Below are 72,089 nucleotides of genomic sequence, written 5' to 3' on the forward strand. Positions count from 1 at the left end.
AATTAAACCTACTGGTTAAGGATAGGAGCTCTACTTATTCCTATGGATTAATAATATTACTTTTCTATTTTAATATATATTTGATTCTATTCTATGATGTATTGTCGTTCTTCAGCTATATGAATTTGGGGTGGAACAACAGTACGATCCCTTATTCTACATGAGTTCTTGCGAGTCCTGATCCGAATAGTATTGAGCTAAAGCTTGAAAATACATCACCTGAACCAATAATTTATCTGGGCTAATTGGGATATGTGACATAAAATTCCATTAGTTATGGGTAATGAGGTTTCTGTGGCGCTAAGGCTATAATTTTGAGCATCATTCTCCGATCCGAAAGATCTGACCTTGTCTGTGACACTTTAAGTAGGATCAGCAGGAGTGTGAATTGCGTGCGCTTCATCTTCATTCATATTGAATGACCACTGACAACGGCGTTTGATATGAATTAGGGGAGATTAATTGACCACGACCCATGGCGTTAATCACTTACAGCTTTGCCATAGAATGAACCATTCATTGTTAAAATGGTTGGTAAGAAGCATTAATCCGGAAAGATAAGCATCTCTGAGGCCTTAACTGTTTTTATAAATTATCTTTTTATGAATCTTTAATTGCTTTTCTTTGCTGTTTTGTTTTATGCACCTACAACAACAACCACTATCTTTCTATTCGCCTGACTAAGATCTGTAGGATAACCATTGCTTGCTCAATCCAATAATCATCATGGGATCGACCCTCACTCACCTAAGGTATTACTTGGACGACCCGGTGCACTTGCTGATGAAGTTGTGCGAGTTCAATTTCGTGTACCAATTAACTAGTTTAATTTTGTTACATTAGGATAGTTAGAGATGCATGTTAGTTGAGTAGGTGGTTAGATAATCTGAGCTGGATAGTGGATTTAAGTTTGTTATGCTAAATGCTGTTGTTTGGACATGTTACTATTTCATTGTTTTCCTTGGTTTGTTGATGATTTCTTGATTTCCCTGTACCGGTTTGGTTTGTTTGATATTGCTGCTGATTTCTACTTTATTTGTCACTTGCCTAATTCATATGACTTTTGTGTTGTATGCCTGTTTGACTTGTCTTAAGTTCATAAGAGTTGATTTTGTTGTTTGTTTATATCCGGGAATGTCCAATTTACTACTGAAATGCCGCTGAAATTTTCTTGAAATTCGTGTTAATTGTTTCGGATTTGTTAATTTGGTTGGTGATCTGCTGCTTCAGTCTTCTTTGGTCACCAACGCAATTAATAAATGGCTCGGTTAGCATTTCTATTGTTTTCAGTTCCCTTATGTTATATTGCTTGATGAATTGCAACAAGGAGCTATATGACAAATTTCTGTGTCAAATAGACCCTTGTTGACCAATAGCCTTTGAACCTCCTTTATGTTTGGAATTTTCAAGGTTAGGCCAAAAATTTCATTTCTTTATGGTTTAACTTCAATTCTTTTCTCCTCAACCATTGAAGTTTATGTTCTCAATTTCTCTTTTTGACCTAATCTCGATTATTATTGATTGAGGTTCATTAAAGTTGTTAATTGAGTTGGTGAAATTGTTTACTTAGCCTCTTTTTCAATGGAATTACATGAATGGCCACATGTATATTCAATTTTCACTTAAGGCTTGATAATTTTGAATCCATATTGACATGCATACTTTCTTCTTCATTTGTTTTCATTGTACATGCATGTTGTCATTATTTCATCATACATGGCTCAATTGTATCAATGCTTGATGGTTCTTAGTTGTGAACTTATGATTTTCTCACTTTCCTTTTCAGGATGAGAAAACCTCAAGGAAAGAAACTGGCATCTACTTCTAAGAAGCCGGCTCCAAAATCTAAGAAGCCGGTTGAACAAGTCATTGTGATTCGGGATCCTGACTTAGCCATTCCAGCTCAAGACCCAGTTCGGTTTGCTAACAAGTATTGTGCTCGTCAGTATAAGTTATTTCAGGAAAAGAAGAAGTTAAATGTCGAGAGAGAGCTGTGGATGTATGAGCCACCCCGTGATCTCCGAGCATTAGTGGACTCTCATATTGAGAGCCGAGGGTGGAGCTTCATGGATAGAGAGTTGAAGGAGACGAATGTTCGGTAGATGATGGAGTTTTATGCTAATTTTCATAACGTCAACCTCAAGTCCGTCCTGGTTCGGGGAAAACAAATTTCTATCACCAAAGCGGCAATTGCTAACATTCTCCACATCCCACCCAAACTAAAAGGGCGATGTGCATATGCCAAGGCGCAAGTGGACCGCCAGTTGGGTACTTTGGACTGGGATAGGGTGCTGAAGAAGATAGCTGTTCCTAACTCAAAATGGGTCATGAGTGTGGAGAAGGTTTTAAACCAAATGGTTTTCCAGTCAAGCAAGTTACCTTTGATGCTCGGATATGGCAGCAACTACTAACGAGCTTTGCCATACCAACCACCCATGAGACCACTATTACATGGAAAATGGTTGTTTTGGTTTGGGCAGTTTTAGAAGAAGAACCGGTCAACTTACCTAAGATCATCAGGACTTCAATGTGGAGAGTACCGGTGTCCCTTAAGCGGAAGGCAGCCTTTCTAGTTATGGTGACTGAGATGATTGCCAAGGCCAAACTTGAGTGGGAGGCAAACGACTACACACTAACGCTACCCAACAAGGATTTGTACATCCCACATGGAGACTGGCTAAAGGATTACCCCAGTTGGGCTGATGGGAAGAAGAAGAGGAGAAAGGTAACCATTGGGGAATCAAACTGACCAATAGTAGCATCATCATCCGGTCTTCGTGGTCCCATGACCCAAGAGTTAGGCCTCAAGATTCTAGAGCGGCTAGAGCGCTTAGAGAGGTGCTTAAACAAAAAATATGAGAACATCAAGCTACAGAATAGAGATTGGCATCCGATGATCGAGACATTGGACACACCTGAAGAGCAGTCAGAGGAAAAGGATGCAGCTCAGGGAGATGGCATTGAGGCATCTCCGCCGGCCGAGCACGAGGCTGAGACTGGAGCCAATGGTGTTGAGGTATCTCCACCGGCCCAACAACCTGCTGACCAGCCTACATCATCACCTCAGGGAGCTGAGGGCGTTGATCACCCGACTTTCCCTTCTCACGGAACTTCTAGCTGAGCACCGAGGACGGTGCAGTTTTCAAAGTGTGGAGAGGTCGTCTAACCGGCAGTTTTTTTGTTTTGTTTTGGGTGATGAAACTCCATGCACATCTCAGCTTATTTTTCTGCCTATGCCTTATTAGCTTTTGAGTATTTTGGGAGCTTTAATAGTTTGAACTGCTTTAGGTATATTTTGATGTTTATTGCTCTTTCTTGAAGCTTGACTAGTTTCTTTTGAGTATTTTGGATGCTTTAGTAGTTGAGTTGCTTGAGGTACATTTTGATGTTTATTACACTTTCTCTCACTCTTGTATATATGCCTTTCCGTTTATTATGTCTCTAGTTTAATTGTAGATTGTGATGAGAACTAGTTGATTGCACCTAGTTGAATTCCTAGATGTGCGATGAAGTGGTATTGTTTGGAAATAGGTATTTAACTTCGGAATTTTGAAAAACTTGCATCCAATCACAATTGCATACATATACATATACATATGCAAGAATAAGTTTGATCAAATTTTTTAGGAGCATATCTTAAAAAAAAAAGAAATAATAATAATAATAATAATAATAATGTTTACATATAGAAGTACATATATATAAACTTTATTTTCTTTAGAATAATCCAGAAATTTGATTTGAGTAAAAGAAAATTTTCTTATGTAAACTTGCTTGGGAAAATATATTTTGTGAAGCTTATTTGATGAGCTAGAATATATTAACATGTGATTTTTGAGCCTTATTGCATGTGATTGCATTATACAATCACTAATTCATTCCTTGAGTTTCTCTCTCTATGATGGTGATCTTTAATTTGTTCAATTCTTTGTCTATTGTTCCATGTACACATGCATTTATATGATTGAGGCCCTCTTTTCAATTAACCTACTTATCCAAATGGCCACACTCTTTCTCTACCCTTGCTAACCAATTTGAGCCTCAATGAACCCTTTTGATTCTTAATTTAGCATGTTACCAACCTTAAGTGAAAAACTATTATATATGCACCTAATTTGGATCTTTGATTGATTTAAGTTGGTGAGGTTGTGTAATAGGTAAAATGTGGAAAATTAAGCATATTGGTAGATAGAAGTGACTTTTGATTTCTCATTGTAAAAATCTTGGAATTCAGTATATGTCATGCTTTCAAGGATTGAATCATATGCATTAGCTCTTGCAAGGTTCTGAAAACCGGTTTGGATTGGCCGGTCGAATCGATTAAACTGTGAATCATGGAGAAATACGGCTTGGGCAAATAGCAAAACCGGAGATTTCAGAAATCGGGGTTGAACCAATGAACTGGCCAGAAACCGGTCAGTCAAATCGAACTGTGACCCGGCCAGTTTTTTGAATGAATAGCCAAATGTTGTCGTTTCAACCTCTGCACTTAGCCAATTAGCCCTAACTCCAACCTGATGCCCAGATCCAGCTTCCAGAAGTCTAGAATGCCTCTCTGGCTCTCTCACACGACAGGGCTCCTCCCAATACTTATTTTGTCTGAGTACTTTTGGGGTGGGGGAATTAATAGAATGAAAAAGCATTTGGCGAAGACATGTGGAGATATTAAGAAATGTTCTAAGGTCCCTTATGACGTAGAAAAATAAATGGAAGGATTATTAAAAGAAATTCAGAAAAGTAAAAGTAGTAAAAGAAAAGTAAGTTTCAATAAAGAGGATAGTGATGAGATTGAGGATGCAATTGACAAAGCAACAGTGCAAGAAGAACAACAAACTTCGAGTCAGTTACCAACTAAGCAGGTGATTGGAGGCGATCCCAAAAAGAAAGAAAAAACCATTATTCCTCCTATATTTGAAGAGTATCTTTGAGCACAAAATGGATTTACAAGCATTGGTTGTTGATACACACTTTACCGGACACAAATTAGGAAGGAGTGCTAATGGTAGAGCTGTGAGTGCAATTATCCTAGACAATAAAATTTGGGATGATTGTTTTACTGCATGCAGAATTGTGAGTCCGTTGATTAAATTACTAAGGTTGGTAGATGCCGATGATAAACCATCATTGAGAATTGTTTATGAAAGTATGCTGAGGTCAGAAAATGGAATCAAAGAAATGTTCAAGCATAGTAAGACTGCATATCAACCTTAGATAGAGATTATCAACTCAAGATAGGACAAACATTTGAAAAAAAATCTTCATGCAACGGCTTATTTCTTGAATCCTGCTTGCTTTTTCGGTGAAAATTATAAAGAAGTACCTGATGTCATGCGAGATTTACTTGATCTTGTTACATTGCATTGCAAGGTTAATAATTTAGATTCAGTTGAGGCAATGAAAGAAATACACTTATATAGAGATCGAAAGGAAAGCTTTGATAGGCCTGAAGCTTTTCGAGTTGCAAAAAAACTTCAACCTGGTAAGAGTATCTGTTTGATAATTACTTTTTTTAGTTATTTTATGTTTTCATTTCCTTAATTTGATAACTAATAGTTAAGCTATGGTAACTTGTAGATGAATGGTGGAGATTGTTTGGTGGTTCTGCTCCATGTTTATAAAGCATAGCAGTTCACATCCTTAACCAAGCATCTGCTTCTTCGGGGTGTGAAAGAAATTGGAGTCTTTTTCATCAAATTCATAAAAAAAGGAATAGATTGGAGCATGATAGGCTAAGTGATATTGTGTATGTTACATATAATTTACATCTTAAATTCAGGTAATATATATTCCATCCTTTCATTTCATATCATGAGATTTTGTGTAGTTAATATACTAGGCTTATCATATATTGTATTTAATTTGTTAGGACGGAAAGACAAAAAAGAAAGCAAAAGGTGCAATATGATCCAATCGATATTGAAGTATTGATTTGGTTGACTTTTGGGTGATAGAAGAGGTTGTTGAAAAAAGCCTGATCTTCCAAATAATATTGAAGACTTGCTTTGTGAGTATTATAGTTTATTGTCTGATCATTTATTACAATAGCTTTAATCTTTAATTAATTGATAATGTGTTATATATTTTGTTAGATAAGATTGATGCTGATTTAGATCAAGGTGGTGGTGGTGGTGGTAGTAGTAGTACATTTTATGCTGCACCACTTGATTTTTCTGGTCCAAGTAGTGGACATGAAGGTGATGATATCAACGAAGCAAATCTGCAACAAGTTATAGCGGATTTTGATGATTGATAACAAACTTGAATCAGTTGGATGTTGGCATCTTATGTTTATGTTTGATTTGTTGTTTTTGTTATTTGACTCTTGAGTTTATATTTGAATGAGATCATAACATTCTGGTCTATGTAGTACTTTTAATTTGGACGATACTCTAAGATAGTAAGATTTATATTAGACTATAAATATGTTTTAATGTGTTTATTTATATTTTATTTATTATTTTATTATAAAATAGTTTTTTTCGGTTCAACCACCGTCGAATCGATTGAACCTATAAACCAATAAATCAGTAGTTAGAGCGATTCGATGACCGATTCGGTTTTCAAAACCTTGATTGTAACATTCGCTTACATAAATATTATGATATTACCCTTTATTTTATTTGTTCATTTATTTACTTTGTGACGGTTTGTTCGATGTAACCATACTATAGATCAGATATTGTAATTTCTCAATGCTATTGCTATGGTGTCTAAAAATATTGGACTATGCTACATGTACCAAACTCAGCCACTAGTATAAAATACATGTTGGAATATGAATACACATTAAAAATAAATTAAACTACACATGTATTTATATACAAATACATTAGTGGCTGATTTTAGTGTACAAATAGTATTTTTAAAAATATTTGCCTAACTTACTAAAAAAGTTAAAAATTAATATTTAATTTTAAAAATATAAAAATAAATAATTATTAAATATTCAAAATTTTAATTTGTCATAAAAAATAAGTTAAGGCAAATTATAGATACCATAGAATTCATGTTTCTCTATTTACTAACGTAATATTTTACTACTTGCTAACGAGCTGTAACTTAAACGATATAATCTTCCCATACTCATCTAGAGGTCACGAGTTCAAATCTTCTTATCTTTGACTTAAAAAAAAAAAAACATATTGTACTACCCTCTAAAGCAGGCAGAACTAGACTATTCCACTTTAAAATTTACTTGAAAGATGACCATCTTATTCAACTCACTATTTGTATGTTTATATTTGAATTTATATATATGTTATAAACATTAAAAAACAGTTACTATGTGATTTTATATATTTATAAATATTTGACATATTTTTCTTTTGTTGTAAATTAGTTTAATTACATTATTATTTATAAAATTTGACCATAAATATTTTATATTATAATTATAGTATTTATAAAGTTTGATTGTTAAAAAGGAGATTAGTATTTTTTTTAATTCTAATGTGAACCAATAATATCCGAATTTTTCTAATTCATAAACAACACCACAACAACATTAATAGAAAAAAGATAAGATAGTTTTAGGGTAATAAAATATTGTAATAAGAATCATAAATAAATGTATTGATGAATAAATGTAATATTTCATTTTTGATATTGTAATATAGAAAATATTTCATTTAAATTGTAAGAAGAATGATAAATAAATATATTGATGCATCCACGGTTGATTTTGTGTCTATGGAGCTTGTACTTGTTTTTTAGATTATCGATCTTGTTTTTCTACTGCTGTCATGTAGGATATTCCGTTAATTGTTATGTAGAACATTTTGTTAATTATTTAACTTTGACCTCACAGTAAGGCTACATTGAAGCTAAATAAAATTTTTTTGGATTCAAATAGGACACTTTAAACCTTAAAAACCAAAACAGGATTACACCAAAACATATTACCCGATAGATTTATTTTACGATCCTGCTAGAGAATTAATTAAGGATGTAGCCAATTGGAGTCAATTAGTTGAAAACAGGTTCATTACAAAAAAAAATAACTCGTCACTACCTTAATTTTTCGAAGTTTGAAATTAAAAATAAGAGGAAATTGATTGAGTTGATTTATATTATAATTACTTTCCTAGATTTTTTTATTTTAATATTGTCTGAAATAAGAATTACCTAAATCTAATTTATATAGTATTCTTTCTATAAGAAAAAACTTTCAAAATCAAAATTGTAACTGCCCAAGGCAGTAAAACAGATAAAATTTGATCTAATAATCTGAGTATTGTATAAAATTTAAATTCTAACAATGCTTTAAATATTTTGTAAATGTAGTATCAAAAATAAAATATTTTGTAATCTCACTCCCATTTTTAAATATCATTCCACAGTACACACATGATTTTTATCATTATATATACAATATTCATTCTATGTGTTTTTTTTTTCTCTAATATTTAGACTAACTTGGGACTTACCAAATATATGGTAAAATAATAAATGATATTTTACAAGATAAAAGAAAGTAAAATGGGTGGAAGGTAGGACGGTAAAAGTGATGGTAACTGGTGAGGGTGCACCGATCGAACTCATTCATGAACATAGATAGAAAGATAATAATCATATCCATGTCACGCTGTTGTATATTTGAGGTTTCAACAAAAAGACATGTCACCCATGCTTGCAAAGTTGCATCACTGTTTCTTGGTTGATAGTCCTTTTGACAAAATCGTGATCTGGATCTAATTTTATTGAAGAAAATAAGATTGAAGTAGAAGAAGAAGACTCAAAGAAAGTGAATTTGTCATATAAACAAATACAAAACCTAAAATTGAAAAAAAATCAGAGGGTACATATTGTTATCCACTATTTATAGCTAATATGGTAAATAAATTAACTTTGGTTATAAGGTAATTACTATTGCTAGCTTTAACCTCTAATCAAAACAAACTTTTCCATCATTCTAACTAAAGTTATAAAAACAAATACTATCAAAAAATTATTCAACCATAATCAGTTATAGCTTGCTTTTGTGAGCCATTAGATACCCGTTTAATATCATCTCCAACATCCTCCCTCAAGTTGAAACTGATTGAATTAGTTACAAGTTCAGCAACATTATTATCATCCTCCCTTGAATTAAGACTTGTTGAAACCTTTAACCTCTTATCATCTACAAAATATCCTCCCTCAAGTGGGGCGTATAAGTCAAGCATGCCCAACTTGAAAGGTAAAGGTTTAAAGACACCCGGTGAAAACGCTTTAGTAAGTAAATTAGCCGTTTGATGAGCTGATTTAATAGGTAGCAATTTCAGCACCCCTGTTTGATACTTTTTACGAACAATGTGATAATCTACTTCAATGTATTTGGTTCTTTCGTGAAAGACCGGATTAGCTGCAATATACAGCGCAGATTGATTGTCACAATAGAGATTGATTGGCTGAGAATAAGATACATGGCAGTCATTAAGAAGATAAAGAAGCCATTGACCTTCCCGAGTTGCTTGTGCCATGGCACGATATTCAGCTTCTGAGGAAGAACATGCTACAGTTGTGTGCTTCTTACTCTTTCAAGACACTAATGAAGAACCTAGGAAAAACAATACCCAGTTATTGATCAACGAGTATCGGAACAAGTTGCCCAATCCGAATCAACATAACCAGTCAATTTGATATCATTATTTGAAGAGAAGAAAAGACCCTTAGAAGGAGATTTCTTGATATATCGAAGAACATGTAGTGCTGCCTTGTAATGGTCATCAGTTGCACAATCCAAAAATTGGCTGAGCTTCCTAACTGCAAAAGCAATATCCGGACGAGTATTGGTGATATATAGGAGTCATCCGAGCAGTCTTCTATATTGTAATGGATCTGGTAATCTTGTGCCACTCTCCTTAGAAAGTTTTCCATTATATGGCATAGGAACTGAAGCAGGTTTAGCTTCCAACATACCATATTTCTCAAGCAAATCAAGAGTGTACTTACGTTGATACAAAGCAATTCCTTTGGAACTACGAGCAACTTCCATTCCAAGAAAGTATTTCAACTGGCCTAAGTCATTAATACTAAATTCAGCATCAAGAGCCCTTTTAATAGCTTCGATTTCAAATAGATTATCTTCAGATAAAACAAGATCATCAACATAAGCAATAATAATAGCCAAGCCAAGCTTAGTATGCTTGATGAACAGAGAATGATCATGAGGAGACTTGATAAAACCATGTTGTTGAAGAAAACCACTTAATCTTAAATTCTATTGATGGCTTGCCTGTTTCAAGCCATATAAAGAACGATTCAACTTACAAACAGCACTATTTGGAATATCGAGACCTTGGGGAGGTTTCATATAAACCTCTTCTTGCAACTCACCGTGCAAGAATGCTGTATTAATGTCTAATTGGTGAAGTTTCCAGCCATGGACAGCAGCAAGATTAAGAATCAGTCATAAAATGGTAATTTTTACAACTGGACTGAATGTATCAAAGTAATCAAAGCCAACTCGTTGACCAAAACCTTGAGCCACCAGACGTGCTTTGTGGCATTCAACACTACCATCTGGATTAAGCTTCACTTTAAAAATCCACTTGCATCCAATGATGCGCTTTCCAATAGGCAAAGAAGTAATAGACCAAGTCTTATTCTTCTCAAGAGTGAGCAATTCCGCACTAATTGCATTTTTCCAACATTCGTGCCGCACAGCTTGTTCATAAGTCTTTGGCTCAACTGTTGTGGTTATTGCCAGGAAAAATGCTCTATGGACAGGGGACAACTTTTCATAATCCACCATATGAGATAGACAGTACCGCTTGGAACATGATTGGTTACTAAAGCTTCTTGTTCTAAGTAACATACAATGATAATCTTGAAGATAAGAAGGTGATTTATGTGTACGAGTTGATCATGTAAGATCCTGATTATGCATGTTATCATTTGAATGAGAATTAGATGATGCACTATTTGGTGGACTAGTAGAAGCTACATGTGAATTAGTGAGTGATGTATGGTCACTACACTCATGAAAAGAATCCGTAGTTGCATGAGATGGATGAAATGCATTTAAGGTGTTAGAAACAAGAGACCAAACTAAAGAAAATGTTTACTGTATATTCAGTCTGATCAAAAGTACAATATATAAGGAGTATTTATAGGTGCTAAATAAATCAAAGTAATAAAGACATAGAATCCTACAATTAATATACAGATATGCTATATAAATATAAACAATACTAATTGATCTAAATTGATTCTAATGATTCTCTAACATCCCCCCTCAAACTCAAGTGGGAGCTAAGGATACCAGCTTGAGTTTGGATAATAAAGTCCGAAAACGAGTAGGGGGATGAGCTTTTGTGAAGATATCAGCAGTCTGATCCAGTGTTCCAATAACAATGAGACGAACAGCATCAACAAGGATACAATGCCGAACAAAATGACAATCAATTTCAATGTGTTTGGTGCGTTCATGAAACACATCATTATGTGCAATCTGAATAGCACTGTGGTTATCACAAAAAAACATCAGTAGGAGACGACTGAGGAGCACCCAGATCTTCAAAACGCCAACGAACCGAGATAACCTCAGCAGTGGTGTCAGCGAGAGCACGGTATTCAGCTTCTGTGCTTGAGCGAACAGTGAATGTTTGCTTCTTAGCACGCCAAGAAATGAGAGTGTCGCCAAGAAACAAACAATAACCAGTAGTAGAACGACGATCAGTAGGATCACCAGCCCAATCAGCATCAGAGTAAGCCTGAAGAGACAAAGAGGAATGGGCAGAAAAATAAAGGCCATGAAATAGAGTGCCTTTGATGTAGCGAAGAATGCGAAGAACTGCCGCATAGTGAGTAGTACGAGGAGCTGATAAGAATTGGCTAAGTACATGAACCGGATAGGCGATGTCTGGTCAGGTGACAGTCAAGTAGACGAGACCTCCAACTAACTGTCAAAAGAGAGTCGGATTATCCAAAACAGTGCCATCCATAGGGGTAAATCGAACATTAGGCTCAAGAGGAGTAGACTCAGTGCGACTATCTGTAATCTCAGCGCGAGCAAGAATATCTGAAGCATACTTAGCCTGAGAGAGATAGATGCCATCATCGGTGGAGATGACCTCGAGACCAAGAAAATAGCTGAGAGAACCAAGATTTTTCATCTCAAAGGTACGGTGAAGTGAGGCCTTGAGATCAGAGATACCATCAACATCATCTCCAGTAATGATCATGGCATCAACATACAAAAGTAGAAGAACAACTCCACGTTTGCTTTTACGAATGAAGAGGGCATTCTCATGAGGGCTAGAAGTAAAACCAAGACTGCATATGGTAATGCTGAACTTGTCAAACCATTCACGAGGAGCTTGCTTAAGTCTATAAAGTGCCTTGCGAAGGAGACAAACCTTACTAGAAGGACAAAGATATCCCGGAGGGGGTTTCAGATAGACTTTCTTTTTCAAATTCTCATTAAGAAATGCATTCTTCACATCCATCTGATTGAGAGACCATTTTTTAACCGCGGCAATGGTAAGAAGAGCTCTAACAGACGTAAGACGAGCGACAGGAGAAAAAGTCTCTTCATAATCAAAACCATACTCTTGTGTACAACCTTGAGCAACCAAGCGGGCCTTATAATGGTCAATAAAGCCATCAGAGTGAGTCTTGATCTTGTATACCCATCTACTGCCCACAACTTCCTGATCAGAAGGTGGATCAACCAAATCCCAAGTGTGTGCTTTTTCAAGTGCTTGTATTTCTTCCTGCATCGTTAGGTTCATGTTTATGAAGGATAGTAGAAAAATAATGATAATCAAGAAGACGAGGAGGTGGATCCCTTACCCTAAAAGAACGAGCGAGAGGAGGAGGCATGGCGGTAGGAGCAGGATCATCGTCCGGTCTGGAATCATCGGGAGATGGAGAAGGCAGAAGAATAGGAGGCTGTGGAGGGTCACTCGAGATAAAATATGTAGAATAATCACTAGGAAAAAGATCAACATTGGGGTTAGTACACAAAGTTAACTGAGTAGTAGGAATTGACTCAAAGAATGAGAACTGAGAAAACATGTGATGCTCGCAGAAGACAACATGACGATATATATGAATACGTTTAGAGAGAGGATCCCAACAATAATAACCCTTGTGGTCAGTACCATAACCAAGGAAAAAATACATACGAGCCCGAGGTTCAAGTTTACTATGTTCATGAGGCTGAAGAAGAACAAAATATACACAACCGAAAACTTGAAGAGAACTATAATCTGGGGGTATGATAAAGATGCTCAAAGGGAGTAACATTACCAAGAACAGAATAAGGGAGTCTATTGATAACACGAACAGCAGTAAGATTCACCCCAAGTACGCTCAGGACATGAAGAAGAAAGAAATATTGCACGGACGGAGTCAAGAATGTGACGGTGTTTGTGTTCAGCTCTACCATTTTGTTGAGACATACCAGGACAAGAAAACTCAGACAAAGTACCATGTTTTGCAAGAAAGGTTAAAGGTTTGGAATCACGGTATTCCATAGCATTATCACGTAGGAAAACATCAATGACCTTGGAAAACTGAGTTTTAATCATAGTAGCAAAGTTGATATACATCTGAGGTAACTCATGGCGATTAGTCATCAAATAAACCCAAGTAAAACGGGAATAATCATCAATGAAAATGACAAAATATCGAGCTTTGCCCATAGAGGCAGTGGGAGCGGGGCCCCAAACATCAGAGTGAATGAGATCAAAAGGAGAGCAAGCAAGAGATGGATTATTGTGAAAAAGATAAAATAGGTTGTTTAGTAGTTTGGCAAGAAATGCAATCAAAAATTCATTTGGAACCTCACCTAAAACACCCTGAGACACAAGAGGACGCAGTTTTCCTAAGGAGGTGTGGGCAAGACGTTGATGCCATAAGTGAAGGGTAGAGGGAGAAGAAGCAACATAGAGATTTGGTACAGGAGGAATATGAAGATTCTCAAATTCAAACAACCTTCCGACCCTACGTCCAGTCCCGATGATTTGTCCTGTCCGAGGATCCTGTACACGACAACCAGAAACAAAAAAGTGACTTCAAAACCCAGATCAACAGGTTGACCAACAGAAATAAGATTAAAGTTTAATTTGGGAATATAATAAGTATTAGGAAGATTAAGAGTTGACTGGGATATAGAACCCTTGTGTGTTGTGTGCAAGAGGGAGCTATTTGTAGTATTGACATAAGGTCCATTTGTAGTGGTAGATAAGGACGAAAAAATATTACGCAACGGAGACATGTGATTAAAGCAATCTGAGTCAAAGTACCATTTAGAGTTACCTGGAGGGGTCAAAAAAGCAGCAGAGGTATTACTAGAAACAGAGAGAAGACGTTAAAGAAGAGATGCAATATCTGATAGAGAGACAGGAGACGGGTTGAGTGGATCAGGACGTGATGGGCGAGTAGGGCAGGCAGTAATTAAATGTCCTGAGAGCTTGCAGTAATGGCATAACAGCTGTGAACAATGGTAGCTAATATGACCTTTCTGGTGGCATGTGCGACATTCAACAGAAGGACAGTCAGAGAAGAGGTGTCCAGAACGGTTACAGTTTCGACATAATTTACCCTTTTTGTCGGTGGCAGCAAAAACATCTGCCTTTTCCATGAGTAGTAGTCACAAAGATTAAAGAGAGGAGAGAAAATGGCAACTTCTGAGCAAAAAATGAGAAATCGGAGTGCAGAATCAAAAAGAGCTCACCCAAAAACCTTAGGGAGGGTCCCATTGTCTGCCACGTCAGCAAAATGACGACACGTGGCAGCACCTAAGAGGCGAAAGAAGACACGCTGGCGACGAGGTGGAACGCGGGTCAACCGGTGGGTCGGGTCGGGTCGTTCGCGGATCAGTGGATACCCAGATGGCTTGCGTTGCGACACGTGGAAGTTCTAGGGGCATTTGACCTATAGCAAAATCCAACGGCTGCTGAAGCTTCTAGAATGAGAAACAATGGAGGTGGGCAGCAAGGTTCCGGCAACACGTGAGTGCGTGTCCAGGGGCGTATGGCGGCGTTAGAAAGCTGACGGAGAGAAGAACACGATGATGCCAGAGGTGACGAACCAAAGCGTCAGAAACAGATAGAAAAACGAGAGCAAAAAGGCACTGTTAGAAGAGAAAAAACAAGGAGGCTATGAACAAAACTTCACTGAAAAAAAAACTTTAGGCTATTCATACCATGTTAGAAACAAGAGACCAAACTAAAGAAAGTGTTTTGTGTATATTCAGTCTGATCAAAAGTACAATATATAAGGGGTATTTATAGGTGCAAAATAAATCAAAGTAATAAAGACATAGAATCCTACAATTAATATACAGATATGCTATATAAATATAAATGATACTAATTGATCTAAATTGATTCTAATGATTCTCTAACATAAGAAATCACAAGTAAAAAGATCAAATCCATTAAAATTAGAATCAGCAATAGGTAGAGAAGAGGCATTTACGGATTTTGTGAGCATGTCATCATGAAAAGATTTATAAGGAAAATAGTGTTCATAAAAATCCACATTTCGAAACAAAAATAGTTCTCTAGTGTGAATATCAAACAGAATATATTCTTTTGTGTCAGCTGGGTAGCCAAGAAAAATACTATTTCTTATTTGTTTATCAAATTTTTTTTCTTCGATGAGTTAACATTGAAGCAAAAGCCAAACATCTAAACAGTTTAAGGTGACTAATGTCCGCATCCTTACCAAATAAGGTAGCATAAGGGGTTTTATTTTTAAAATTTGGAGTTGGAAGTCTATTAATTAAATGAACAACTAAACAAATAGCGAAATTCCAAAAAGTTTTTGACAAGGACGATTGAAACATTAATGCTCTTGCAATGTTAAGAATATGTTGGTGTTTCCGCTCAACAATACCATTTTGTTGAGGTGTCTCAACACATGATGTTTGATGCACTATATCCTGTGAATTATAAAAAAAATATCAAGTTTTAACTCAGGACTATTGTCAGTTCGAATAATATTTACTTGAGAATTAAAATTTGTTTTCACATAGGCAACAAAATTCTGGACCAAACTGTTGGCTTCTGACTTTAATTTCATGAAATAAATCCATACAAATCTAGTTTTATCATCTACTACAGTTAAAAAATATTTATAACCTTGTAGAGAAATATGTGACATTGGCCCCGAGATATCAATATGTATTAAATCAAAACTATTTAAACTTGTTGTTTCACTAAGGGTATATAGTAGCCATTTTTGCTTCGTATAATAGCAAAAATTACATGGTTTAGAGCAAGTAGATACAGAAAACTGCACACAATGATATATTTGTTTGATAATGTCAAATTTGCTTTGGGGTACATGACCCAATCTAAAATGCCATAAATTCTCAATAGAAAAATTTGATGTTTGTGTAACCACATTCGCTGTCCTAAGATTAGAAGAAAGTAAAATCTTGTCACTATGACTTTGCATGTCTAGAATCCTAATACACGTATTATATGTTGTATTTTCTATGTTGTCTTATGTGCTAACTCTAATGCAGGAAAATCTAGCATGTATAATCCATGTTTTGCTTTAGCTGTACCAGTCATCTTCAAAGAGGTCTAATTTTGTATCTCACAAAGTTTGCCAGTAAAAATACATTTGCAATACCGGCCTTCTATAAGTTTGGAAATAGATAAAAGATTGAAGTTAAAACTTGGTATGTACAGCACATCTGTGAGATAGAATGTAGCTGAAAATGTCACAGTTCTACTTATAGTTGCAGTTGCGTGTGTTCCATCTGGTAATTTTATCAGAATTGGTCTAATATGTCTAAAATTTGTAAAAAAATGCAATGAGTGTGATACATGATCAGTAGCTCATGTATCAAGCACCCAAGAATTTGAGAAAAAAATTTACTGACAAAAATCGTGCAATATGAGAGTTCATGCAAAGTTTATAAGTCTCTAAAGGTATACCTCCATTCCCTGCATTTGATTGACTGACATCTCTCACGTTTGCTCCTTGAAAAAACTATGCATACTCCTGCCAAAGAAAGGTAAGCAGTGCATCTCTCAAACTCTGATTGAATTAGGATTGACCATCAGCTTCCTTCTTCTGCTTGACATTGTAGGTGCTACTCTCTTCAATTCCAGCAGCAATATGATTAGCCATAACTCCGTTGCTAGTTTCTCGTGGCCATTTCTGCCTTTGTAGATGAAGTGAAAATCCATGTTTGTGGTAACAAGTATCCACAAGATGCCCTGCCTTGTGACAATAAGAACAGGTCTTAGGTGCTGAATTCCTTCCACCTCTACTTCCACGAGTTCCTCGTGCTCTTTCTCTAGAAAGACTACTTGGATTGTTGTTGAAATTATGAACTGAATTGCCCAAAGCTAGGTGTAGGAAGTAAACACTTGCTCTACAAGTAAATTGGTACTGGCTGCAAACTTGATAGTTGGCTTATAATGCGAGCTAGATTTTGAAGCTGAAAGCTCTCATGTGAGCCATCCCTCGACATTAGGTTAGAAGAAGTGTTGGCCATTGACGCTAATTCAATGCTCTATTTGTATCCAAAAGCTTCACCTCTTTCACGATCCTCCACGCTCACCGCACCATGATAAAATCGTGATCTGAATATGATTTTATTGAAGAAAATAATATTGAAGTGGAAGAAAAAGACTCAGAGAAAGTGAATGTCATATGAACAAATACGAAACCTAAAATTGAAAGAAAAACCACAGAGTACATCAGAGTACATATTGTTATCCACTATTTATAGCTATTAGAAAATTAACCTTACTAAAATCTAACCCAATATGGTAAATAAATTAATTATGGTTATGAGGTAATTACTATTGAAAGCTTTAACCTCTAATCAAAACAAATTTTTCTATCATTCTAACTAAAGTTACAAAAACAAATACTATCAAAAAATTATTCAACCATAATAAGTTACAACTTGCTTTTGTGAGCCATTAGATACCAGCTTAATATCATCTCCAACACCTTCCCTTCCACACATGCATCAATGGGCATAGCGCCATAGCGTACTACTCTTCTCCTTCAATTCTGTTTCATTTTTCCATTGATGGGGCATAGGGCTTTTGCTGCGGAATCAAATTGATTAGTTAGAGGAAATTTAATTATAAGAGACTATTACACTCTTATTTGCATATTTGAGATTATTTACAATAAAAAATCTATACAAGGTCAAAGCTGAAAATCACTTTTGTCTGGAAAGCCAAAAAAGCCTAAAAAGCTACCTGTCTTTGCATAATTTCTATGAAAAAGTCGTGTATACCACATAATATAATTTTAAGAGCATAATATTTTTGGAAAAGTAGGAGACATTGATCATTAGACATTGATCACCCTCATATTATGTAATAAAACAGATATAGTTTTGAGTGCCAAACAAATCCACAATGAAGTTTAATTTGGGGAGTAGATCCTTTCCAGTGGAGAAAAAACTGGATGGTATCAATTGTTTAATCTAACCCTTCATTGCTCTCTCTCATATTTATTTTTGGTCTCACTTATAGAATTAAAGGTGAGAGATCACACTTTATTCTCTCAAGTATTAAAAAAATTGAGAGGATCCAGTTTCTTTAATTTGTTATTTTTTATAAATGCCTGTTTGGGAAGTAGCAGAAGTTACTTTTTTTTAATTATGAAAATTCACAATATGCGTATTTGGCATCATTTAAAAAAAACTTATAACTTTTCCAAAAGTTAATTCAAAACTTTTTGAAGAAGTAGAAATATATGACTTCTCCTTCTCGATAAGTCATTCTATCACTTCTGTAAAAAAAATTTACTTTCATTTTTAGCTCTGTGAAAAATATTTTCTGTTTCCGCTAGAAATATTAGTCCTCCACCACTATTTTCACGCAAGGTTCTATCTGCTAGAAGTACTGGCCCTCTATCACAATTTTTACGCAATGTTCTGTCTGCTAGAAATATTGATCATCCACGTACTGCATATATTCTTTCTATATATTCCTTCCAATTATTTGTTTACCATTTTACCACTCTATTTTTATTATTAAATTTGTATTTAAGATTATGTATGGTATGAAATCTCAGTTTTAATTTTATTTTTTCACATCTGATTTTATTTTTATATAGCATGCTATTATTTTTATAGTTAGAGCAAATTTTGACCCCAATAAAGGTGGAAGAAGTTCTAATAGGAGTAAAAAATAAAAAATAAAAAATAGCAACAAAATATACGTTGATACACGTTTAACATTTGTTTTTTATTTTTACCTACTATATCATACACAATAAATAGCAAACACTAACTACATAATAATTTTTTTGGTATTGCCATCAAGATTATTGTGAATTAGAATTTTATTACTATTCACCACATACAAGAACACTGTTATAGGTGAAGGTGAAGTAGAAGAACCAGTTTTTAATGATATTATGTGTGGAAGAACCAAATGCTAAAAGTGCTAAAAAATGGAACTAATAAGAGAACAAATAAAGAATCAACTGATTGTAATCTTAGTGATTAGGTTATGTAAAATTAATATTCAATATTGAAAAGTATTTTTTATCATCGTTATTTTAATATTTATTTTTATGTAAAAAAATTATATTTTTTGAGTTATTTATCCAAACGTTACAATTTTAAAATAAGTACTTCTATAATTAAAAATTTAAATAATAAATAACTGTAACGGCCTGGCCCAAACCTTATATGGGCCTACCCGACCCGTAGGCCACCCGACCCAAACGGTCGGGTACGAGGTGCTTGATCGCCGACCCGGACACGCGTCCTTGCCAGCTCTCCGCCACAGCTAGATGGGGAAACTTCGAGGAAGGTGGGCCTGCTCTTGTGGGGCGCACCTCTGACACGGTATATATGGGGAAGGTCCTACCCCTCCCCTGAGGTATGTCAGAACATCACTCTATCCTTTTTTTTTGCCTGCACACTCAGCTGACTAGAGCGTCGGAGTGTCTTTGCAGGTGACACCCCACCACCTCAGGGGCAGCCAAATATGTGGTCATACAGGGGCAACTGTTTAAAAAGGGACTCAGCCAGCCCCTATTAAAGTGCCTGCATCTCGACCAGACGAAATACGTACTCAAAGATGTCCACGAAGGATGCTGCGGCCACCATATCGGGGGCAAAGCCCTAGCAAAAAAGCTCATTCGAGCCGGATACTACTGGCCATCAATGATAGAAGACTCCAAAGAATTCGTGAGAAAATGCGTCAAGTGCCAAGAAAATGCCAACTTCCACAAAGCACCAGCAACGGAACTAAGCCTATTGACGTCCACCCAGCCTTTCGCACAATGGGGAGTCGACCTCTTGGGACCTTTCCCGGTTGGTCTGGGACAAGTCAAATATCTCATAGTCGCCATCGACTACTACACCAAATGGATAGAGGCTGAACCGCTAGCCGGCATATCCTCATCTAATTGCCGAAAGTTTATGTGGAGGCAGGTGGTAACCCGTTTTGGCATCCCTGAAGTCGTTATCTCCGATAACGGAACACAGTTCACCGATAAGAAGTTCGTGGAGTTTCTCACCGGTCTGGGCATAAAACAGAAGTTCTCCTCTGTAGAGCATCCCCAGACGAACGGCCAAGTTGAGGCTGCAAATAAAGTCATTTTTCTGGGCCTCAAGAAGCGGATGGATAATAAAAAAGGAGCATGGGCCGACGAACTCGCCTCAGTCCTCTGGTCTTACCGAACAACTGAGCAGTCGTCCATAGGAGAAACCCCTTTCCGCCTGACGTACGGGGTGGACGCAATGATACCCGTAGAGATTGGCGAGTCGAGCCCACGGTTACTTCTGAAAGGAGTAGGGGAAGCAGTAGAAAAGGACCTGGTGGATGAGGCCAGGGAGATGGCCCATTTGTCAGAAGTAGCATTGAAACAAAGAATGGCCCTGCGCTACAATAACAAAGTGCTTAGAAGAGAATTTGAAGAAAATGACCTTGTCCTGCGGCGCAACGACATCGAACTGCCAACACAAGGGGAAGGAAAACTGGTGGCAAACTGGGAAGGCCCCTACAGGGTCAAATAAGTGCTCGGCAAGGGCGCCTACAAATTGGAGAAGCTTGATGGCAAGGAGATCCCAAGAACATGGAATGCAGGTAACTTGAGAAGATTTTATTCTTAGCTCAAGCGCGCCAGCTAGGCGGCCTAACGAGCTCAATGATTTACTTTTGTTAAGCACTTATCATGGCTATAGACTTGTTTAGCTGTCAATTAATGTTTACTTGTCAAAATTTTACATTTACTTTTCCCCAAACGCGCGTCCCACGACAACAAGTTCTTTACAATTCATGTTAAAAGGGACGATGACACGGCACCCCGGGACTGATCACCCCGGGAGCCAATTAAGCTAACACCATAACAAATGGCTACATTAATGGTAAAGCCACAACTTGGCCTCGCCAAACTACCAACACGACGGTAAACAAACAAAAATGACAAGACGATACCAACAGACGACGACAGCAATAAAATGGTAACAGGCAAGAAAAGGTGGTAATCGCAAGCCGACCAAGCGGCTACTAAAATGTATCAAAAAAATAAGTACTGCAAATTCTACAACAAAAGTATAAAGGTACAAGAGCTCATTTCTTGGGTATGTCAACAATCTTGCCATCCTTGATTGTTTTGAAAACCCAAATTGCCGACGTGTCAAAGTCAGGAGCCACGATCTTCACCTGGGCCTTAAGAGCCTCCTCAGTCATGAAAATCGTGCTCTTTCCCTGCTTCACAGTCTCCTTATGCTTCTTCTTAAGCTCCTCAACCTCAGCTTGAACAGCCTTAGCCGACGAGACGGCCACATCATGTTCCTTCTCCAAAGCGACCACTCGACCTTGCGCGGTACTGAGTTGGCTTTCCAAAGTCATCTCCCGCTCGATTAAAAAGGAGATGGTAGCGTCAGAGACCTTTAATTTTTCCTCGGTAGATGCAGCCTTCTCCTCGGCAGCTTTAAGCTTCTCCTTCACCTTGGACAGCTGCTCCCGAAGCGTTTCAACTTGAGTTTTGAACTCATTATTGGCCTTGGAAGCAGAGTCAAGCTTTCTACGCAGCGACATCATCCTCGAAAACTTGAACTCGGTCTTCCGAGCTATAGCAGCACTGCGGAGAAGGGTAAGGTACATCCACCTCGCCTGCCCGGCAAGGTCGGTACCAAGAAAATGTTCCTCCGTGCCGAGAAGCAGCTGGGCGTCTATGAAAGTCCCGGCATCGAAGTTCCTCTCCATCATGGTGAGAACCCCTTCAGGGCTAGAGGATGACCTCTGCCTCTTGGGGGTAGGGATGATCTTCAAATCATCATCCTCCCCTTGTTGAGTGGAGGACGAGTGCCCGATACCAGTCCCTTCCTCATGAATGGGAGAAACGTGCGCCCCGTCAAAATTCTTCTCCAACATCTCGGTGTCACAGGGTGAAGGCATCTCCTAATCCTCCTTATTCTCAGGAGGGTTCTCCGGCTTCTGGTCAGCTTTCTCTTCATTGCTTTCCTCCAAGAAAGTCTTGTACAAACTCTCAAGCCCTGTCACCGAGGCAGACATCTCCACTGCAACAAAAAATAAAATAAACAAGTTAGTCGTGAAATCGGCATAACCAATCAAAGCAATAGTAAATGCAAGGAATACGACTCAAAGCTACTCACAAATATAATTCCTGGCGACCTCCCGGTCACCCATGAGAAGGTGGGGATTCACATGATTTTTCCCAAAAAATGGCCAACAACACGTCGGTAATCTTTCTGTCCACAACAGACATCCCTTTGTAAGCCACCTTAATAAAGGTGTTGGACCCCACCCCGAAACTCCAATACGTCGGGATGAGGCGTTCCCCTTCTAATGACAACCAGAAGGGATGGCGGCCTTTGACTGGACGCACCTTAAAGTACTTATCCTAAAGCCATGATAAGAGTCCTCAAACAAACCAAAGATCTTCCGACCCTGGGCAGATCAGAAGGACATGAACCCTTTCCTCGCCTTCCCCTCCTTGGAAGGATTCGTGAGGTTGAAAAAATAAAAGAAAGCGTTGACGGACAACGGCAGCTCCAAATATTCACACACCATCTCGAAACAGCGGATGGAGGCCCAACTATTTGGATGCAGCTGCGACGGCGCCACAGAGATCCGATTAAGGAGTGCCATTTGAAAAGCGGAAAAGGGAATGCGAACCCCCACTTGGGTGAACATGGCCTTGTAAAACCAAATCCAATCGGCAACCCGGGGAGAGTGGAAATTGAGTTCGTATAGCCGTTCGCTGGGGGCAGGGACAAAAACGTCGTAGTTGGCCTCCTCGTCAGTCCCCCCGCACAAGTACTCGGCTTGACAAAACTCGGTAAGCTCCTCCTCGCCCATCTGGTTTGGGGATTCCTTAAAATCGGAAACCACCCAAGCATATGGGTCGTAACCCGCGGCGGAGGTGGAAGCTCGTGAGACGATGCGAGGCATACCTACAGTGGGGGTACCACTCGGTTAGTCTATGAGGTCAGGAGTCCGGAAAAAGCCCAGAAACCATATTTAGTCTACTCAACAAACTAAGATCAAGCATGGCTGAAGCAGAATCCAAGTAAAATCCTAAAAAGCTAATGCCCTGGAATGGTGACCCCCTTAATGCACCTACTTAACACTAAGGTTATCTAGCATGCAAACCGAACAAGGAACATGCATATGGAAAGACTGGTAATGAAGATAAAATGACCGTAAAGCAGAAAAAGAAGAGAAGAACGCTTACCTGATTGACTGTGATAGCTGAAAACAGGAAGGGAAGGATGCTCAGAAACGCGAAGATCACAGTGGGGAATTCAAGAAGGAAGAAGGAGAATGCAAATAAAATGGAATGAGAATGAACAACTGGGGAGTTAAGAAACTGACTCAAGAAGCGGGAAAGACAAAGGACAAAATAGTCTTTGTGCGTAGGGTTTTGAAATAATTCATTGCGAGCATTTAATGCCCAATGCGAAGAACGAGGCGGCAAACGGTTACCCCTATCAATGGAAAGACACGCGCGCAAGAGGCACGTCCTCTCCACGAGCGGCCGACCTGACGATGACACAAGGGAGAATACATAACACGCCACCAACAACGCTTGCGTCCATTGCTGGCGCGTTGGGGGCACTGTAACAGCCTGGCCCAAACCTCATATGGGCCTGCCCGACCCGTAGGCCACCCGACCCGAACAGTCGGGTACGAGGTGCTCGATCGCCGACCCGGACACACGTCCCTGCCAGCTCTCCACCACAACTGGATGGGGAAACTTCGAGAAAGGTAGGCCTGCTCTTGTGGGGCACACCTCTGACACGGTATATATGGGGATGGTCCTACCCCTCCCCCGAGGTACGTTAGAACATCACTCTATCCTTTTTTTTTGCGTGCACACTCAGCTGACTAGAGCGTCAGAGTGTCTTTGCAGGTGACACCCCTACCACCTCAGGAGCTCGGGACGTTAGCTACTCCAACTTCACCTGCGCGAACCGGTGCCAGGCTGTACCCCACCTATCAACCTGAGGATCCCACCGAACCGTCCGGTACCCGAGTAACCGGACAATAACTTATTTATAAACTACTATTAATAAAAGTCTTTATACTTTAAGCTCTGTTTTTAGAATAACTTATTTAACATTTTATTTCAAAAGTTCTTTAAAATAAGTCCATTACTTTTATTTCAACATTTTTTTTAACTTTTTTTCTAGGTATTATAATATCAAACGCCGGATATATATTCTATATTTCATTTAACAGGCCTGTTACACATACAAGTCTTTTTGACTTATAAGGGCTAAGGATTAGATAGTCTCAGAATGTTTGGACCATTAAATGGTCCCATAACAAAATATGTTTTTTAAGTTTTTTAATAACCGCTAAATAGTCTTTTTTATTTTAATTACAAATTAACCCCATATATTTTATTTAATTATAAAAACTATTTTTTATTTTATAAATTATTATTTTATCATTTATCTATTACGTTTATTAACAATAAAAAACAAAAACAATAATGAATTAGAACTTCTTTTTGCCTTACAAGGGCTAAGGATTAGATAGTCTCCGAATGTTTGGACCATTAAATGGTCCCATAACAAAACATATTTTTTAAGTTTTTTAATAACTGCTAAATAGTCTTTTTTATTTTAATTACAAATTAACCCCATATATTTTATTTAATTATTAAAACTATTTTTTATTTTATAAATTATTATTTTATCATTTATCTATTATGTTTATTAACAATCAAAATCAAAAACAATAACGAATTAGAACTTCCATTGATCGTAATAAACTTTTTAGCAATTCCAATCGATTAAAAGTTTATCTTTGATCCATTACATTCGTCCAGGCTGTGAAATCGTGTTTCTTAGAAAATCAATCGATTAGATTAACAAAACAATCGATTGAATTTCAGGTTTCCCATGACTCAATCGATTAGACTTCAGGTTTCACAAAACAATCGATTGAAAATTGCAAGGCAGTATGGTTTTCGCAAAAATCAATCGATTGGTCATATTACCCAATGGATTGAACGATGACTAGAATGTGGATTTTTTATAATTCAATCGATTGTTTGTATTATCCAATCCATTGAAAGCTTCAAAGCAACTTGAGGTCTCGCAATTTAATCGATTGGTTGTATTACCCAATCAATTAAAGTCATCAAAGCAATATGAATTTGCCCAATTCAATCGATTGGTTATGTTACTCAATTATTAGAATAGAACTGAAATTTGCATCATATATTAATTATTAGTTCAAATTACAAGAATGCACATGTTTCAGCTGTTATTCTCAATCTTGTATACCATGGAACATTCATATAGGCCAAGCAATCAACGAATGTTACAAATATCATGCATTCAAGTTGCTCTAACAAAAAAAATTAAAGACAAGCTTTTTATGAAGTAAATCATGTTTCAAGAATTTATCCTTGAGAGAAGGAGAGTGCATGTCGATGAGAATCATCTTCATTACATAGAAAAAGAAAAACCAATGGTGCAGCAGTGTGTCACTGAAAATCATTGAAGAACAATGGTAAGCTCTTGGTGCATGCCGAGGAATGTGTTGGCTCAGAGACTACAGTAGAGATGATATTTAGGTGCTCAGATTTGGAAAATAGGGATCTCTTCTCAAAAAGTGTATGTCTTAGTTTTTCCTTTTCTTGCTAGGTGTTATATGGAAAGCCAATTATTATATAAAATAAGACATGGTTTTGTTTTGTCTTGTAGGATCCTTTTTTGATAATATCAAAAGTTGTGGAAGGTGGTACCCATTACCCATATTCCAATTTGTAAAACAGAAAAACGGATTCGATAGTCCAGAACATTTGGACTATTAAATGGTTCCATAACAAAACATATTTTTTAAATTTTTTTAATAACGGTTAAATAATCCTTTTTTAATTTTAATTACAAATTAACCTCATATATTTTATCTAATTATAAAAATTATTTTTTATTTTATAAATTATTATTTTATCATTCATCTATTATGTTTATTAACAATGAAAAACAAAAACAATAACGAATTAGAACTTCCATTGATCGTAATAACTTTTTGGCAATCCTAATCGATTAAAAGTTTATCTTTGATCCGTTATATCCCTCGAGCGTTTGTGAAATCGTGTTTTTTAGAAAATCAATCGATTGGATTAACAAAACAATCGATTGAATTTCAGGTTTCTATAACTCAATCAATTAGATTGGACTTCAGGTTATCACATAATAATCGATTGCAATATGGGTTTTGCAAAAATTAATGGATTGGTCATATCACTCAATCGATTGAATGATGACTAGAATGTCGATTTTTTATAATTCAATCGATTGAAAGTTTCAAAACAACTTGAGGTCTCACAATTCAATTGATTGGTTGTGTTATCCAATCAATTGAAGTTATCAAAGCAATATGGATTTGCCCAATCCAATCGATTGGTGATTGCTGCAAGTGTGATTAACAATTAATGATGAACAAATATTGGATATTAAATAGACGGATAAAAAATGAAGAAAAATTGGATATTAAGCAGATGGATATCCGAAAGAAAAATAATGAAATTTTTTATAATCAAAGAGATTGATACACAATTCCAACGGTGGGATTGAATATTTGGTGATAGATTATTCACCAATTTATAATGTTAATATTAAAGAAAAGATGAGATTATAGTATCTAAATTAAAATAAAACCTTAAAAATTGAAGTTAGAATTTTAAAGATAAGATATATGAATAATAAGATAATAATTTATAAAAACGATAAGAAAATTGAAAACGGCGTAGTACATAATTCAATCGATTGAATTGGACAAATTCATATTACTTTGATGACTTCAACCGATTGGGTAACACAACCAATCGATTGAATTGCGAGACCTCAAGTTGCTTTGAAGCTTTCAATCGATTGGATAATATAAACAATCGATTGAATTATAAAAAACTCACATTCTAGTCATCGTTCAATCGATTGGGTAATATGACCAATCGATTGATTTTTGCGAAAACTATACTGCCTTGCAATTTCAATCGATTGTTATGTGATAACTTCCAATCCAATCGATTGAGTTATGGGAAACCTGAAAATTCAATCGATTGATTTTCTAAGAAACACGATTTCACAATGCTCGAGGGATGTAACGGATCAAAGATAAACTTTTAATCGATTAGGATTGTCAAAAAGTTATTACGATCAATGGAAGTTCTAATTCGTTATTGTTTTTGTTTTTGATTGTTAATAAACATAATAGATGGATGATAAAATAATAATTTATAAAATAAAAAATAGTTTTTATAATTAGATAAAATATATGGGGTTAATTTGTAATTAAAATAAAAAAAATGACAATTTAGAAGTTATTAAAAAATTTAAAAAACATGTTTTGTTATGAGACCATTTAATGGTCCAAACGTTCTGGGACCATCTAATTCTTTGCTGTAAAACAGAAGTTATAAAGAATGATCTCAGCCCACAGTGGAAGCCAGTGTTCTTAAACATTCAACAAGTAGGAGGCAAGGTACAAGGATCACCCTCTTAATTTATTCTTTCCGTAAAACTATAAAAGTATGGAAATATGGCCATGTTTTATGAGATTATATATGGAATAATATGTTGAACTTCGTGATTTAGACACAGTGGAAGCTCTCTCATTTTTTCGTTTTTATTATATACAGGACAATCCTTTGATACTAGAGTGTTATAACTTCAATACCAATGGCAAACATGATTTGATAGGGTAATTGGCAGTTACTTTTTAATTTCCTTCCTCTGTTTGTTCCTTTGTCTATCAATATACTTTCTAGGCTGAAATTCTTCTTTGTTTTATCAGAAAAGTGCAAAAGTCTTTGGCAGAGTTGGTGAAGCTTCATGCTAGTGGTCAAGGAGGAACTTTATTTTTGCCTACTGGTGGTGGTCGTAATTCTCATAACAAGGTTTTATTATAAAGTTTATTTGTGTCATGAATCCTTCTTTCTTTCTCTAAAAAGTATAAAACATATTTTTCTATAATACAGGTATTAAAGAGCCGGGTATATCTGGACAAATTTTCTGAAAGTGTCCAATATAGTTTCCTTGATTACTTGTCTGCGGGTTTTGAATTGAACTTCATGGTGGCCATTGATTTTACAGGTACAGCTCATATCCTCAAATGAAGTGTACCTTATTAATTTCTAGATTTCTGTAGTTGTCAACATGAGGGGCCTTAGATATACCTGGATGACTTCTTAATCAAATATAACTAACCTCCTGGTTTATCAGCTTCAAATGGGAATCCACGCCTTCCAGATTCTTTGCTTTATATTGATCCTTCAGGACGGCCAAATACATACCAGAAGGTGAGAACTGAGAAGTGATCTTTAGTTCGAATCACTTGTTTTTCCAGCGATCCTTGTCTTGAACTTGTCACAACTTTATTTCTAGGCAATTGTTGAGGTTGGAGAGGTGCTACAGTTTTATGATTCAGACAAACGATTTCCTACATGGGGATTTGGTGCCCGACCAATTGATGGTCCTGTTTCCCATTGTTTTAACCTCAATGGAAGCAGTCACTATTGTGAGGTAGATATGCTACACCTGTTCTTGCTTTTGTTTTCACTTATCATAAAATAGTTCATCATGATTGAAGTTCTGTGATGATTTTTTGCATCATCTTGCTTTTCCACCGCTGATGCTGACATTTAATTGACATCACTAGGATGGAGTGGTGACAGATCTCCAAGAAACAAAAGATGCCCTTGTTAAAGCCTCTGACCTACCATTATCAATCCTTATCGTTGGAGTTGGAGGAGCTGATTTCAAAGAAATGGAGGTATGAAAACATGTCGGCTTTTTATACATAACTGTTCCTCATGGGAACTGTGTGATCAGTATACCACAACTGTTTTTTTTTTAGTTTTGCTACTCCTTTGAATAGATTTTAGATGCTGACAAGGGGGAGAGACTCAAAAGTTCATTCGGACGTGTTGCTTCACGTGATATAGTCCAGTTTGTTCCATTTCGAGATGTTTAAAGTCGGTATCAGTTTGCATATTATGATGTAACTCCATCCTATTGCCTTCTAACTCAAAAAGTCTTTGCAATCTTCCCATTGCAGGTGGAGAAATTTCAGTAGTTCAAGCACTTCTAGCAGAATTACCTACTCAATTTTTATCGTACATGAGAAACAGGAATATCCAACCGACTCTCTATAAGGCATGTAAAGAAGAACTATTTTCAAACTACATAGTAAAACGTTCTATCCATTGATTGTTGTGCCATTTCAAGGCCCTCGCAGTATATTAAATTGAAATTTGGCTAAAGGGTGCAAACTCGCGCTTTGTGCTGAATGCTCATTTAATTGAAGGTCAAGAAGGGTTTGCTAGCCAACTGCATTTATCTAAGATTGGTATCTGTCTGAGCGAGCTTTATGGGTAGGATTTCCTTTCCTTCTTGTACTCATGCTTTGTGGGTTTTGTGGCAGGTTCGTACAGAACTACAAATTAGAGTTTGTTTTCTTCAAGCTCTGGGGAAAATTTTAGTCGTTAAGTGAACGTTGAAATCCAATAAGTGAAAATATTTGTGAATTGATACTTTGATGCAAGTTAGATCATTGATGTCTTTAGATGGAAATTGATTATATCCATGAAATTAGTAAAGGTTACTAGATGGAAATTTTAAATTTGTCATAAAAAAACAGGTGGGAGGGTGGACACAAGAATATGATGGACTCACCTTTGCTTAGACCAAAACTTGCTCTTTCACTCTTCAAATCCTTCATGGCTGGAACCTCCATGCCCACTCTTCAGCTTGTCAATGACTCCTAAAATATGCATCTCGAATGTAGTGCCTCTTGTAATGATCACTTGGCAATTTATTTTCATTTTTCTAACTAGGGATTTCTTATCCAATGAATAACTTCTCATACCACTTATACAGATGTATACCCTTATTTATCCCTAGAAATCAAGAGACTGTAATTTGTGTGTATGTGATCTTTGAAGTCAAGCAAATCTCATCATTGTAACAAGCTCAATAAAATATACATGCTTTGAGATTTATAAAAATGTTAACAATTAATGTTTTGTTACTCAATGATCAACGATTAATAACATCTTTATTCATGTTTAATTTGTTTAAAATTTGGCAATTGATCAAAGTATAGTAGGTAAACTATCAAAGAGCCAAATATAACTGCCCCATAATTAGGTACTGAAAATGAAAATTAACTGGATATTCTCTTCCAATTTAAAGCTCAGGTAACAGCCATGAACCCCTCATTGTTCTTTCTCAATCATTTCTCAATTTATTTCACAATGAAAATGAATAAGTCTATGTACAGATCACAAATAACTGGCATGTTTCTACCCTAATGACCTTTCTTTCGATCTAGTATAATATTTCCACAGAATATTGCGCAAAACGAACAAAATAGTTGAAGATCACAAATAGAAGTAGCAGCAGGTAATGTGGTAATGTAGCAATGTTGCACTGTATTATTAGAATTTCAGGTGGATAAAAAAGGAGTGATTTTTGTATTGCATAACATTTCTTCTATGTGTGCACATAAACAGGGCGTGCAGCTACTCGAGCAAGCGTTTGTACTTGCACCAGGCAATGGCAACCACATACAAGAAAATGGTTCCAGCAGCACTGCCCCCAACAGTCCAAAAGAACTCTCTATTCCCGGTAGTATTTGAATCAAATAGCTCAATATGAATGTTCATGCCGAAAATACCAGCGACAACGACAAAGGCACTCACTACCAGAGTTGCTGTGGTCAACATGACTCCCATTTGGAGCAGATGATTCTGTTTGTCATCCAGCATTATGTTGATGTAGTCCTCTGTGTCGTCCACGTATTCCCTTAGCTTCAACAGGATCACCACAACAAAACAACATCAAAACCAATCTTATCATTAAGGTAACATGTAAATCACAAGAAGCTCACCAGACCAGAAATATGTTGGTTAAAATTTGTTTTAAGCATTTTCTTTGAAAAGACCTAGCCTAAAACTACCAAGGCACAATATTTGCCTCTATTACCCAAAAAGAGAAATTGTCCCTAAGATTTTGAATCTCTAACATGTTTGGATCTTTTGCAAGCAATAACAAGCAAAATCCTCAATTAGAAACCAGACAAGCATCATAATAATTCTTGGAAACGGGGATTAGTTGCTTATAAAACACAAGATTAAAAGTGTAAATGGTAGTTATAGGCAACGGAAAAGGGCATGACAAAGAAATGAAAAGGCATACAGTAGAGAGCTTGTTGAGTGTGCCATCGATTTGCACAAAATATGCTTCCAGGAGCATCTCAAGCTCCTCCACATCAAGATGCTTAGTTGTGGTACTGTAGGTAGTGCTAGCACGGCTGTCCCTGCTAACTCCCACTAATAACCTGTCATCATCATGTTGATTATCGTCATCGCTTGCAGCAGCTCCACCCTCTTCCAGTGATATTTCAGGAGGAATGCTGCAAAATGGAGAATTAGAATCAGTAAAGCAGTACTAACTAACAAGATTCAAGGCAAACAGAAAAGATTTACATGTACACTTGCCTGTCATCGACATCAAGCTGATTATGGTGGTCATTGTCAACATCATCATCATTTATAGAGGAGGCAGAAGAACTGTGGAGCTGTTGTAACTTGTCGGTGAGATACATCTCAGCCATATCGTCGTCGTCATCGAGCAAGTGTTCTAACTCATCCCTTACCTTCTGAACGCGACCAGTGATGGCAACAAGGCGGCTCTTAATTTGACGAACCCGTTCCAAATTGAGAGTACTGATCTTGGAAGTGAGCTTGTCCAAGGCAGGGTGGGCCTCCTGTTCCAGGGTTTTTGCCTCGTTCTCTAACACACTGCACGCAGCCTCCAGGCAGGCCTCCAGTGCCACAAACTCGAACGGCAGGATCTTCATGCCATCGCCGTTCTGGATACCATTCTGCTTCGATTGGGCTTTCACTTGCTCCCCAACGGGATCGGGATCTTCATCTTCATCCTGTCCCTCTCTTGATTGCCCTTCTTCCGAGTCGTACACTTTGCTCAGCTTGAAATCATCCGAAGCCGCAGCTGCCGCAGCAGCTCCCTGGACTTGGTGGTGCCGGAGGATCCTTGAGTGGAGCTCCTCCACGAAAGGGGTCACGGAGGGGTCGCGGGAGTTGAGGAGGAGGACCTCGTGGGCGGTGATGATGGCCTTGATGTGCTCGAGGTTGATCACGATGGCCCTCTCACGGCCTAGCACGGTCGAGGGGTAGGACAGGAGGGGGTCGAGGATACGGAGGTCACGGGCGGGGAGACCCGTGCGCCGCATGATGGCGTGCTTGCCGGCCTCCACAACCTGCTTCTGACCACTGGAATCGAGAAGCAGCCACGCCCTCACCCCGGTCCCCTTCTTCCTGCTTACTGGATTTGGAGCAACAGGAACCCCAATCCCATCCATCATCCCTGCTGCCGCTGCCGGAACTGGAGGCGGACCCTGACCCTGACCCCGAATATTCATCGGTTCGATTCCCTCCTTCACTTAATCAATTATTCAATTCTTTCCTTGTATTAATTGTATTCACCTGCTGAAATGATGTAGCTACATTAGGGGTAGAACCGAAACAACCGTGGTTCAACTGAAAAAACTGTTTTAGAATAAAATAATAAATAAATTATAAATAAACATCCTAAAATATAATTATAATCTAATATAAATCTTAAAATATCTTTCAAATTAAAAACACTACATAAAATATCATCAATCAAATTCATATGTCAAAATACATACTCAAAAGTTAAATAATAAAAAGAATATCTAAATATTAAATACCAAGATAAAGATTTATCAATCATCAAATGCATTGTTATCAAGAGGATTAGAATTGGCAGTATCATTCGAAATAGGAGGATTAGGATTGGCAGGCAAGTTATTGTTCACAGATGCATTGTTCTCAGCAATTGCTTCTTGATTAATACTATCATCCATAACTGAAATTTAATAAATCATTCACAAAATTAAAAACAACAGTAGCACTGCCAGAAATAAAAAATTATCATTCAACACCAAACAGGACATTCAGCAACAAAAACACCATTACCAACAGCATTCAGCAACAAACAGGGCATTCAACAACAAAAATTAGCATTCAGCAATAAAGTGTCATCAATCAAATCCATATAATCTTATCCAAATACAATCTCAAAAGTTAAATAGTAAAAAGAAATATCTAAATATTAAAAACCAACATGAATATTTATCAATCATCAAAATCCGTAAATTAGAAAAACCTTGTGACTGACTATTATTTGAACTAGGTGGATTAGGATTAGCAGAATCATTTGAATTAGGAGGATTGGCAGATGAATTATTACTCAAACAGGCATTATCAACAACTGCTTCTTGATTAATACTTCCATCCATAACTAAAATCAATAAATCATAATCCAAATTAAAAACAGCAACAGAACGACCAGAAATCAATTAATCATCCATAAGACCATAGAACAGAATCAGTAACAAATCCATTACTCAATTTCAGAAACAAATCCATTACTCAATTTCAGAATCAGTAACAAATCAGTAACAAAAGCACATATTAGAATAGAATCAGTAACATCAGAAATCAATCACTAACTTCAGAGTTCAGACCACTAATCTTGACTGAGAGAAAGACAATGCTGACGAGATGAGAAGGACGGCTACGGCGAGATGAGAAGGACGACGACGGCGAGACCATGGCTTGCAGCTCGAACTCGAGCAAGACGACGACGTGACTACGTGCCGAGCTAGGGGTTTCGGTCTCACACAGGGGGAAGGAGGAGGCGCCTCTGACAGACGGCAACGGCGGATCCGTGGAAAAGGCTAGGCTTTTGGCAGTTTTCGGGTTCCCTTTGTTTTTTTCAAGGTTCTGAGAACCGGACCGATCATCGAACCATTTTACTCACTGGTTCACTGGTCCAACCGGTCCAACCGTAATTCAACCGGAATGTTTTAAAATAAAATAATAAATCAATTATAGAACAACTCTCATCAACACAATAAAAAACAATCAATAAATCATCAACACAATAAAAATTATAGAATATGTGTATTTCTATAATATAAAATTACAGAACATGTCTACTGGCATATTACTTATTATAACTGCCTCTATCACCAGTTCATTGTGCTAATGGTTTTCAATGCTGCAAGCTACTCCACTCCTAACTTTGAGCTGCTCCCTAATAAAGTTTCAAGTAGAAATTTCAAAACATTTTAATACTATGGTCTATGGCTCAAAACATATTCAAGCTTGAGGTGTATGCATGTATTCAATGAAATCAAAGCAAAACTAACTGTGAGAAGAACATTAAACTTACTCGTGGTTTTTATAGAAAGCATTCCATCTGTTTACAAGCTTCAAATATAAACAGCTCAAATGCTCATCAATAAAATATGAAAATTATGTAGATGTTTTCCTCTCTAAAATGAATAGTCCAATTGTTAAGTTATTCCGGTTGTCAGTATCATTGTTAGAAGAAAATCTCATCTTGAAATCAACCTATTATACATCAAACTCCAAAAGATTATCAATTTTAACCCAATTTTAACAAGATCAGCACAATGATTAACAACAAAAAAAAGCACTGAGTGAGGTAATGAGTACAAAATCAAGAAACTTTAATAAAATTTAACATTAGAAAAAAAGCAAGAACAAGCCAATAACAGTTTATCAGTACCAATTTAGCATCAATCAATAAACCAGTAGCATAGTTCATTAATCAAGAACAGGCTAGAACAAGCCAGAGTAGTGAGCAAAGCCAATCAAGTTTTTAACATAGTTTTCACAAGGTTAACACAAAAATTAACATGCTTTAACATAACCCAATTTTAACAAGCTAAGCACAATGATTAACAACAACAAAAAAGTCCTAAATGAGGTAATGAGCACAAAATCAAGAAACTTTAACAAAAATTTAACAACAGATAAAAAAAAGCCAAGAACAAGCCAGTAACAGTTTATCAGTACCAATTTAGCATCAATCAATAAGCCAATGATTAACAAGCTCAGCACAATGATTAACAAAAAAAAATCACTGAATGAGGTAATGAGCACAAAATCAAGAAACTTATAACAAAATTTAACAACAGACAAAAAAGCCAAGAACAAGCCAGTAACAGTTTATCCGTACCAATTTAGCATCAATCAATAAGCCAGTAACAGAGTTAATTAATCAATAATAGGCTAGAACAAGCCAGAGTAGTGAGCAAAGCCAATCAACCAAGAACAAGCACTAAGCACTGACAAAGCATCCAATTAACTCAAGCACAAAGTTAAAAAACAAAACAGCAACACATCACTTAATCAATAATCATCAATCAATGAAAAACGAAACACCAACAGTGAGTATTAAAAAACGACGATCACTAACCATCGAAGAACAAGCATGAAGAGGGTTTGGTTTCTGAACAGACAATAAAAAAAAAAACACGAAGAACAAGCACTAGCAGTGAGCATTGACCTTCGACGGACGACCGAGAGCGGTTGAGCGCAACGGACGACGGCGAACAGGCGACTGATGAGAGCGAACAGGGGATGGAGAACAAACAGGGGATGGTGAGAGCGAAGTAACAAACGCCAATAGCACAAAGACGGAAGTTCTTGAGTGACAGAGGCGGCAGCAGCAATCTCTCACTCCGACAGACGGCGACAAGATTGGTGGAGGCTAGGGTTTGCTTTTTTTGGTGGAGGCTAGGGCATTTTGCTGATGACCAAGGAAAGAGTGGGAGAAGGGAGCCAAACGCGTGCAATCCAAGGTTCTGAAAACCGGACCGGTAATCAAACCGCTTTAGTCACTGGTTCATTGGTTTATTGGTCTAACCGGTCCAACCGGTGGTTCCACCGGAAAAACCATTTTAGAATAAAATAATAAATAAATTATAAAGGACCAAAGATGAGGGTACTCCAAGAACTCCTATTAGATGCAACAGCATTCAACATTATCACATATTCTCACACACACATACAAAGCCTTAACTCAAAGAACAACCACAACAAGTGACTTGGAAAGAAAATGTAAACACCGAAATAATCACAAGCATACAGAACATGTGAATATTATTATAGCAAACATAATAATAAAATAGCTCTTCTAATGCATCTCCAAAAATATCCCAAATCAAGAAAACTACATAATCTGATCCACTTGATTCAGAAAGCTACATATATTAGAAAAATTAAGAATCAACTAAAAGAAAAAGAAAAGGAAGGCCTTGTTGATTCGATTCAATTGCTGTGAGAAGCTGTGAGAAGTTTAAATGTTAAACCTCAATATTCAAATAACATGACTCCATTATTGTTATTATTACACCCTTCTAATGTCACAAACTCAATATATATTATAGTCCGTTGACACTTGTGTATTCATAACTTGGCCTCATCATTCTGATTCATACCTTAAGTAGAAGAAAAAGTCCCAATCAGCTTTCGTTACAATTGTATCCAGAGAGTTTGGGGTATTGGTTCGGAGTTCATGCCAATGATAATGACGAGAGGGATGAATCCGTGAATCAGTCACATAGGCAGGGCAAATTTTAACAAAGTTCATCACAATGATTAACAACAACAAAAAGCACTGAAGGAACACTCAGTAATATAGGCAGTGCAAATTTTATCAAAGCTCTTCACAATGATTAACAACAACAAAAAGCACTAAAAGAACAGTGAATCAGTAACATAGGCAGTGCAAATTTAAAATTTAAAAGTTATCAATCTAAAATTTATCATCAAATACAATCAGTGAGCAAAGCCAATCAATCAAGCACTGACTGAGCATTCTGTTCTGATTCTGTGACTGGGGAGCAACAAATTCAGCAACAAATTTAACAAATCCTAGTAAAGTCCCGATTTACAGAAAAAGGCAAATTTATTGATTACCAATTCAGCAATCAGAGTAAGTATTACTGACTAACAGAGAAATCAGTACAGTGAATACAAGACAGAGCAATCAGAAGTTCAGAACCATACATACAAATTTGCAAATTTCAAAATTTGTAACATTTCCACCAATAACCACCAGCAAATACAAGGGAATACCAAACTGGAAACCAAGACGGAAGACCGAAGAAGAAAAATTGAAGAACCAAACTTCAAAGTTCAAACCAAGACCGAAGAAGAATTGAAGAAAAATGGAACAAAAATTGAAGAAGACCGAAGATGAAGACGAGCCACTAACCTGGTTCCGTGCCGAGAAGCCAGCGAAGATGAAGAGTACCTGCCGAGTTACTGGGTTAGGGTTCGACGACCTGGGAACGGCGGTGCTGACGACCTGGGAACGGCGACGGCGCTGGGAGGGCTAGGGTTCCTTCGCTTTCAGAGTTCTCCAATCTCCAGTACAGGGAGTCAGGGAGTATAGTGACTGACAAATGATGAAATGAATGAATGATTTTTTCCAGCGGTTTTCTCAGAAACAGTTATGGGTGGAGAATTGGACCGCTTGCAGGATTCTCGATTGAACCGATTTGGTCCGATTTTTATAACCATGGTGCAATCCCCTTTTTTCTTTTCAACAAAGGAAACGGCGTCATTTCTTGTAAACGGGTCCCGGTCTGGTTTGACCGGTCAGTTCTCGGCCGATTCAGTGATTTGTATCTGATTTTTGCTAATAAACTAAACCACCTAAGTTATCGGTTCGATCGGTCGATTTGGTCCGATTTTTAGAACATTGATTTTTGTTCTAAATAGCAAAACGGCTTGATTTTCTAAGAACCGGCCTTTTTTTGGTCCGATCCAACCGATCGATTCCCAGACGGTTCAATAATTTTAAAGCAGTTTTGTATCTAACGGTTTTAAGAGGATGACAAGACCGTTTTCCTTGCCGGTTCCCGATTGAGCTGGTTGAACCGGCCGGTCCGATCCGATTTTTAGAACCATGAAAGAAGTTGGTGATTAGTAAATCTGCTGGACTTTTTTCTGCTGTTTCAGAAAAGTTTTTGGTATATGGTGTGTTTGGGCTTGCTTTTTTGGTTTGGTGTGAATATCGTGATCCATACGATATGATTAACTTATGGACTATATATGAAGCAAGGAAAAAATGATATGGACCTAAATAATAATAATAATAATAATAATAATAATAATAATAATAATAATAATAATAATAAAATGGAGTTAAACTAAGCCTTACTTGTAGACAAGGATTCATGTTGTAGATAAGGATTCAGGTTCTTAGATTCGCCGCCCAATGAACATGTTCGGTTCCTTATGAATGATGATGTTAAAGGAAATTTATAATGGACTTATATGGATACGGAACATGACACAATACGAAACATTTCGATACATGAATTTTAAAATTTTATAAGATACAGGGACACACATATATATAAAATATAAAATATTTTTTTAGATAAAACATAATGATATTTTGATATTTTATTGATAGTAAAATATAAGTTTATTTTTTACTTGATTTTAATGTCTTATTTTAATTATAGAGAGTATTTAAAATATTTTTTATTTTAATAAATAATATATACTATTTCTAAATTTATTTCAAGAATACATGTTGAGAATAAAGTTATACATACTGACACGTGATGATATTTATGTGTGTCTAAGCCTATCTGATTTTTTTCTTCGTTTTTTATTAAATTCGACACATACTATCACGTGTATTTTATTTTTTTTTTAATTTAAACTTCTCATTTCTTAAAATTGTACGTTTGTTTAACTTGGTTAATTAAAATTACTTATTTTAATATTTATTCAGCAACCTTAATTTTCAATACTTTTAAAATTAAAAAAAAATTAAAATTATTTGTTTTCAAAGATTTAAGCATTTCAAATTCTAAAATTTGAAATTTAAAAAAAATTGAAATTTAAAATTATCTATGTTCATTGATTCTGAACATAGTCTCCTGAGGACGGCGATACGTAGCACTCACCTGAGACCAAGATTCTGAAAGCTGATTCGAACCGGCCGGTCAAACCAATCGAACTATGAACTGATGGGAATTACGGTTCGATCATATGTTAAAATCGCAAAAATAGAAAACCGAAATTGAATCGCTAAACCGGCCAGGAACCGGTAGGTTGGACCACACCGACCTGACCGCTTTTCTGAATATTACCAAAAACGCGGTCGTTTTGTGAGCTGATCTACTAATACTCTAACCATTACCAACCCAGCAACCATAACTGATAACTCACTCCAACGGCGCAACAGTAGCACACATTCCCTCCCTCCCATCAATCTCGAGCTCATCGTTCCTCACTCACTCCCTCACTTCTGTTCAGTCACCGGACTGCTCTTGCCGCGTCGCAAGTTGGAGCTTCAAAGCTCACTCCCTCACTCTTGCTCGTGCAGCTAACGATTCGGCAGTAGAAGCACAGTCGCGGGGCTTGCCTCCTGCCTCCGTTGCGAAGCTCTGTTCCACCGTCACCAGTGCCATCTATGTTCCATCGATCAGTGCTGCTCCCCATATTGCTAAGGATCTGCTCTGTTCTATGCTTCTAGCTGTTGTTACTGGTTTTAGGGTTTTCTATCATATTATCTATGTATTCTTAATTTACTTTGGTGAATTTGTTAATTATTATAGCATTGTTCTGATTTATATGATTTATATTAATTATAATTTATATTTCTGATTCTGATTATTCTTGAGATTTTGATTTTGTTCATTATAATTTATATTTTTAGATTTGTTTGTGATTTGATTTCTGTGATTTCTTTAAAATTTTCTGATTCCTGGGACAGGCTTCAATTCAAGATGGTATGGTATTGTTTATGTGAATCAGTCTCATTAGGGTTTGGTTTATTGATTCTTTCACTCTGCTCCCAGGAAACAGTGGTGGATTGGATTATTGTAGATAAGATTTTATGACTTGTTTCTGTAGATGGTGTTGTGGACTTGTGGTCAATATGGTTGTTGGTGGGGAAGTGGTCGAAACGCAAAGCAGTTTTCCTTGCTGAAAAAGCTTGAACTAGAGAATCTGTATGTTGTTTCATTATCCTTTTTCTTTTCGATATGTACTAGAAATTTGTAATTCAAGGAAGGTAGCTTGCTTAGAATCTCCATTAGCCTAGGCACTAGTAGTGTTATTCTGTTTCAGTAAACTAGTAATGTCTCTTTTGTAACTACCTATTGAGTATAAAATTCTTACTTTGCAGAAAACTGGAACCAAGATCAAAGAGCTTACTTTGCTGGAAAGCATCAAGAGCAACCCATCAGAAAGTAATCATATTTTTTATGATCTAAATTTAATGTTAGAATTCATAGATGAACCTTTTTTCTTTGAAGTAAATAAAAATAATAATATTTTCTCCACTATCAAGAATATATTCAAACTTTTCAGGTGAGACTGTTAACTAGAAATATAGTAGTGTTGATGCATATGTTTATAGTTTTTATCCTTTAGTTCATATGTTGTGATTGTGTTTATTTTTTTGTTATTTTGACTTCTAAGTTTGTATTTGAATGAGATCATAATATTATGGTTCAATGTGTTTATTTATATTTTATTTATTATTTTATTATGAAAAAGTTTTTTCGGTTGAATTACGGTTGAACCAGTAAACCAGTGAACCAGTAGCTAGAACAGTTCAATGACCGGTTCGGTTTTCAAAACCTTGCCTGAGACATTGAGTACGGTCTAGTGAAGATGGCGAAGCGTAGCACTCACTTAAGACCAGAAGTGTGGTTTCTCTTTTTCCATGAGGATGGAGAATACAACACGCTCATGGAGGGAAAGATTTGGATTCCCTGTGAGGACGGCGAATACTGAACCCTCATAGAGGGAATGATTTTCGAACATAGGGATGGCGATGCGTAGCGCCTATTTCGGAGATGTGGTCGGGCTGCGGGTATCCAAACTGACACGCATAATAAATTTGTGCATTTGCATTTGGTTGTGCTTGCTTATTTTATTTTTGTGATTGTGCTGTTTGTCTTATTGTGGCTTGTTTGTGTGTTGAATTGGGTCTTTTACTTGTGCTATTAGGTTGCGAATGTATTGAGGTGATTAAGAACTGATGTTGTGTGAAAATTAATAATGTGGTTGAGAGAGGGTTAATATCATAGTTGTCGAAACCGAACTGATGATCGAACCGGTTAGATTACTGGATCACTGGATCATTGGTTCAACCAGTGGGTCACTGTTTGAACCAGTTAACCTGATCCCATGTAAATAAAAAACAAAACATAGTCAAAAGTTTAAAATTAAAATTTAAAATACATATTTCACTAACATTTTAAAAATATCTAGCTATTCTAAAATAATATGGAACAAGAATAATAAGTATTTTGTTAATTTTACTCTATCATAAATATTTTTATTTTGTTTTTATATTAAAATAACTATTATTTTTGAATTTCAATAATTTATTAATTAGTTTATAATTATTGTTAAATAAAAATATAATTAATTTAAGAATGAGTGAGTTTATAACTAAAATAAAAATAAATTAAATAGAAGTAAATTGTTTGCTGAAAGATATCTATATATATTTTAATTTGCACATATATTAATAACAACCAAGATAGCTTAGTGGTTGTGTTTATCATTTCTCTCTTTTGGAGGGGTCGAACCCCATCTCCTTCATTTTGAGGAAATTTTGAAACTCAAGCGATTCGGTCGGACTGGTCTTTATCGAGTTTGACCGATTTTTACCGATACATACCAATTCTTTACTTTATGCGGTCTAATTATCGGATCGGATCGGTATAGAGTCTAGTTTATCAGTTTTTTTCAAGGTTCTGAAAACCGAACCGGTCATCGAACTGTTCTAGCTACTGGTTCATAGGTTCAACCGGTTCGACCGTGGTTGAACCGAAAAAATCGTTTTATAATAAAATAATAAATAAAAATATAAATAACCACATGAAAATATAATTATATTCTAATGTAAATTTTAAAATATCATTCAAATTAAAAGTACTACATAAACCAGAATGTTATAATTTCATTCAAATACAAATTCAAAAGTCAAAAAATAAAACAAAGACATGAAGTAAAATCTACGGAGTGTACATGAAGTAACAAAGACACATAGACCATAACAAAAACCCCTTTACTGTTACAATAACATGGATAAGATCAAATTAATGTTTTTGATCTAATTCAACAATAATCAATCATTATCCTTTATCATGGATAAGTGCACAACATTCCTTGATTTGTCATATGGTTGTACCAGAAGGGAACTAGCATCAGGGGTGCTAATTTGAGCAATGCTCTTCAAGCTAACTAGACTTCCATAGTATTCCACCTAGAAACATGTTCTAAAATTGCTTATCTACAGAAATAAACTATTGATGAATACATTGATATCTAGTTCATCGTATAAATAATGCATTATGGTATAAGCAATGTGGTGGGTTGGATCAAAAGTACAAGTTGCCAATTTGGTGTGGCAGTTCCTCAATGTAGGTTCCGTAGAATTGTTAGCAATACTAAATAACAATGTGACAAGCAGATGAAGTACAAATGAAAAGTAGTACACCAATCCAAGTCAAATGTTGGAGAAAAATTGAGAAATGAGATTGATCAATCAGAGTTCACAGTTTCAGAGTTCAATAGTTCATCATGTCACAAAATCAAAGAGCTACTCAATGAACAGAGTTCACAGTAATCCAACCCAATGATCTCAACTCTCAAGTTCACAACAAATGAACAAACAACATCCAAAATTCAAAGTTTAACAGTTCATCATGTCTCAAAATCAGTGTTGACAAAATCAGAGTTCACAAAATCATGTCACAAAATCAGAGTTCAAAACATTCTTTGTTCACAGAATCATCTCTCAAAATCAGAGTATACAAAATCAGAGTTCACAATGACAAAATCATGTCACATAAATCAGAGTTCTCACAATCAGAGTTCACAGTTTCATCTCTCAAAATTAGAGTATACAAAATCAGAGTTCACAATGACAAAATCATGTCACATAAATTATAAATCAGAGTTCACACAATCAGAGTTCACAGTTTCATCAGACTTCACAGTTTCATCAGAATTCAGTCAATTCACAGAGTTCACAGTATCAGATTTTATCACAGTATCAGAGACTCAGAGCCAGTTCATCATGCAACAGTTCATAACTAAATTAAAAATTACCTGGAACTCTATTGCTTTCTCTCAGAGCTAGAAGGCACCTTGAGGCTTCAGGCTTCACCTCTTCAACGCTTCAACCGAACTCTATTGCTTTCTCTCAGAGCTCGACGGAGGTGACTGGTCGAAGTGGTTGAGTGCGCGACGGAGCTGATGGCGCGACGCTGCTGACTGTGCGACGGAGCTGATGGCGCGACGGACCCAACGGCGCCACGGAGCTGACGGCGCGACGGTGCTGAAGGTGCGACGGATCGTGATGGCGTTCAGGGCTTCAGGCGTTTTCTGTCTCTCACTCTCTCTGACGTGATGGTGCGACGAATCGTGACGGTGATGAATGATGAGAGTGGAGCTGAAGTGCGTGGGTGTGGGTCTGTGGGTGTGGTCGTGTGGAACTGGGAGTTTGGGATGCAACACGCAAGTGCGAATGGCAAAGGAGAATTAGGGTTCACATTTCGCAAAACGCAAAACGGCAGCGTTTTGCTGCACGGCTAAAAAACCGGCCGAGTCCCGGTTCGGTTCGACCGACCAGTAATCGGCCGGTTCGTCGGTTCAACGCCGGTTTCCTAATTTTGCGGTTTTTCTAATTGTCCGAACCGCTTTAGTTTCCGGTTCACGGTTCGATCGGTTCGACCGGCCGGTTCGAACCGGTTTTCAGAACATTAGTTTTTTATCGAACTGGTTGGTCCGATCCGATTTTAATAATTGTGGTTAATATGACTAATTTTATAATTGAAATCATTTAAATTTTGTAATTTTCTACTAATAATACCTGATAAATAACCCTTAAACTTTAGGAGTATATTTGTTTAATTAAAATTACTTATTTTAAAATTTATTCTACAACGTTAATTATCAATACTTTTAAATTTAAAAAATTATAATTATTTTATTTTTCAAATTTTTAATAATTTAAAATTTAAAATTTATTTTACTACCTTTGTTTATTTCAAATTTATAATTTTGCACTAATAATACTATTAGATTTATATTTTAGTTCAAAAAATTGTAAACTAAGGTCTAAGATCAACTTTAAAAAACTTCTAAATCAACATCAGTTAAATAAAAGTTATGAGATCTTTAATTAACTAAACACAATCTAATTTATTGTATTTTTAAATTTATTTTACTACCTTTGTTTATTTCAAATTTTATAATTTTACACTAATAATACTATTAGATTTATATTTTAGTTTAAAATATTACAAACTAAGATCAACTTTAAGAACCTCTAAACCAATATCAGTTGAAACTTCTTTATAAAGAGATGGTTCTTTCGGATTGCCCTAATCCCAAGACATAAACAATTTATAAAAAATATATATATATATAAGAAAACAGCTATATCAGAAGTAAATTAAGACAACTTCACTCTACCAACTAATTAATCTCATCTCAAATCAATTAAAACAATTCTTTATTGCGCTGTTAAAAACTAATAATATTATTAAACATATCTTATTAAAATAACACCTTTATAAAACAATTTCTTAATCTGAACCTCATTATCAGCATTATTTTTAGGGTTGTGTTACTGTGCTAAAACTTTTTTTTCTCAATAGGTGCTGAAATGAGTTGGTTATACCAGAAGAGGGACGCGTATTGCTGTTGCTACTAGACACAGAGACAAGAACTGAATCAAACCAGCAGTGACAAAAACCTGTCCAAACTGATACAATATATTTATGTCATGAAGTGGCATAATTAGCATAGATTAGTTTGTTCTTAATTATGCTAACAATTGAGTTGGATTTTTTTGTTGGAGTTGGGCCCTTATTTTTTTCAAGTGGCCTGAACGAAAATGTATATACTTGATTCAAGCAATTTTGGCATAAGACTTTTTAAGGATAATAATAATAATAATAATAATAATAATAATAATAATAATAATAATAATAATAATAATAATTAAAGATGTGGTAAGTGCTAGGACTTTATCTGAAACAAAACTCACATCCAGGAGTGCCTCACCTTTTTCTTTTGAAGTGGGCCAAAAAAAAAATGAAATGAAATTTATTATCACTTCTCCCCTAAAAGAGTTTGTCATCATGCCTATTTTTAGTTTTTATCCATTATTTTACACATATTTTTAACATATAAATATTTAATGTCAATACAAAAATTTGATTCCAAATATATTTTTTTAAATTTGTAATATAAATAATAACTTTTATGTTTTATTATTTTAATTTTTATATTCATACAACTAAATATTAAATTGTTAACGATGTATATTCATATAAATATGTAAATTATTATTATACCTAAATATAAATTTTATTTTAATAAATACTATAAAAAATTTTAATGTATGAATTAAAATAAAAATTTAATTATAATAAATTTTTTATTTTAAATCATACTTATTTATTATGTATGTAGTCGATTTACTGTGTATATCTTGTGCATAATAAATCGAATCAATTTGATTTAATTTATATGTAAATGCCTAAAAATAAAGTTTGCCTGATTCAATTTATATAGATCTGTTTAGGATATATATATATATATAACCAATTTTTATTCAAGACATCTGTGTAATTTTGGCTTTCAATCAATTTATTAACATAAATTATCCTTATTTTTAAATCTAATATATATTTCTTTTAGTTTTATTTTCTCATAAATTTACTATTCTTTTAAACTTTTAATGATTCATTAATTAATAATTACTTTGTATTTACTGTGCTCTTCAAATTTTTTATAAAAAAAATAAAAGATTAAAATCATCAAACTATAAAATACTAACAATAGTTATTTTTTCTTTTTAATTCCTGAATGTAATTTAACTTTAATTATGATAGCATATTTTATTGTTGGGCTTTTTTTTAAGGATCCAAAAATTATGTGGTATGGCATTTTTGGGGTCCAACAAATATCGGGTGTTGACATAAAAAAAGGTAAAGTCCAAGAAAATAAATAATGATAATAATAATAATAGTAACCATACTTATAAAATTACAAATTAATTTCAATTATAAATTACAAAATTATATATTATATTTTACACTTAATTACAAAACGATAAACATAATTGACTCGTTACAAATTAAAAATCCAAAATCTTAAAGTCTAAATTCTGAAGTTTAAACCCGCTATCCCACACAATACACATAATTCAATCATTAAAAACATTACATAATAAACACTAAATCCATAAATCTTAAAGTGTACAGAGTGAAAATACATATTAAAATTTTAAAAGACGAGTTAAACGTTATCTCATACTTATAAATAATTTAGACATTATATTTTTCAAATAGATGACACTTATAATTCCTTCTAGTAAGTATATAATATTTTTTTATGACTATAACTATACAATATTTATTAACTCTTTAAAATGTTACAAAATTTTAAAAAAGACCACAATGTTTTATATTTTAACAATATTTTTATTTTTAATTTTTCTAAATTTAAATCATTGTCAAAATAAAGGGAAAATTTAAAATTAAACAAAAATTTCCTTATACAAATTCTTATTTTTTGTGTATATAATTTTTTTAATGAAATTTTTATTTTTTTTCCTTATACAAATTCTTGTCTTCTATTTTCCTTATTTTTTTTTCGAAAAACACTCTTGTTGTTTAGGGGTATAATTATTGAAGTAAAATAGGTTAAGTTGTCTCCATACTAATGACGCGAGAATTTTCGTTGGTAAAGAATTTCTTAATAAAAATGCATTGTAAGTATACTTCTAAACCGACAAGCAATTCTCGATCAACGTTTAAATTGTTTGTCATTTGTACAAATCCAATAAAATAACCGAAGTATTTAAACATCGAGTCGTCTCTCAAAGGAATTGCAGAGAAGTGCACTTATTATTGGTCATGGGATTGTATGTTTTTGGGGTTTTGCGTTTGTAAATTAAGAAAATAAAACTAACAATTGAGAAAGGTCCTAGTAAGGATTGAGAATCGGAATTTCTATCATCATTATCATCGGCAATTGTGATGGTAAGTGTAAATTGCTATCACTTAGTTAACCTCTAACAATCGAGGAAGGTCAAGTGAACAAATTCAACTTGAGTTCACAAATCCTAATCAAATACTAAGGAAAGATTAACTTTAGTGGGTTCAAGCTAACTAGCAACTTCCAATCACCAATCAACAAGAGACTTTGACAATTCAAGAGTCTCCAAATTACTCAATCCAAGCCAAGAATACAAAAATCTAATTAAAATCCAACCAAACATTTCATCGAACACTTAGAAGACACAAAATAAAAGTATAGAAAAATAACAAGAAATATTAAAATCTAAAATATCCAAATGCAAGATAACAATAACATTAAATTAAAGGAAGCAATCATAAACATGAAAATATAAATTGCATTGAAAGGAATTTAAATCTAACAAGAAGCATTCATGAACTAAATTGGAAAAATAGAGAAATCAATAAGAGAAGTAGATAACTAGAGTACTAGAACAAATAAAAGTAGAAGAAAATTAGATTAAAGCAAGATGAAATTCTGAAATTAAGAAGAAGTAAAACTAAACCCTAAAACCTAGAGAGAGGAGAGTGTCTCTCTCCCTAGAAACCTAATCAAAACTAAAGTAAAAGTCAATGAATGAAAAGTTGTCTTATCCCAGCTCTATTTCCAGCCTCTAATCTTCAGTTTCGGGCTTGAAACTGGGCTAGAAACAGCCCAGAAATTGCCCCCAACGTATTCCCTTTAGTGCAGCACATGACGATTGTCACACGTACGCGTCGCTTGACGATGGCTTGATCACGCGTGCGCGTCAGCCATGCGCACGTGTCGCTCCCAGCTTCTCAAATCTTTATTTAATTTTCTTGTGTTCCTTCTATTTTTGCATGTTTTCTTTCCATCCTCTAAGCCATTCCTGCCTTATAAACCCTTAATCACTTAACAAATGAATCACGACATTGAATGGTAATAAGAGAGGATTAAAATTAGCATTTTAAAGGCCTAGAAAATATGTTTTTCACTATAACACATAATTAGGAAGGAATCTCAAAACCATTCTATTTATATGAATAAGTGTAGAAAAAATTGATAGAACCCATTCAATTTAATACAAAATAAACCGTAAATTAGTGGTTCATCTTATCTCTTCAAACTTAAACATTAGTATGTCCTCATGCTAAGCTTAAGGGAAGCTAAAAGAATGAAGAGGAAAAGGTAGGACTTAGTACATGCAACCTATCTATATGCAACTCAATGCAAAATGCTTCTACCTACTTGGTTAAAAGTAAATTAATCTCCAAGAACAAATATAAACGAGTAGGGCTAAGATAGTATGTAGTCATGAAATCCACTAATTCAAATCTCAAAATGAAGTACAGATAGACTTGTAAGAAGAAAGCTCATGAAAGCCAGGAACAAGAAATTGAGCATCGAACTCTCACCGAAAGTGTATATATGCACTCTAATCGCTCAAGTGTTTAGGATTATTCCGCTCGAATCTTCTCCAATCATGCTTTCTAAAGTTTGTTCTTCATCTAACCAATCAACAAGTATTTAGTGCACATATGCAAATATCATGAGGACTTTTCAAGGTTGTAATGGGGCTAAGGTAAGGGTAAAGATATGTATATGACCATTTGAATCTTTGACTAACTTAAGTACTCACCTAACACACACACACACACACTTTATGCAATTCACAATAAATTAAACCTAGCTACCCAAAACCTCACTTTTGCATATATGCATACTCATGTTTCACTTTAATTTCAACACATATGCATTGATCTTTTTATTGAGTTTACATGTGGGCCTTTTGTCCCCTATACATTTATTTCTCTTTTTCTTTCATTTTTCAAGATTTCTTTTTCTTCTATTTTTTTTTTGTGTGTGTGTGCAAGAATTGTCAATGCATATGGTTCTTGTACTTTTGCATGTGTATAGACCCAATTTCTCAAAGTTTCTCATTAAGCACAAAACACATTTTCATCACCCAAAGTTCTCTCCTTTTCCCCACACTTATACATAACACACTCTCACTAACTTAAGCCATTCAAAGATTCAAATAAGAAAATAAATGGTTTTTTCGATTAATGCTAGTGATGTGATAAAATAAAGAACAAAAGGGATTTAAAAGGCTTAAAGTGGCAAACAAGAGTAAATGAAATAGTAGGCTTTTTGGGATAAGTGAGCTATAATCAAATGATGGCCTCAATCACACAAATGCATGAATATACACTAAATAATGGACATATAGAATGGAACAAACTAAAAATTACAATCATAGAGAAAAAAACACACAAGAATAAAAATCATGGTTAAATGATGTAACCATACCATTAGGCTCAAAACTCACATGTTGTGTGTTCTTGGCTCAAAAATCATGTTCCAAATTAAATTCTTCAAGCAAGTTCAACAAACAGCAAAAATTTTAATTCAAATTAGTGAAATGCCCTAAAATAATTTTCTTGGAAAAGAAATCATTACTTCAACCAAGTAGTCCTAACAAGAAAGAAAATGATGGATTATGCACAAACTCGAACTAATATGCAATCTAGCATGCAATGCAACAACTAACTAACAAAGAAAATTAACAATTGGTGTTGGAAAAAGAAGTAGTTATCCACGGAAGTCGATATCGACATCCTCAAACTTAAAGATTGCACCGTCCTAGATGCATGCAAAGAAGAGCAAAGTGGACGGGTTGTTACAACTGATGAGCTCCTTCAAAAGATTTTGCGGAAGAACTTGTTTGTTGCTCCATGTAAAAGCTTTTCCATTCCCTCCTTTTGGTGGCTAGCCTGAAAGGAGAGAAAAAGAAAGAAAGAAAATTAAGCCCACAAAACAAAGATATCAAAGCAAATGTAATATAGGTAGGGCAAATGCCAAATAAGAGTGGGGTTCTCACCTACATGATAACTACAACATGTAAATGAAAAAGCAATTTAAGTGAATGGCATATCAACTAATACTTGATGCAAGGTTAAAATCAAAGCGGAAGTAAATGGCATCAAGTTCAAACAAGAATTCGTACACACAAGATTAGTTGTAAGTATGAGAAATTTCGGTCCCATCCTTACTCAATGAAAGTGAAGCACAAAAACAAATGATAGTGAGTTAGGAAGGACTAAAGCACTAATCTTGTGTGTGGGGTAAGAATTTCAACTAAAGAATAAGAAAGAGTGAGTAATGAAAGATAATATAAGTTCACATCAATGCACAAAGAATGCAAAGATCACAAAAGATTAAGCATTGACCTAAAAATACATCACCATAATATCAAACAAGTCACAAAGCACCAAAACAAAGCAAGAAATATTCAACAGTTGAATGATAAAATTCAACACCAATGGAAAAATAGCAAACAAGAAAAAGAAAATAAGAACAAGCTACAAAGAACAAAATTAAAATGCAATGAATAAAAATATGCAAATGTAATAAACAAAGAAAAATGAAAGATGAGAAAAATGAGAAATAAAATTTTTTTCTTTTTTTTTTTAAAAAGAGGGAGAAAAAGAAATAGAGAAAAGTAGGTAAGAAATGATAAGAAAGGTGAGAAGAGAAGAGAAGAGCAAAAGAAAAGAAATGGGGAAGGGGAAGGAAGAAGAAGAAGAAGAAGGAATGAGAGAAGAAAGAAGAAGAAAGGAAAAGAAACAGGGCTGCTAAAGTCACGCATGTGATGCGCGCGCATAGGTCACCGTGCGCGTGAAAATAGGAAAAGGCACGGGACGCGTACGCGTGGGGTTGAAGGTGAAGTGACGCGTAAGCGTCAGGGACGCATACGCGTGAGATGTAAGACATTTATTGTGATGTGTACGCATCAGGGATACGTACGCGTGAGAGGCAGGAAATGCATAGTGACGTCTATGCGTCAGGGACGCGCATGCGTAGGGTGCTTTTATGATTTTTGCACAATTCCAGCACAGTACCATCACAACTTTCTGGATTTTGTACCAGGAGTTGCAGCATTCAAGGTCACACGTACGCGTCGTATCACGTGTACGCGTGACCTGCCCCACTTTTTTTTTTAAAGCTGATTGAGAAACTAACAAGCTACAAAGCCAATTTGAACTACTATTAAACAAGCTAAATTAAAACTTAATCTAAAATAAACTAACTAAAAATGAAAATTTGACTTATTACCAATATAAACAAAAAGGGAAAATGGGAAGAAGTTACCATGGTGGGGTGTCTCCCACCTAACACTTTTAATTATTGTCCTTAAGTTGGACTTATGAATAGCTCTAATCAAGGAGGCTTGTGCTTGAATTCATCCTCAAACTTCCACCAATGCTTGGACTTCAAATGATTGCTAGGGCTTCCATTCAAGTGCACCAAACCTTGGTAAAATTCTCCACAAACTCGGAGCTTCCAAAATTGATCCTCACCACATATGTCGGGATCTCAAACTTTGTTTCTACACCCATCTTCAAGTTGAGCATCATAGTTCTAATTGGGTGATGAGCAAGCCAAATTCTCATTTGAACACCAAAACACCCTTCTAGACCCAATCAATTGAGGACTATACCACCCATTCCACTTATACCTTGAACTTCCAACCATAATGAACCTTGATTGGCATTTCCAACCACTAACCATTTTTTCTTTGCTCTTGATTCCATAAAGAGCTCTAAGTTGATCATCCGTTTCAAGAAAATCATATTCAAGTGGGAAAGTAAAGCTTAGGAATAAGAATTTTACCCACTTGAATGTTGTATTGGATGGTGACTTAGGAAGGGATGTCTCTAATGGTCTTACAAGTTCCGCTCCCTTGTGCTCTTCCTTAACTACCTCCACCTCTTGACAAGTGATAAACCCATATTTTATGATATAATTTGTGCTGAATTTAAGTGTTTTATTCAATCCTTCACCCACTTATGCATGTGAAATTGTATGTTTTTACCTTCCCTTCCTTATTATGAGATGTATGTGAAAAATATGTTTTCTAGACTTTAAAAATATTATTTTTAATTATCTTTTATTGCCATCGATGCCGTGATTCGTGTGTTGAGTGATTTCAGATCTTCTAAGCCAGGAATGACTTAAAGGATGAAAAGGAAACATGCGAAAATGGAAGGAAAGCATAAAACGGAGTTTTTGAAGAAAATGGCAGCGACGCGACCGCATGGGCGACGCGGCCGCATGCCAGCGCGAAATGGCAATGACGCAATCGCGCGCCACAAGCGAAACACATATGACGCGGACGCATGACTGAAGCGACCGCGTGACAAGGAAAAATCCAAATGACGCGACCGCGTGACAGAGGCTACGCACCAAAAATTACAGAAAACGATCTCAGCAATTTCTGAAGCCCTTTTCGGCCCAAATCCAAGTCCAGAAGGCACAGATCAGAGGTTATGAAGTGGGGGAATGCATCCGAAAGAGGGGAGCTAGCCAAATTAGTCACTTTTCATAGTTTAGATGTAGTTTTAGTGAGATAGGTTCTCTCCTCTCTTTTAGGTTTTAGGATTAGGATTTCTTTTCACTTCAGGATTATTTCATCTTCATCATGTTTAATAATTTATGTTTCTCTTCTACTTCGAAATACTTTAATGCTTTTATTTGTGTCTGATTTATGTTGCCCAGTTGGCTTATGAATATTTTTCATGTTAGATTTGACTGCTTTGAATGAATGTTATTTGAGATATTCCAGATATTTATGATTTTAATTTAGCTTTCTACATTCTTGGCTTTGGTTAAGAAATCAGTAACTCTTGAGTTATCAAACTCAACGTGATCGATAATTGCCATCTTTGCCAATTAGCTTGAACTTCTATAATCCTAATCTTTTTCTAGAAATTAACTAGGATTTGAAGATCAAATTAATTAGCCACTTGACCTTTCTTTGCACCAGCAGAGGTTAACTAAGTGGAATTAAGATTCAATTTTCATCATCATTGATAAGGATAACTAGGATAGGACTTCCAATTTCTCATACCTTGCCAAGAGTTTATTTTACAGTCATTTATTTATTTACTTGTCATTTATCATACTTGTTCTTCATTCTCAAACCCCCAATTTACAAAACTCATAACCAATAATAAAACACACCTCCCTGCAATTCCTTGAGAAGACGACCCGAGGTTTAAATACTTTGGTTATCAATTTATTTAAGGGTTTGTTACTTGTGAAAACCAAAACGTTTGTACGAAAGAATTTTCTGTTGGTTTAGAATCTATACTTACAACGCGATTTTATAAAATTCTTTACTAGTAAAAATCTTAACGTCAACAAGCATCTTTAATTTCAATTCCTTGCTCACCAACTTCTTCTATACATTCCTCATTCCTCAATTCATGTATTGGAGCTTGTGCGCTAGTCTCCTCAACATCAATTTCACAACACAATGAGGAAGGTTCAACAATTTCAATTAGCACATTAGTTGGTGTGGAATTATCTTCAATAATAGGACTTATTGCTTGCTCAACTTCTTCCAATCTTTCTTCAACCACAATATGTATAGGAAGTTGTGCATTATCCTCCTCAACATCAAATTCATGCTCAATAGAAGAGTTTTCAACAACTTTCACAAAATCATCAACAACGTTGCTTGGTGTGGAAGTGTCCTCAAACTTGGAATCCACCTCTTGTTCAACTTTGCCTAGGTCTTCAACCGCTTCTTCTTCTTCAACAATCTCCATCCTTTCCACTTGTTGTAAAACACACTCCATCTCTTTATTCTTATGTTGAGATTCTAAAATCTCCTTCATGCTCCTCTCTTCGGTTGATTTTCCACATTCATCCGTGAAAATGCTTTGCTTGTGGCATGAAACCCATGAGTCCAACTTTTGACGGATGGCTGCTTGAAGCCGATACATTGCTTCCTTGAGACAATCCCATAACTTTTGGTACACTTGGCTAACATAACTACGATCATATTGCTCTTGGATTGATGACTATGGACATTCCCCTATGGAGGGTTGTGGTGGAAAGAAAAGTTCATCTTGTGGTTGAAGGTTCTCATACATTGGAGGTGGTTCATCTTGGTAATAGTATGGAGGAGGTAGTTCTTGGAGGTATTGAGGTTGAAATGCTGGTGATTCTATGTGTGGTTCATATGGCTCATATGGTGGTTGGTATGGTAGATATGGGTTAGGGTCATATGGAGGTGTTTGATGGTGTGGGGCTTGTGAGTATGGTTGAAAGCTATGTTGAGGAGGGGGTTCATAAGCATATGGTGGTGGTTGTTGATAGTCACAAGGTGGTCCACCATAACCGTTGGGTTGATATTCATCATGGAATGGCTCTTGCTCATAGTGCATTGAAGGAGGTTGTTGCCAAGAAGGTTGATCATAAGCACATGACTCCTCCCACCTTTGATTGTCCCATCCTTGATGCATATTCTCGTTATAGCTCTCATTTTCTGCAACATAGTTGTAACCAGACACATAGCAAAAAAGATGTTCATACTAAAAATCGAAAATAAAAACAAAAACAAACAAGAAATAGGCAAACGAAGTCCTAAAACTAACAAAAACTAACAAAAAAGCAAAAACAACTATTCACAATATAATAACCAATAATAAGCGCACATTTGCAATTCCCCGGCAACGACGCCAAAAACTTGACGCGAGGATTTTTGTCGGTAAAAAATTTCTTAATAAAAAGGCGTTACAAGTATAGTTCTAAACCGACAAGCAATCCTCGGTCAACGTTTAAATTGTTTGTCACTTGTACAAACCCAATAAAATAACCGAAGTATTTAAACCTCGGGTCGTCTCTCAAAGGAATTGCAGGGAAGGTCACTTATTATTGGTCATGCAATTATATGTTTTTGGGGTTTTGGGTTTGTAAATTAAGAAAATAAATCTAACAATTGAGAAAGGTCCTAGCAAGGGGTGAGAATCAGAATTTCTATCCTCATTATCAACAGCAATTGTGATGGTAAATGTAAATTGCTATCACTTAGTTAACCTCTAACAACCGAAGAAGGTCAAGTGAGCAAATTCAACTTGAGTTCACAAGTCCTGATTAAATCCTAAGGAAAGATTAGCTTTAGTGGGATTCAACTAACTAGCAATTTCCAATCACCAATCAACAAGAGACTTTGACAATTCAAGAGTCTCCAAATTACTCAATCCAAGCCAAGAACATAAAAATCTAATTTAAAATCCAACCAAGCATTTTAGCAAACACTTGGAAGGCACAAAATAAAGCATAGAAAAATAACAAGAAATAGTAAAATCTAAAATATCCAAATGCAAGATAACAATAACAGTAAATTAAAGGAAGCAATCATAAACATGAAACTATAAATTGTATTGAAAGGAATTTGAATCTAACAAGAAGAATTTATGAACTAAATTAGGGAAATAGAGAAATCAACAAGAGAAGTAGATAACTAGAGTACTAGAACAAATAAAAGTAGAAGAAAACTAGATTCAAGCAAGATGAAATTCTGAAATTAAGAAGATGTAAAAACTAAACCCTAAAACCTAGAGAGAGGAGAGAGTCTCTCTCCCTAGAAACCTACATAAAAAATAAAGTAAAAGTCAATGAATGAAAAGTTTTCTTGTCTTAGCTCTATTCCCAGCCTCTAATATTCAGTTTTGGCCTTGAAACTGGGCCAGAAACAGCCCAGAAATCGGCCCCAGTTCATTCCTTTTAGTGCAGCATGTGACGCTTGTCACGCGTACGCATCATGTCACGCGTATGCGTTGCTTGAGTAATGCACGGGTCATGCGTACATGCCATGTCACGCGTATGTGTCGCTTGACGATGGCTTGATCACGCGTGCGCGTCAGCCATGTGCACGCATCACTCCCAGCTTCTCAAATCTTCATTTTCCTATGTTCCTTCCATTTTTGCATGTTTCCTTTCCATCCTCTAAGTTATTCCTGCCCTATAAACCCTGTAATCAATTAACAAATGAATCATGGCATCGAATGGTAATAAGAGAGGATTAACATTAGCATTTTAAAGGCTTAGGAAACATGTTTTGCACTATAACACATAATTAGGAAGGAATCTCAAAACCATACTATTTATATGAATAAGTGTAGGAAAAGTTGATAGAACCCATTCAATTTAGTACAAAATAAACCGTAAAATAGTGGTTCATCAAATCTCCCCATACTTAAACATTAGCATGTCCTCATGCTAAGCTCAAAGGAAGCTAAAAGAATGAAGGGGAAAGGGTAGGACTTATTACATGCAACCTATCTATATGCAACTCAATACAAAATGCTTCTACCTACTTGGTTAAAAATAAATCAATCTCCAAGAAAAAATATAAACGAGTAGGGTTAAGATAGTATGTAGTCATGAAATCCACTAATTCAAATCTCAAAATGAAGTACAGATAGACTTGCAAGAAGAAAGCTCATGAAAGCCGAGAAGAAGAAATTGAGCATCGAACCCTTACCAGAAGTGTATATATGCACTCTAATTGCTTAAGCATTTAGGGTTATTCCGCTCGAATCTTCTCTAATCATGCTTTCTAAAGTTTGTTCTTCATCTAACCAATCAACAAGTACGGTAATGTTTTGTGTGTGTGTGTGTGTGTGTGTATATATATATATGTTTGTTTTTGGTTGACATTCATATTACTCTTTTTATTATTATTATTTTTGAATTATCAAATTTTTGGAGGCCCAAAATGCTGTATCTTTTAAATTGTACACCAACTGCCCTCTTACAAAAAGGGTCATGGATCAACACCAAAAAAGTCCACTAACATAATTATAATGATTAAGTGTGGATTAGTCTAACTTCATTACCCGACAGTTACTGCACCTTTTGCTTTTGCACAGAATCTGCCTCTGAGTGTCAGCCTAACCCTCACACACGTCATTCTCACATTTTCCCACCACTTTTCTACACCTGCTAAAGGAATCTACCTTAAGCACTGGTGTATGAAATTGCAATCACACTTTTACAATTCCGCACAACTACCAAGCAAGTGCACTGGGTCGTCCAAGTAATACCTTACGTGAGTAAGGGTCGATCCCACGGAGATTGTCGGCTTGAAGCAAGCTATGGTTATCTTGTAACTCTTAGTCAGGATATCAATAATTCTCAGGTTTAATTATGAAAAGTAGAAAAACATGAAATAAATACTTGTTTTGCAGTAATGGAGAACAGGTTGAGGTTTTAGAGATGCTCTATCTTCTGAATCTCTACTTTCCTACTGTCTTCTTCTTCATGCACGCAAGGCTCCTTCCATGGCAAGCTGTATGTAGGGTTTCACCGTTGTCGATGGCTACCTCCCATCCTCTCAGTGAAAATGTTCAACGCGCTTTGTCACAGCACGGCTAATCATCTGTCGGTTCTCAATTAGGTTGGAATAGAATCCAGTGATTCTGTTGCGTCTGTCACTAACGCCCAGCCCTCAGGAGTTTGAAGCTCGTCACAGTCATTCAATCCTTGAATCCTACTCAGAATACCACAGACAAGGTTTAGACCTTCCGGATTCTCTTGAATGCCGCCATCAATTCTAGCTTATACCACGAAGATTCTGATTAAGGAATCCAAGAGATATTCACTCAATCTAAAGTAGAACGGAGGTGGTTGTCAGGCACACATTCATAGGTGAGAATGATGATGAGTGTCACGGATCATCACATTCATCAAGTTGAGGAACAAGTGATATCTTAGAATAGAAGCAAGCGTGATTGAATGAAAAATAGTAGTAATTACATTAATCCATCAAGACACGGCAGAGCTCCTCACCCCCAACCATGGGGTTTAGAGACTCATGCCATAGAAGATACAATAAGAAACGTGTAATGTGTCATGAGGTGAAGATACAATAGCAAAAAGTCCTATTTATAGTGAACTAGTAACCTAGTGTTTACAAGAATGAGTAAATGATGTAAAAATCCACTTCCGGGGTCCACTTGGTGTGTGCTTGGGCTGAGCATTGAAGCTTTCATGTGTAGAGACTTTTCCTGGAGTTAAACACCAGCTTTTGTGCCAGTTTGGGCGTTTAACTCCAACTTTTGTGCCAGTTCCGGCGTTAAACGCTGGGAATTTTGAAGCTGATTTGGAACGCCAGTTTGGGCCATCAAATCTTGAGCAAAGTATGGACTATTATATATTGTTGGAAAGCGCAGGATATCTACTTTCCAACGCAATTAAGAGCGCGCCAATTGGGTTTCTGTAGCTCCAGAAAATCCACTTCGAGTGCAGGGAGGTCAGAATCCAACAGCATCTACAGTCCTTTTTCAGCCTCTGAATCAGATTTTTGCTCAGGTCCCTCAATTTCAGCCAGAAAATACCTGAAATCACAGAAAAACACACAAATTCATAGTAAAGTCCAGAAACATGAATTTTAAATAAAAACTAATAAAAATATAATAAAAACTAACTAAAATATACTAAAAACAATGCCAAAAAGCGTATAAATTATCCGCTCATCACAACACCAAACTTAAATTGTTGCTTATCCCCAAGCAACTGAAAATCAAATAGGATAAAAAGAAGAGAATATACTATAGACTCCGAAATATCAATGAAACTTAGCTCCAATTAGATGAGCGGGACTTGCAGCTTTTTGCCTCCGAACAGTTTTGGCATCTCACTTTATCCTTTGAGGTTCAGAATGATTGGCATCTATAGGAACTCAGAATTCAGATAGTGTTATTGATTCTCCTAGTTAAGTACGTTGATTCTTGAACACAGCTACTTTATGAGTCCTGGCCGTGGCCCAAAGCACTCTGTTTTCCAGTATTACCACCGGATACATACATGCCACAGACACATAACTGGGTGAACCTTTTCAGATTGTGACTCAGCTTTGCTAGAGTCCCCAATTAGAGGTGTCCATGGTTCTTAAGCACACTCTTTTTGCCTTGGATCACTTTTTATTTTTACCCTTGCCTTTTTGTTTAAAGGGCTATTGGCTTTTTCTGCTTGCTCTCTCTCTCTCTCTCTCTCTCTTTTTTTTCTTTTTTGGAAGCACTGATTTTTCTTGCTTCAAGAATCAATATGATGATTTTTCAGATCCTCAATAACATTTCTCCTTTTCCATCATTCTTTCAAGAGCCAACAAGTTTAACATTCTTTAATCAACAAATTCAAAAGACATATGCACTGTTCAAGCATTCATTCAGAAAACAAAAAGTATTGTCACCACATCAAACTAACTCAACTAGTTTCAGAGATAAATTTGAAATCCTATACTTCTTGTTCTTTTGTAATAAAAATATTTTTCATTTAAGAAAGGTGATGGATTCATAGGACATTCATAGCTTTAAGGCATAGACACTAAGATACTAATGATCATGTAGTGAAGACACAAACATAGATAGAACATCAAGCATAGAAATCGAAAAATAGAATAATAAGAACAAGAAAATTAAGGAACGGGTCCACCTTAGTGATGACGGCTAGTTCTCCTTCTTGAAGATCTTATGGAGTGCTTGAGCTCCTCAATGTCTCTTCCTTACCCTTGTTGCTCCTCTCTGATTTCATGGAGGATAAAGTTTGCTTTTGTTGAGGTCCATGAGTGGGCTCTTTTGTTTGCTCCATCCTCTTTCTTAGTGATGGGCTTTTGAGATGAATCTCTCCATCTCTCATGACTCGGAGTTGGAAGCAACTGCCTTCCCTTTCCTCTTCCTAGAGGTTTCTCCGGCCTTAAGTGCCATCTATGGTTATGGAAAAACAAAAAGCAACACTTTTACCACACCAAACTTAGAAGGTTTGCTCGTCCTCGAGCAAAAGAAGAAAGAATAGAGGATAAGAAGAAAATGGAGGAGATGGAGAGGTGTGAGTGGTTAAGAGGTGATGGGAAAGAGCATTTGGGGAAGGGTATTATTGGAATGTGTGAAGAAGAGAGAGTGTGAACTGAGGTTGGTGGGGATCCTGTGGGGTCCACAGATCCTGAGGTGTCAAGGATTTCTCATCCCTGCACCAATTAGGCTTGCAAAACGCCCCTTGCTGCCAATCCTGGCATTAAACGCCAGGTTGCTGCCCATTTCTGGCGTTTAACGCCAGCTTCCTACCCTTTTCTGGCGTTAAACGCCAGCTCTGTGCCCATTTCTGGCGTTAAACACCCAGAATAGTGCCAGATTGGGCGTTTAACGCCCATTCTGCTGCCCTTACTGGCGTTTAAACGCTAGCAAGTTTCTCCTCTAGGGTGTGCTATTTTCCATTCTATTTTTCATTATGTTTTTGCTTTTTCAGTTGTTTTTGTGACTTCACATGATCATCAACCTATAGTAAACATGAAATAACAATGGAAAATAAATAGATATAATAAAATTGGGTTGCTTCCCAACAAGCGCTTCTTTATTGTTAGTTGCTTGACAGTGGGCTCTCTTGGAGCCTCACGGATACTCAGAGCATGATGATGGCCTCTCAACACCAAACTTAGAGTTTGGTTGTGGCCTCTCAACACCAAACTTAGAGTTTGAATGTGGGGGTTTTATTTGACTCTGTATTGAGAGAAGCCTTTCACGCTTCTTCCCTTTCCTGTCTGCAAACCATGGTACTTCCTGAATGGCCAAGAGTTGCTCATCCGGAAAGGTTTCAGAGATCTCAGTAGGAGGGAGGGATGCTCCTGCTACTGGTTCTATCCGGGACAGGTGATCAGCTACTTGATTCTCTGTCCCTTTTCTATCTCTTATTTCTATATCAAACTCTTGCAGAAGCAACACCCATCTTATGAGCCTGGGTTTTGAATCCTGCTTTGTGAGTAGATATTTAAGAGCAGCATGGTCAGTGTACACAATTACTTTTGATCCTGCTAAATAAGATCTGAACTTGTCAATGGCATAAACCACTGCAAGTAACTCCTTTTCTGTGGTTGTGTAGTTCTTAGTTCTTCTGTGCATCATTTAGAATACGGCTGCCATAATAAATGACGTGCAGAAGCTTGTTATGCCTTTGTCCCAATACGGCACCAATGGCATGGTCACTGACATCACACATTAGTTCGAATGGCAGTGTCCAGTCTGGTGCAGAGATAACTGGTGCTGTGACCAGCTTAGCTTTCAGAAGGTCAAACGCCTGCAGACACTCCTTATCAAAGATAAATGGCATGTCTGCAGCTAGCAGATTACTCAGAGGTTTTGCAATTTTTGAAAAATCCTTTATAAACCTTCTGTAGAATCCTGCATGCCCCAGAAAGCTTCTGATTGCCTTAACATTGGTAGGTGGTGGTAATTTTTCAATTACTTCAACTTTAGCTTGATCTACCTCTATTCCCTTGTTTGAAATTTTATGCCCAAGGACTATCCCTTCAGTCACCATAAAGTGACATTTTTTCCAGTTTAAAACTAGGTTGGTCTCTTGGCATCTTTTCAGAACAAGTGCTAGATGGTTAAGGCAGGAGCTGAATGAGTCTCTAAATACTGAAAAGTCATCCATGAAGACTTCCAAAAATTTCTCTACCATATCTGAGAAGATAGAGAGCATGCACCTCTGAAAGGTTGCAGGTGCATTGCACAGACCAAAAGGCATCCTTCTATAGGCAAATACTCCAGAAGGACATGTAAATGCTGTTTTCTCTTGGTCCTGCGGATCTACTGCAATTTGGTTGTAACCTGAATAGCCATCCAAAAAGCAGTAATATTCATGGCCTGCCAGTCTCTCTAGCATCTGGTCTATGAATGGTAAAGGAAAATGATCCTTCCTGGTGGCTGTATTGAGCCTTCTGTAGCCAATACACATACGCCACCCTGTAACTGTTCTTGTAGGAACCAGTTCATTCTTTTCATTATGAACCACTGTCATGCCTCCCTTCTTGGGGACAACGTGGACAGGGCTCACCCAGGGGCTATCAGAAATAGGATAAATAATCCCAGCCTCTAGTAACTTAGTGACCTCTTTCTGCACCACCTCCTTCATGGATGGATTTAGCCACCTTTGTGGTTGAACCACTGGCTTAGCATCGTCCTCTAATAGGATCTTGTGCATGCATCTTGCTGGGCTAATGCCCTTAAGATCACCTATGGACCACCCAAGAGCTGTCTTGTGTGTCCTTAGCACTTCAATTAGTGCTTTCTCTTCCTGTGGATTTAAAGCAGAGCTTATGATCACTGGAAAAGTGTCACCCTCTCCCAGAAATGCATATTTCAGGGATGGTGGTAGTGGTTTGAGCTCGGGTTTAAGAGGTTTCTCCTCTTCCTGAGAAATTTTCAGAGGTTCTTTTATTTCCTTTAGTTCCTCCAGATCAGGCTGAACATCTTTAAAGATGTCCTATAGCTCTGATTCGAGACTTTCAGTCATATTGACCTCCTCCACCAAAGAGTCAATAATATCAGCGCTCATGCAGTCATTTAATGTGTCTGGATGCTGTATAGCTTTGACAACATTCAACTTGAACTCATCCTCATTGACTCTCAGGGTTAATTCCCCTTTTTGGACGTCAATGAGGGTTCGTCCAGTTGCTAGGAAAGTTCTTCCTAGAATAAGAGTTGCACTCTTGTGTTCCTCCATTTCCAGCACTACAAAGTCAGTGGGAAAGGCAAATGGTCCCACCTTGACAATCATGCCCTCAATTATGCCTGATGGATATTTAATGGAGCCATCAGCAAGTTGGAGGCATATTCGGGTTGGTTTGACTTCTTCAGTCAAGCCAAGCTTTCTGATAGTGGATGTAGGTATTAGGTTGATACTTGCCTCAAGATCACATAGAGCTTTCTTGGTACAAGTAACCTCTAATGTGCATGGTATCATAAAGCTTCCAGGGCCTTTAAGCTTCTCTGGTAAGCTTTTCAGAATGACTGCACTGCATTCTTCAGTGAGAAAAACTTTTTCAGTTTCTCTCCAATCCTTCTTATGACTTAAGATTTCTTTCATGAACTTAGCATAAGAGGGTATTTGCTCAAGTGCCTCTGCAAACGGGATCTTTATCTCAAGAGTTCTGAGATAGTCTGCAAAGCGGGCAAATTATTTATCCTGTTCCGCTTGGCAGAGTTTCTGAGGATAAGGCATCTTGGCTTTATATTCTTCAACCTTAGTTGCTGCAGGTTTAATTCCTACAGAAGTGGTTGGAGAAGCCTGCTTAAGGGGTTTGTTATCAGCACTTGCAAGTGTCTGACCCCTTTGTGGCGTTTGAATGCCAGGATTGGGTGCTTTTTGGGTGTTTAACGCCAGATTGCAACCCTTTTCTGGCATTTGAACGCCAGAATTGGCTACCTATTGGGCGTTTAACGCCACTTTCTTACCCTTTTTTGGCGTTTGAACACCAGAATCATTCCTCACTGGGCTCTTACTGTCCTCAGAGGGATTTTGGGTAGTTGGTTGGTCATCCTCTGTTGGTTGTTCCTTTCTTAGCTTTCTGCTGCTTTGAGTTGATACATTCAATGTCTTCCCACTCCTTAATTTAACAGCTTGGCATTCTTCTGTTATCTGTTTAGATAGTTGCTGTCTTGTCTGATTTAATTGTGCTTCCATATTCTTGTTAGCAATTTTAGTTTCTTGGAGCATCTCTTTAAATTCTGCTAACTGTTTTGTCATCATGAGTAATTGCTGATTAAGCTCAACCATCTGTTCTTGAGGGTTAGGATCAGTAGTTACTGCCATAGCTTCTTCTTTTATAGAGGACTCACTGCTTGAGTATAAATGTTGATTTCTAGCAACCGTATCTATGAGCTCTTGAGCCTCTTCAATCGTCTTCCTCATGTGTATAGATCCACCAGTTGAGTGGTCTAAAGACATCTGAGCCTTTTCTGTAAGCCCATAATAGAAGATGTCTAACTATACCTACTCTAAAAACATTTCAGAGGGGCATTTCCGTAGCATACCTCTATACCTCTCCCAGGCATTATAAAGGGATTCATTATCCTCTTGTTTAAAGCCTTGGATGTCCAGCCTTAGCTGTGTAATCCTTTTTGGAGGGTAAAATTGATTCAGGAATTTGTCTGATAACTGTCTCCATGTTTTTATGCTTGCTGTGGGTTGGTTATTCAACCACCTCTTAGCTTGATCTTTTACAGCAAATGGAAACAGTAATAATCTGTAGACATCCTGATCCACCTCTTTATCACGTACTGTGTCAGCAATTTGTAAGAACTGTGCCAGAAACTTAGTAGGTTCTTCCTGTGGAAGACCGGAATACTGGCAATTTTGCTGCACCATGATAATGAGTTGAGGGTTTAGCTCAAAGCTGCTTGCTTTAATGGGAGGTATACAGATACTACTCCCATATGCAGCTGTAATGGGGTTAGCATATGACCCCAGAGTCCTTCTGAACTGCTCAACTCCACTTAGGTCCATGATGGAGAAAGGGAGATGATATGGATCGCAAGTAAAGTAAAAATATTTTTTTTTAATTAAGAGTAACCGAATAAAATAAAATAAATAAAAATTCGAAAACCAAAAGAGAATAAAATCAAAGCAAATTGAAAGCTAAATTAATTAATTAATTAAAAAGATTTTGGAATTAGCAATTAAAAAGATATGATTGAAAATTATTTTGAAAAAGATATGATTGAGAAGATATGATTGCAAATAAAAAAAATCATTGAAAAGATATGATTTTGAAAATCTTTGACTAAATTAATGCAAAATTTCGAAAATTTATGAGTAAAATAAGGAAAGTATATTTTTTTGATTTTTGAATTTTAGTGAAGAAAGAGAAAAACAACAAAATGACACTAAACTTAGAAATTTTAGATCAAAAACAAAGAGAACAAACAGGAAAACTTTGAATGTTAAGATGAACACCAAGAAAACTTTGAAGTTCAAGATGAACACCAAGAACAAATTTTTCTAAAAATTTTTAAGTAAATAAAAGCACAAGAGACACCAAACTTAAAATTTTTAGAAAATCCAACACAAATTTTCGAAAAATTAAAGGAAAACACAAAGAAGACACCAAACTTAGAAATTTTAAAGATCAAGAAAGGACTAGGAACATGCAAATTCAAGAAATTAAAAGAAAATAAAAGCATGCAATTGACACCAAACTTAAAATATGAAACTAAACTCAAATAAAAGACTATAAACCAACAAAAATAAAATATTCATAATCTAAGCAACAAGATAAACCGTCAATTGTCCAAACTCGAACAATCCCCAGCAACGGCGCCAAAAACTTGGTGCACGAAATTGCAATCACACTTTTGCAATTCCGCACAACTAACCAGCAAGTGCACTGGGTCGTCCAAGTAATACCTTACGTGAGTAAGGGTCGATCCCACGGAGATTGTCGGCTTAAAGCAAGCTATGGTTATCTTATAACTCTTAGTCAGGATATCAATAATTCTCAGGTTTAATTGTGAAAAGTAGAAAAACATGAAATAAATACTTGTTTTGCAGTAATGGAGAACAGGTTGAGGTTTTGGAGATGCTCTATCTTCTGAATCTCTACTTTCCTACTGTCTTCTTCTTCATGCACGCAAGGCTCCTTCCATGGCAAGTGATGAGCGGATAATTTGTACGCTTTTTGGCATTGTTTTTAGTATGTTTTTAGTATGATCTAGTTAGTTTTTAGTATATTTTTATTAGTTTTTAGTTAAAATTCACTTTTCTGGACTTCACTATGAGATTGTGTGTTTTTCTGTGATTTCAGGTATTTTCTGGCTGAAATTGAGGGACCTGAGCAAAAATCTGATTCAGAGACTAAAAAGGACTGCAGATGCTGTTGGATTCTGACCTCCCTGCACTCGAAGTGAATTTTCTGGAGCTACAGAAGCCCAATTGGCGCGCTCTCAACGGCGTTGGAAAGTAGACATCCTGGGCTTTCCAGCAATATATGATAGTCCATACTTTGCCCAAGATTTGATGGCCCAAACCGGCGTTCAAAGTCACCCTCAGAAATCCCAGCGTTAAACGCTGGAACTGGCACCAAAATGGGAGTTAAACGCCCAAACTGGCATAAAAGCTGGCGTTTAACTCCAAGAGAAGTCTCTGCATGAAAATGCTTCATTGCTCAGCCCAAGCACACACCAAGTGGGCCCGGAAGTGGATTTTTATGTCATTTACTCATTTCTGTAAACCTTAGGCTACTAGTTTTCTATAAGTAGGATCTTTTACTATTGTATTGAGATATCGAGGGGTAGCTATCTTCATTGTTATGCTATCTTAGATCACTGGGAGGCTGGCCTCATGGCCATGCCTAGACCTTGTTCTTATGTATTTTCAACGGTGGAGTTTCTACACACCATAGATTAAGGTGTGGAGCTCTGCTGTACCTCGAGTATTAATGCAATTACTATTGTTCTTCCATTCAATTCCGCTTGTTCTTGTTCTAAGATATCACTTGTTCTTCAACTTGATGAATGTGATGATCCGTGACACTCATCATCATTCTCACCTATGAACGTGTGACTGACAACCACCTCCGTTCTACCTTCGATTGGGTGAATATCTCTTGGATTCCTGATTGCACGATGCATGGTTGATCGCCTAACAACCGAGTGCTCGCCTGACAACCGAGCCAACCATTCCGTGAGATCAGAGTCTTTGTGGTATAGGCTAGAACTGATGGTGGCATTCAAGAGAATCCGGAAGGTCTAACCTTGTCTGTGGTATTCTGAGTAGGATTCAATGATTGAATGACTGTGACGTGCTTCAAACTCCTAGCAGGCGGGGCGTTAGTGACAGATGCAAAAGAATCACTGGATTCTATTCCGGCCTGACCGAGAACCGACAGATGATTAGCCATGCTGTGACAGAGCATAGGAACATTTTCACTGAGAGGATGGGAGGTAGCCACTGACAACGGTGAAACCCTTGCATAAGCTTGCCATGGAAAGGAGTAAGAAGGATTGGATGAAGACAGTAGGAAAGCAGAGAGACGGAAGGGAAGGCATCTTCATGCGCTTATCTGAAGTTCCTACCAATGAATTACATAAGTACCTCTATCTTTATCTTTGTGTTTTATGCGTCTATCACTATATCCATTTGAGTTTGCCTGACTAAGATTTACAAGATGACCATAGCTTGCTTCATACTAACAATCTCCGTGGGATCGACCCTTACTCGCGTAAGGTTTATTACTTGGACGACCCAGTGCACTTGCTGGTTAGTTGTGCGAAGTTGTGTTAATGCCATGGTATTGAACACCAAGTTTTTGGGGTTCATGACCGGGGATTATGAGAGTTGTGAAAAGTATTGTTCACAATTTCGCGCACCAAGTTTTTGGCGCCGTTGCCGGGGATTGTTCAGTTTGGACAACTGACGGTTCATCTTGTTGCTTAGATTAGGTATTTATTTTTTTTTCGAAATTCTTGAAGAAGAATTCTAGAGTTTCATGATGATTTGTTGAAGTCTGGCTGGCTGAGAAGCCATGTCTAATCTCATTGGACCGAGGTTTCAACTTATCATCACAAGAGCTTGTTGATTTTTATCAATCTTGCTTTTGGAGCAGTGATCTGCTAAGGCTTGGCTGGCCATTGGCCATGTCTAGTGTTTTGGACCGAAGCTTTCTTTGAAAGCTTGGCTGGCTGTGAAGCCATGTCTAATTCCTGGACCGGAGTCTTAGACTAGCATTGCACTGATTCCTGGAATTCTCATTAAGAATTTTGATATCTTTTTCCACTTAATTTTCGAAAAAGCACAAAAAAATCAAAAAATCATAAAAACCAAAAATATTTCTTGTTTGAGTCTAGTGTTTCATTTTAAGTTTGGTGTCAATTATATGCATCCATTCATGTGTCTTAAGGATCTTCAAGTTGTTCTTGATGATTTTCGTGCTCTGATCTTTAAATTCAATTGACTTGAGTGTTTTGTGTGTCTCATATGCATTCTCATTTTGTTAGTGTCAGTGGTATACAAACTGCTAAGTTTGGTGTCTTGCATGCATTGTTATTTGATTCTTGTTGCATTTTGATTTATCCTTATTATTAAAAATCCAAAAATATTTGTAATTTGTGTCTTTTCAAGTCAATAATACAGAAGAATTGAAGATTCAGAACATTCAGCAGAGGAATTGCACAGAAAAAGCTGGGCGTTCAAAACGCCCAGTGAAGAAGGACAGACTGGCGTTTAAACGCCAGCCAGGGTACCTGGTTGGGCGTTTAACGCCCAAAAGGGTATAGTTTTGGGCGTTAAACGCCAGAATGTGCACCATTCTGGGCGTTTAACGCCAGGATGGCTAAAGAGGGAAGATTCTGTTTTCAAATCAGATTTTTTTTCAAGTTTTCAAAGTTTTTCAAAATCAAATCTTTTTTCAATTCAATTTTTCAATCAAATCTTTTTCAAAATCAATTTCTTTCCATTTTCAAAGATACTTACTCTCAATTAATGATTTGATTCAACATTTCAAGTATGTTGCCTTTTCTGTTGAGAAAGGTTTAATGTTTGAATCATATCTTTTCTTGTTAGTCAAGTTTTTAATTTTCAAAATCAAATCTTTTTAAAATGTTTTTCAAATCATATCTTCTCAATCACATTTTTTTAAAAACCAATCATATCTTCTTAACCACATCTTTTTCAAAATAGTTTTCAATCAAATCTTTTTGATTTCTAATTTCAAAATCTTTTTCAAAAATCACTTGATCTCTTTCCCACTTTCATTTTCGAAAATCAAGTAGTGTTTTCAAAAATGTTTTCAAAATCTTTTACTTAATTTTCGAAAATTACTTCCCTCCTTCTCATATCCTTCTATTTATGGACTAACACTATCCCTTAATGCAAAATTCGAACTCCATCTTCTTTGATAAGTTCGAATTTTCTACTTCTGTCTTCTACTTTTCTTTTCCTCTGACACCTAAAGGAATCTCTATACTGTGACATAGAGGATTCCACATTTTCTTGTTCCCTTCTCTTTCTTATGAGCAGGAGCAAAGACAAAAACATTCTTGTTGAGGCTGATCCTGAACCTGAAAGGACCTTGAAGAGAAAGCTAAGAGAAGCCAAAGCACAACTCTCTTTAGAGGACCTGACCGAATTCTTCAAAGAAGAAGAACCTATGGCAGCCGAAAACAACAACAATGCCAACAATGCAAGGAAGGTGTTGGGTGACTTCACTGCACCTACTCCCGATTTCTATGGGAGAAGCATCTCTATCCCTGCCATTAGAGCAAACAACTTTGAGCTTAAGCCTCAATTAGTTTCTCTAATGCAACAGAATTGCAAGTTCCATGGACTTCCATTGGAAGATCCTCATCAGTTTTTAGCCGAATTCTTGCAAATCTGTGATACTGTCAAGACTAATGGGGTTGACCCTGAGGTCTACAGACTTATGCTATTCCCTTTTGCTGTAAGAGACAGAGCTAGAACATGGTTGGACTCACAACCTAAAGAAAGCCTGGACTCTTGGGAAAAGCTAGTCAATGCCTTCTTGGCAAAGTTCTTTCCACCTCAAAAATTGAGTAAGCTTAGAGTGGAAGTCCAAACCTTCAGACAGAAGGAAGGAGAATCCCTCTATGAAGCTTGGGAAAGATACAAACAATTAATCAGAAAGTGTCCTTCTGATATGCTTTCTGAATGGAGCATCATAGGTATTTTCTATGATGGTCTCTCTGAACTGTCCAAGATGTCTTTGGATAGCTCTGCTGGAGGATCTCTTCACCTGAAGAAGACGCCTACAGAAGCTCAAGAGCTGATTGAAATGGTTGCAAATAACCAATTCATGTACACTTCTGAAAGAAATCCTGTGAACAATGGGACTAGTCAGAAGAATGGAGTTCTTGAGATTGACACTCTGAATGCCATATTGGCTCAGAACAAAATATTGACTCAACAAGTCAATATGATTTCTCAAAGTCTGTCTGGAATGCAAAATGCACCAAGCAGTACTAAAGAAGCTTCATCTGAGGAAGAAGCCTATGATCCTGAGAACCCTTCAATGGAAGAGGTTAATTACATGGGAGAACCCTATGGAAACACCTATAATCCTTCATGGAGAAATCATCCAAATTTTTCATGGAAGGATCAACAGATACCCCAACAAGGTTTCAACAATAATAATGGTGGAAGAAACAGGTTTAGCAATAGCAAGCCTTTTCCATCATCTTCTCAGCAACAGACAGAGAGTTCTAAGCAGAATACCTCTGACTTAGCAACCATGGTCTCTAATCTGATCAAAACCACTCAAATTTTCATGACTGAAACAAGGTCCTCCATTAGAAATTTGGAGGCACAAGTGGGTCAGCTGAGCAAGAAAATTAATGAACTCCCTCCTAGTACTCTTCCAAGCAATACAGAAGAAAATCCAAAAGGAGAGTGCAAAGCCATCAACATGGCCGAATTTGGAGAGGAGGAAGAGGCAGTGAACGCCACTGAGGACGGCCTCACTGGGCGTCCACTGGCCTCCAATGAGTTCCCCAATGAGGAACCATGGGAATCTGAGGCTCAAACTGAGACCATAGAGATTCCATTGGACTTACTTCTGCCATTCATGAGCTCTGATGAGTATTCTTCCTCTGAAGAGGATGAGTATGTCACTGAAGAGCAAGTGGCTAAATACCTTGGAGCAATCATGTAGCTAAATGACAAGTTATTTGGAAATGAGACTTGGAGGATGAACCCCCTTTGCTCACCAAAGAACTGGATGACTTGTCTAGGCAGAAATTACCTCAAAAGAGACAGGATCCTGGGAAGTTTTCAATACCTTGTACCATAGGCACCATGACCTTCAAGAAGGCCTTGTGTGACTTAGGGTCAAGTGTAAACCTCATGCCTCTCTCTGTAATGGAGAAGTTAGGGATCTCTGAGGTACAAGCTGCAAAAATCTCACTAGAGATGGCAGACAACTCAAGAAAACAAGCCCATGGACTTGTAGAGGATGTTCTGGTTAAAGTTGAAGACCATTACATCCCTACTGATTTCATAGTCCTAGAGACTGGGAAGTGCATGGATGAATCCATCATCCTTGGCAGACCCTTCCTAGCCACAGCAAAGGCTGTGATTGATGTTGATAGAGGAGAGTTGATCATTCAAGTGAATGAAGAATCCTTGGTGTTTAAGGCCCAAGGATATCCCTCTGTCATCATGGAGAGGAAGCATGAAGAGCTTCTCTCAAAAACAGAGCCCCCACAGTCAAACTCTAAGTTTGGTGTTGGGAGGCCACAACCAAACTCTAAGTTTGGTGTTGAACCCCCACATTCAAACTCTAAGTTTGGTGTTGGGAGGTTCCAACATAGCTCTGAGCATTTCTGAGGCTCCATGAGAGTCCTCTGTCAAGCTAATGACATTAAAGAAGCGCTTGTTGGGAGGCAACCCAATGTTTTATAATTAACTATTTTCCTTTGTCATTTTATGTTTTTTTTGTAGGTTGATGATCATGAGAAGTCACAAAATCAATGAAAAAAGCAAAAACAGAATGAAAAACAGGAAGAAAAACAGCACACCCTGGAGGACGCACCTACTGGCGTTTAAACGCCAGTGAGGTTAGCAGATGGGCGTTTAACGCCCAGTCTGGCACCATTCTGGGCGTTTAACGCCAGAAAGGGGCACCAGACTGGCGTTAAACGCCAGAAAAGGGCAAGAAGCTGGCGTTAAACGCCAGAAATGGGCACCAGCCCGGCGTTTAACGCCAGAATTGGCACAAAACGAGATTTTGCTTGCCATTTGGTGCAGGGATGACTTTTCCTTGACACCTCAGGATCTGTGGACCCCACAGGATCCCCACCTACCCCACCACTCTCTCTCTTCTTCACCCATTCACCAATCACCTCAACACCTCTTCCCCAAAAACCCTTCACCTATCAAATCCCATCTTTCTCTTCACCACTCACATCCATCCTTCATAAAACCCCACCTACCCCACCATTCAAATTCAAACCACTTTCCCACCCAAACCCACCCATCCATGACCGAACCCACCCTTCCCCCACTCCTATATAAACCCTCCTTCACTCCTTCATTTTCACACAACATACACACCACTT

At 36.6% G+C, this 72,089-nt stretch overlaps 2 protein-coding genes, 1 long non-coding RNA gene and 1 other non-coding gene across 7 annotated transcripts; 2 read left to right on the forward strand and 2 right to left on the reverse strand.

Annotated features, from left to right (window-relative positions):
- The first annotated feature begins 27,788 nt into the window (after positions 1 to 27,788).
- On the forward strand, positions 27,789 to 30,429 carry LOC112779947 (protein BONZAI 1-like). The gene is made up of 9 exons (XM_072232003.1): positions 27,789 to 27,905; positions 28,063 to 28,124; positions 28,218 to 28,320; positions 28,402 to 28,516; positions 28,646 to 28,722; positions 28,808 to 28,945; positions 29,082 to 29,195; positions 29,301 to 29,397; positions 29,481 to 30,429. Exons 1-8 carry the CDS (start codon positions 27,789 to 27,791, stop codon positions 29,394 to 29,396), a joined length of 822 nt encoding a protein of 273 aa, XP_072088104.1. The 3' UTR covers position 29,397; positions 29,481 to 30,429.
- Positions 30,430 to 30,642: 213 nt separating this feature from the next.
- LOC112791006 (magnesium transporter MRS2-3) lies at positions 30,643 to 37,866 on the reverse strand. 4 transcript variants are annotated; one of them, XM_025833670.3, is made up of 5 exons: positions 37,565 to 37,775; positions 35,852 to 36,149; positions 31,924 to 32,931; positions 31,622 to 31,838; positions 30,643 to 31,233 (listed from the first exon to the last, which is right to left on the reverse strand). In XM_025833670.3, the coding sequence occupies exons 3-5, from the start codon at positions 32,865 to 32,867 to the stop codon at positions 30,946 to 30,948; spliced, it is 1,449 nt and encodes a 482-aa protein (XP_025689455.1). In that variant the 5' UTR covers positions 32,868 to 32,931; positions 35,852 to 36,149; positions 37,565 to 37,775; the 3' UTR covers positions 30,643 to 30,945. The 4 variants fall into 4 exon arrangements, with proteins under 4 accessions (XP_025689455.1, XP_072089448.1, XP_025689453.1 ...); XM_072233347.1 differs by lacking the exon at positions 37,565 to 37,775 and adding an exon at positions 33,985 to 34,570 and having other exon boundaries at positions 31,924 to 32,934; positions 34,709 to 36,149; XM_025833668.3 differs by lacking the exon at positions 35,852 to 36,149 and having other exon boundaries at positions 31,924 to 32,934; positions 37,565 to 37,866.
- A 1,620-nt stretch (positions 37,867 to 39,486) lies between these two features.
- LOC112791007 (uncharacterized) lies at positions 39,487 to 40,724 on the forward strand. The gene is made up of 2 exons (XR_003197039.3): positions 39,487 to 40,325; positions 40,502 to 40,724. It is a non-coding gene; the product is annotated as an uncharacterized lncRNA (long non-coding RNA).
- Positions 40,725 to 69,571: 28,847 nt separating this feature from the next.
- Positions 69,572 to 69,679, reverse strand: LOC112793892 (small nucleolar RNA R71). The gene has a single exon (XR_003198580.1). It is a non-coding gene; the product is annotated as a small nucleolar RNA R71 (small nucleolar RNA).
- Between the last annotated feature and the right edge of the window lie 2,410 nt (positions 69,680 to 72,089).

The sequence above is a fragment of the Arachis hypogaea genome, chromosome 3, assembly GCF_003086295.3.
Source record: "Arachis hypogaea cultivar Tifrunner chromosome 3, arahy.Tifrunner.gnm2.J5K5, whole genome shotgun sequence".
NCBI lineage: Eukaryota > Viridiplantae > Streptophyta > Magnoliopsida > Fabales > Fabaceae > Arachis > Arachis hypogaea.

Bases quoted from the DNA above. Each gene is read 5' to 3' on its own strand.
- LOC112779947 (XM_072232003.1), top strand. From the start codon at position 27,789: ATGGTCCAAACGTTCTGGGACCATCTAATTCTTTGCTGTAAAACAGAA. The intron at 28,723-28,807 runs GTGAGAACTGAG...CTTTATTTCTAG, and splicing joins GGCCAAATACATACCAGAAG to GCAATTGTTGAGGTTGGAGA. The intron at 28,946-29,081 runs GTAGATATGCTA...TGACATCACTAG, and splicing joins GAAGCAGTCACTATTGTGAG to GATGGAGTGGTGACAGATCT.
- LOC112791006 (XM_025833668.3), bottom strand. From the start codon at position 32,867: ATGAATATTCGGGGTCAGGGTCAGGGTCCGCCTCCAGTTCCGGCAGCG. The intron at 31,839-31,923 runs GCAAGTGTACAT...TCCATTTTGCAG, and splicing joins CAGCTTGATGTCGATGACAG to CATTCCTCCTGAAATATCAC. The intron at 31,234-31,621 runs GTATGCCTTTTC...ATCCTGTTGAAG, and splicing joins CACTCAACAAGCTCTCTACT to CTAAGGGAATACGTGGACGA.